This window comes from Impatiens glandulifera, chromosome 2 (assembly GCF_907164915.1).
Source record: "Impatiens glandulifera chromosome 2, dImpGla2.1, whole genome shotgun sequence".
NCBI lineage: Eukaryota > Viridiplantae > Streptophyta > Magnoliopsida > Ericales > Balsaminaceae > Impatiens > Impatiens glandulifera.
The window spans coordinates 15,930,027-16,002,115 of record NC_061863.1 but is presented as its reverse complement, the minus strand read 5'-3'; the positions used below and the strand labels follow the sequence as shown (position 1 = coordinate 16,002,115).

The window sequence follows — 72,089 nt, the reverse complement described above, 5'->3', positions numbered from 1 at the left end:
ATTTACAACCGAAAATCTTAAGATACCGAATGTTAGGAATTCTATCAAAATATACTTCGTACGGTGTTTTATTGTGAAATTTGTTAATCGAAGACCGATTTTGTGTATAACATGCAGTGCTGATAGCTTCAGCCCAAAATTTTTGAGCAACACCTAAGTCGGCTATCATAGACCTTGCGGCTTCCTTGAGAGTTCAGTTTCTTCTCTCGGCCAGACCGTTCTGTTGAGAAGTTCTGGCACTGGACAACTCGTGTCAAATGCCAGATTCATCAAGAAATACATTTAGAGTACTATTTGTAAATTCGGTTCCTCTATCACTCCTAATGTTATTTATACGTGTTGATTTTTCATTTTGTAAACGCTTAAGCAGTGTAATTAAATTGGATGCGGTTTCACGTTTAGATGCAAAAAATGTGACCCATGTATATCTAGAATAATCATCAATAACAACCATAGTGTAAAGCATACCACCTAGGCTGGTGACCCTAATCGGTCCAAATAAATCCATGTGAAGAAGATCTAAACATCGGTTAGACTGAATGTGTTCTTTACTCTTAAAGGTTGATTTAGTTTGTAGAGAGAGAGAATGATTCTTTCCTAATTATGAATTCTAAAAGCCTATATATATTTACATTGTAAACGAGTTGTAAAACGCAGTGAGAATAAAACCTAGAACATATAGAGAGTTATAATTTTTAATTAAAATCTATTGAATCGATTCTCCAAAAACATGACATATGACATTGTTGGTCCGAACCTAGGTAAGACTCTTGTGTCGTTATTCTGTTTATTTTTTTGCTTTTACGTTATTGTTCTATATCCATTACGATTGTTATATTTCTTCTTTTTATTTTTCGGGTGATAGTTTTCTAGATTACTTTTAAATTTATTACACACTTCTACACCTCATCCATAGATTCTGCCTTATAAAGGAGATTGAATGAAACTTGAAAATGCAGTCATTAATAAAGAGATTTAATGACATCCTCTCTTTTCATTAGAGAAACGAACCATATTAAAAGCACAATAAATAACTAGAGGTGTTCATTGGTTTGGTTTTTAGGTTATTCGAGTTTTTTGAATTTATATTTTTTAAGCAAATTCAAAAACCGAACCGATTTTGAATAAATTCGAATTCGATAAATTCAAATTTGTCGAATATTAGGTTTAAACCATATATTGAATATCACATACCCATAAGATTAAAAAAAGTTTCTTAAAAGAGTTAACAAAATAAATAAATTTTAAATAAATCTTATCTATTTAAATTATAAAAAAAAATATAAATCACGCAAACTAAGCTTAGTAACTCACCGTCAATATTCGACAATTAAACAGAAAAAGTAAAACCGTGTTGACGACGACAATATATGGCGGTGTAGAGGTGTTGATGACACTTGTGATATTACTAGTGAAATAGTTAGATAATATGTAATATAATATATAATAAAAATCGAATTCGATTTTTGAGGTTTTCAAATTGAAACCTAAACTAGAAAACCAAACTGTATTTGAAATCTAATCAGTTTAAAATTTAATTCGAAACCGAAAATGTAGTACAAATTCAATGAATATAAATTCGGTCTTATATTTGGTTCAAATCAAATATTGAACACCCTATTTTGAAATTCTCACTCGCAATTAAGTTCCAAAATAAATCTTAACTAGTTCAACATTTGGGTCATACACATCACACAAACTCACTTGAAATCATCAATAAAATCTGAAATAAACAAAAGAGTCTGTCATGACAACAAGAATCAATAAGCTTAACATATCTCTTATACATTTGTTTCAAATTAACATTCTCATCAGTAGTTTCCATATTTTTTTTTCTGAAGTGAAACACCTTTTTAAATGACAGTTCACATAAGTGAATGTTCAAATGTACACTGTACATTTGAGAAGTGTTAGGCTTATATGGATATTGAACATTAATAATAAATCTTTACTATTTTTAAGTTGTTTATGATACATTTCATATGGGAGTTGACTTTTTTGGTTAATTTCAATCAATAATCAAAGCAAATACAAAAAACACCAGCAAAACCAAATAGAGGAGAAAATAGTGTAGAAGTATAACTATAATAAAGGCTTTGGAACAATGATAACTAATACTCAACAACAAAGAAATCAATGCAACCAAATTTGAGTCAAACTAAGACAAAAATCAGGCCAAAACAATTTTCCTACAATGAAGAAACATAAATGGTAGTCAAGATCACAATAATATCAAGATTTAACAGAGAGTATCAACAAAAACAACTCTCATTCGACTCATAATAATCTTCAATAAATGCACCAAGAGAAATACATAATGCAACGATTGACATTACCAACTATTAAGAATCAAATAAATCCTGGACGAGGCAGATACAAAGAACTCTTCAATGAAAAGCATAAATCCAATGATTCGCAAACCCTTAAAAGATCAAGAGACAACTCCAAAACTCCTTCAAAATCAACTCCAATGGAACATAGAAGAAAAACACATAATGTTGTAAAGATGAGAAAGAAAAATAAGATGGAGGAATTAGATCAACCTCCTCTTTTACCTAAGTGCAACTCTTGTATAAAGGACAACACATTGTCATTCTTTAAATCAGAAGTTTTGTATCCTAAATACTCTTCAAAGTTTGCATTCTATATAAAAGTAAAATTTTTAGGAAATAGATTGTTATAACAATTTAGCCAGATTCAGTAAAAAAACAAAAAACTATGTGCTCAAAATATAACTTGCCAAGTAGAGTCCCAATAACTCAAACTTTGAATTTGGATAAATATTACAAATGCATAAATATTAGTTTCCTTTCACACTATTCAGTAACTACCAAATTGAAAAATACTTTTGCTTGTTAAGAAAATTGATTATTAGGATCAATAGAAAATCTATTTTGATATTTTACCATTATTATAAGTGTTGAAAAAGAGAGATTATTTTTGTATGTAGATAATTCAAATCAAAATAGGCATAGAGAGACAGACTGGCAATTCTCTTCAGAAACCCTGGCAAAATCTTCTGTAAATGGCAACAAGGAAAAGAACCGGAAATAATCATTATATCCAGGTAAATGATTTAAGGTAGATGTGACAATATTCAGCTTTTTACCTCAAGAATATCAGAATTGTTGGATTGATCCATCTTCACCATATCTTCATTTCAGTTACATAACCATCTCAGTTTTGAGAATCATCAAACTTCGCTTTTATTAATGTCACACACATCTTAATTGAAAGAATCATACATTCCATCTCTGAATATATGATTCTCATATCTGCGATGGTTATGTAGCTGATATACAAGAGGAGAGAGAACGGTGAGCCAAAATGAAATATATTACTTTAGTATATCAACTTCCATTTTCACCACATCTTCCTTTTAGTTACAAAATCATCCACCTTCCATGTCTCACTATATGATTCTTAGTTGTGCAATGGTTATGGAGCTGATACGAAGATGTGGTAAAGATGGAATCTGATATACTAAAGTCATATATTCTCTAAATATTAAATCAAAATGAAGGAAATGACTTAGCTAGGGTTAGTAAATTAGGAGAATAAATAAAAATGCAGGATTTAAGATCAGACGTAATGGAGGCAAATTTGAAATGTTTTGAAGGCAAATTTGAAATGTTTTGGAACGGCGCTTCAAAAGAGAAAAAATGAAATTTTTTGAATCAAAATGAAAAATTCACTTTGAAAATATGAAATATGAAGTCAGAGAATTGAGTATTTGCCACGTTTATTTTAAGCCCATAAGATTCTATAAATAATTTTGTTAATTTTAAAATATATTATGTTTGAGAATTTGGTAAATCCTCATTTTTCTAACTTCAACTATTCACAGTTGAAAAATTCATTACTCTTCAAACATTTGGTTTTTAATCTAAAAATAAATCACCACTAGAAATATTTTAAATTTATTCACTTCAATTCATTGTTTTGTCATATTTTTCATTCTTTATTTATTTCTTATTTTAAAATTAGAATTAAGAGCAGAATTTTAAAAATAAATGGTCATTCTGAATATCAAAGTTGTTTTCATTTTATAATTTTTTTTGTAAACACTGAAAATTAACCTATCAATTTATAAAATTAAATAATTATTTTGATTTATTTTTGAATAAATAAAATCAAAATAATTAATCCAGGGTAAAACCTATTAAAAATAATTAATTAAGTTAATTATTTTGATATTAAAACTTAATTAATTAAAAAAATTATCAAAATATTAAAAATAAAATTATTTAGAATAAATATTGTAAACATTTATTTTTAAATAATTTAAAAAAAATTAAAGATTAAAATAAATAATTTAAGATAAAATGAGGTACATGTACCCATTTTAATTAACCCTAAAATATGCACACACAAAAATAATAATAATAATAATAATAATATATATTGGTAAATAATTTTCCATATTTATTTTAATATTTAGTGTATTTAAAATTTCAAAATTAAAGTTAAATGGTAAAAAAATCAATTTTAAATAATTCCTTAAGGTTTTATATAAAAATTAAAATTCATAATAAAGTGTAACCAAAATTCTGTAGAATAGTTAAAGACGAAACACCAGTCATCAGTCATCGTATGAGCATTAGATTGACATCTAATTGTCACGATCCAATGGTATGGTAGAATAGTTATAGACGAAACACCAGTCATCAGTCATCAGTCATCAGTCATCAGTCATCGTATGAGCATTAGATTGACATCTAACTGTCACGATCCAATGGTATGGGATGCACATGTCAAGCCCACAAGGTGCATTTTCAGAATATTCCAGAATGCAAGCCTATACAATCTGTGCTCAAGGGGCTTGTGTACAGATATGAGAGACTGTTTGAAGTAAAGTGGCGTGTGGGGAATGTTCCAAGGAAGAGGTTGAAAAGTATCAATCTAAGGTCGAACCGAGGACGGATACGACTTAGGTGGGGGTAGGTGGGGGAGTATGTTACGGCCCATTGGTGTCACGATCTAATCAAGAGGATGTCGAGGCTCATTAAAGTCTTGGCCTCATAGTGCGCCAATCTTCTTAGCCCAAGGGGAGGCCCAGTTGCTTAAGTAGGCCCAATGAATCTTCTAATTAAGGAAGAGATTAGAAAATATACTAATTAAGGAAGAGATTAGAAGATATATTTAATCAATGAATGAATTAGAAGATATATTCTAATTAAGGAAGAGATTACAAGAGATATTCTAAATTAGGTAGGGATATTTTTACTATGGAAGGGATATCCTAAATTAGTGTAATTAAATTGTAATTAGAAGGCAATTCCTAATTTAATACGTGTAAGTCATATAAATACCTTAAAGATATTCCATTGTAATTATCAAGTATTCTTTTAATATAATATTATTCTCAAGAGTTTTCTCTCTCTAAGTCCATTGTATTCTTTTGCATAGTTTAAAAAGGCTTTCTAAGCTAGAATCAGAGTCGATTTAGCTTAGTGTCGCACAGGTCGAATTTTAGCCCGTGACAAGTTGTATCAAAGCAAGGTTGTACTTCCACATTCATGCTACAAGAAATGGATTCACGTACTACCGTCACTAAGGTTCCGACCGGCCAACATAATGACAAGGGATCCAAGAGGGATAAGTCCGTCGAGAGAGGTGTTGCCATGGAAGCGCGAATGACCCGGCTTGAAGAAGGCATGGGCGATCACTAAGAAGCTCTCGAAGTGTTTAGCACGGTGGCCGATAGAGTAACGATGTTGGATGAGAAAGGTGAACAGTTGGAGAATGAGTTAATGGGGATCATTAATGTTTCGAATCGTAGCATTCGTGACGAAGTGATGGGATCGGTTCTAGGGGAGGTTAATGACATCTGATAGAAAGTGCTTGATCCGATTCGAGGAGAAGTCCATGCGATGGTTTAGACCCTCCGAACGGAGAACTTGGGGAGGCTAGAATCGATGTAAAGACGGATTGGAAGGAATGGAGGGGAACATAAAGGTGCGGCACCTCAACGGATGGTTGTTCCTAAGCCAACTTCATTTAAAGGCTAAATGAGTGCAAGGGAAGTGGAGGACTTCCTTTGGAACATGGAGAGGTACTTTCGGGCATCAAGCATACTTGATGATCGTAACAAGTTGGAGACGGTACCTTTCTTCCTACAAGAGATGGCGAGAAGGAGATATTGAACGAGGGACCTTGAGGATGGAAACATGGAAAGACTTAAAGACCGAGTTCAAACGGAAATTCTTCTCAGAGAATGCCGAGTATGAGACTAGGAAAAGGTTGAGTCAACTTGTGCACAAAGGGACCATCAAGGAGTATGTGAAGGAGTTCCAAGAGTTGATGCTCGAGTTATCCAGTCTAACGGAATAGGAGGCACTGTTCGCGTTTGTTAACGTGATAAGATTGGCTTAATCAATAGAGACGGAGGTCTGGCGATTGATGAAAGCTTATGAAAAACGGTTTAAAAAAATCTTGTTAGGGATTTGATTCACTTTCTATTCTACGCAAACCATTGTAAACACTTGAAACAGAATCAAGTGCGGAAATGTTTACTTAGGTTTAAAGCTTAAGATGAAGAATGAGAGGATGACAGAAATGAACAACACAACAATTTGTTTATGGATGTTCGGAGCAAACTCTCCTACGTCACCCCTTCTTCCAACCACCGGAAGGATTCACTATAATATGATTTGAATCAAATACAGTTTGCACACACATAGCTCACTATTGAACAGAACACACTCTGTTCAACTTACAAGATAAAGAATATCACTCAGCTAAAGGATGCTTTTGATTCTAACTCTCTCTTGATTAACACACAATACAATCAGGAAAGCAGCTAACAGTTTGAATATTCAAGAGCTTGATCTCTGGATTTTTTCTCAGAATGTGAATGATAGATTGAATGCTCGAGGTTCTAACAGCTCTTCCGTTGTCCTTAAGAATCTTTAAATAAGGCACATGTACCAACGATCGAATCTTCATAATGATACGTGGCACTCTTCCATTGGAATGTCTCCATAGTACACAGCAGACTCTAAATACAAGGATCGTGGCCGTACACAATAGGTAGTGCGCCGAATATTCTTCAGAGATTTACCTGCAAGACAAGTAGTGGGAAGGATATTTGCTTATGTGTCATTGGTTGATTGGTTGCATCGGGCTGTAGTACTGATCTTCACTAGAAAGTGGAGCAGGTAGCGTACAACTATAGCATGTGGGTAAGCGGGTGCTAACTTCAAGTAACTGCTTAAGCAAGGCATTAGACGTATTTCAATTAGACGACCTCGTCTAATGAAATCAAACGTCTCCGTCTAATAACAGAATCCATTAGACCACCGGGTCTAATGGGATTAGATTTACGTCTAATTGTAATTACTTCAGACTAATCTGAAGGAGTTAGACTGCACGTCTAACTTTCACCAGTTAGACTGCACGTCTAACTTTCACCAGTTAGACTGCACGTCTAACTTTCTCTTTATATTAGACTGCACGTCTAATTACGGTTTCACTTCAGACTAATCTGAAGGAGTTAGACTGCACGTCTAACTTTCTCTTTCTATTAGAGTGCATGTCTAACTTTCTCTTTCTATTAAACTGCATGTCTAACTCCATGAGTTAGACTGCACGTCTAATTACGGTTTCACTTCAGACTAGTCTGAAGGAGTTAGACTGCACGTCTAACTTTCAAAATCCACTAGACTGCACGTCTAACTCCACGAGTTGGACTGCACGTCTAATTACGGTTCTATTAGACTACACGTCTAACTCCACGAGTTAGAATGTACGTCTAATTACGAGTCCATTAGACTACACGTCTAACTTTCACTAGTTAGACTACACGTCTAATTACGAGTCTATTAGACTGCACGTCCAACTCCATGAGTTAGAATGCACTTCTAATTACTCCAGTTAGACTGCACATCTAACTCCGTGCATCTAATACCAAATCGGTCTAATGAACCTCATTAGAACCAAGTCTAATGAAATTTGATTTCAATACACCTGTATCAAACAATTAGACGCGTATATAATCCATTCATCATTTCATCATCAAAATTCCAATAGTCAAACTATTTCAACAATTAGTCAAAATAATTTGACCCAACAATTCCCCCTTTTCGATGATGAGATTGAAACTTTGCATAAATAACAAATTAAGCATTCATCATATAAATGTAGGGTAAAACTTGTTCATTCATCACACATAACCACTTTCAAAAACCAATATTCCAAAAACATAGTCAAAGAAACATAGTTTAAAAACTTAACAAAGTAGAAGAAAGGAGACTATTGTTCTTCCTTTTTCACTCGAGGATCGATTGGATAGGTAAATCCTCCACCACTCATCCCTTCACCAGTTAGCAGGTTTTAAAACGGAGGAAGAGCATGACCACCACGACCGCTTCCACTAGATCTCCCACCACGATCACCGCCACTGGTACGACCTCTGCGATCACTACCAGATTGCCCACCTCGACCACCACTATTGCTTCGGCCTCCGCAATCACTACTGCTTCTACCTCTGCCTCTTTTGGTTGGCCTTGGATTTTTATCATTGGTTGGTGCTCGCTTAGATCTGGTGTCGGTTAATACACCGTCACCTCTTCTACTAGGCTCACCTTAAGTGATACGAGTCTGTTCTTTTTCAGCAGCAACTTTTGTATTTTCTTTCTCTTGAAATTTCTACTCCAACCTTTCACCATCAGATCTTCTCGGGCTACCTTGAATTTCAATCATCTGATTCTTGAATAATTCCATTGATTCCATGATCTCAAGATGATTATCAAGATTGATTTGTCTTTCAAAACTCATCATTTCAGATTGACGATTGTAGATATGCTTTTCAAATTTGGAGAAATTTGAATTTGAGACATGAGTCTCATACGTATTCTTCTTCAGTGTATTATCCAACTCTTTAAGGATTTTGACACATTCAACAAATTCTTTTCTGTCTTCTTTCTGGGTATTCAAGATTGTTACCATATTTGATCCCATAGATACCACATTCTTCTGAAGAGAGGAAAGTAGAGAATTCATAGTCTTCAGAAGCTTGGTACTATCAGTAGAGGATCCTTCATTAGATGAATCATCTTGTGATTCTATGCCATTCTCTGAATGGGGTTAACTTCGGTGTGAATCTGCAGGGATTGCTCCAGTTCATCCTTCTTAGACTCATTTCCAGTTTTATTTCACTCTTCTTCTTCCAGCTCCCTTTCTGCTCTCTGAAATCTTTCATACAGATTTCCCTTGCTGTGAAGAGGATTGGTAATATTTTCATGGAGGTTACTAGCATTAATATCGGGAAATGGTAGAGGCTTGACAGTTCTAACATTTTCATCATGTTCCCCCTCAGACGAGGAACTCTCTTCTTCGGCATCTTTGTCATTTGAAGGTTCCCCCTCAAATCTAATACTCCCTGGCTGACTAACTTCAACCTCCTTTTCTCGAGCTTCCTCTGTTCTGACAACATGGGATATCACAACCTCTTCTTCATTAGGAGTTTGAACAGTATCCTCAACGATTTCTTCCTCTTGTGTTACAAGAGCTTGGACCGGCTCTTGAATGATCTCTACTTCTTCTTCTAAAGATGGATTCTCTTGAACGGGTTCCTTATTTTTCTCGATAACGGGTTGAGCCAGTAAACGTCTTTCTTCTGCAGAAAGATTTCCAAATTCTATCAGAAGAGCAGCAACTTGCTCATCTGTATCAGCATTATCAATAGAGACATCCATTGGTTCGTCTTCATCGGAGAAAATACCAAAATAGCTAACTCCTGAGTAGTTAGCTCCATCAACATATCGAGTGACTACAGAAAGATAGTCAACCATGATCTCGTCTAACCTCTTTAAGACTTTCACTTCCACTTCAGCACCTTTCTCAATTGGATTAAAATTATCTTTTCTGGCTTCAAGGATGGGAAATAAAGCTCTTCCTCTCAAACATGTTTTGATAAGGTCTTTTCTTTTCAGAGCTTCAGACACCTCCAGAGTTTTAGCCCATTTGAGAACCTTCTTTTCATTTGCTACCAGTTTACGCCATTGAGTACTTATTCCTGAACCCGTGATGACCTCATCATACTGGATAGACATTCTGTTCTGGATCCACGAGTCAAAAATTTCCATCTTCTCAGCAGCTATGGCTTTGACTTGATTCATCATGAGGTCACAAATGCATGTTGCCTCAGAAACATTTTCTCTTTCTTCAGTTACAACGTCTTTCCATTTTCCAATAACCTCAACAGGTTTTGGAGAGGGTCTTGGTTCACCAAACACAATTCCATAGGACTTCCTTGTGGAACGCATCAATTCATAAGCAGATTGTGGTTTCTTGAAGAGTCCAGGAGGAAGCTCTCCTCGAGTGACCTTCCCGGTTACTATTGAATCTTTAGAAATGAGATTTGAAAAGGAGGGCTCTCTGACAGAAACAGAGGATTCCTTTTCGGCAATGTCACCAACAATAAGGGTAAGAACTGCACCTTGTTCTAGTTGAGAAAACTCTGTAGCACCAACGGCTACATGATCAGGTTGTTGAACAGGAGACTTAGTCCTGTCAATATTCTCAATATTTGGACCAGCTGACTCAACAGTAGGCCCTGCAGTAAATTCCTTTTCAGAAATAAAAACAGTTTTATCTTGTTCCATCACAGGAACATCAAACTTGGGCACATCGGCCAAAGATTTAGAAGAGGTTACCTTTGATGACTCCTTCATCGATTTAGACGCACGAGCCGCCTTTGACTTGTCACCTTTTGAGACAGATGACCTTGAAGATCTCCTCAACTAACTGGAAGTCGAAGACATGGGAGACATGAGAATGGTGGCAAGTTCAAATGGACCTTGCCTGATTCTGGAATCAACTGTTTCAGAATCCTTCTTTGAAGAGCTCCTTAGGCTAGTAGAACTAGCCTCTGATTCGTTGACTGTTTTGGATCTCTTTGCTCCCGTTGACAGGATGGAAGTGGTTGGTTGTTTAGATTGGGTAATCGATTTTCCACTTGTCTGTTTACTAGAAGCACCAGAAGGTGATTCTTTAAGGTTCATCATTATGACTAGGGTGTTGGCGACTGTGAAAACAGTATACACCCTGGTCGAGTTGATTGGTTCAGGTTCACCCATCGGAACCCCCAAATGCTCCAACAAACGGCTTAGTTGTGCAGCGAATGTTATAATTTCTTTGTTCTCCTAGTTGATCTAGAAACAAAGATTCTGAAATAATGTTAAAGCCCAGTTGACCTGGATCCCCTTTGAAATGGCACACATATAGTGAAATCGATCATGCCTATAGAGATTGAATGAACCAACCTTTCCTTGAAGCGCTTTTCTACCACATCATTTAGTAGAATAAACTATGGTTTAAGAACTTTCTTACTTCCATTCCGATGAATCGCTGAGCCATCGGTAGATAGAACCTTCTTCATCTCTTCCATTACTTCCGGTGACAGATTCCTGTTGAAAGTATGACCCTCCGACGGAAGATCGAATAACTCTACATAAGAGGCTTCGTCGAAAGAGATCTCTGTACCGTTGACAGTTGCTACGATGGAATCGTCCACCATTGTTGCAGTTCAGAAGAACTCCCGAACTTCCTTCTCGTAAAAGATGAACGGACTGCCAAGATATTTTCCGAGACTGGAATACTCGAGGGTTCTGAACATATCTACTACTTCCGGCTGATCGAAAGTGTAGACCGACGGAAAATCCACATGCAAAGTACAGTGATCCAGCGTGATTCTCTTGATCACCATTTTCAGCAGAATATGAACAGACACAAGATTAACAGAGATTTTTGAGAGAGAAAAGCAAAGAAATATAGGGTTCTTTGAAATCTTTAGTGAGAAAAAGCTTTCAATCTAATGCATAAATATCCTTATATATACTTTCAAAAGTCATATATGATAACCGTCGTTTTTCTTAGGGGTATGCCCCATCATTTAAAATTAGACGTCTTTTCCAAAGAGTCATCATTAAAATGAGGGTATATCAGTCAATCTCTTTTAACTTGAGAGACACGTGTCTTCATGTTATTATGAGATGACTGTTTTAATGTTTGAGAGAGAAAATCAGATATCTCCTCACGTGGACAACTGTCCTTGATCAGTCTAAAAGGCACGTAGTTAGACGTTTTTCTTATTGCACAAATCTATAAAACTAAACGTCTATAAGACGTGTAGGTCCATTAGACGCATACGTCTAATTACGTGTTGTAAAGAATACGTCTAATGTCTATTAGACGTGTACGTCTAATTACGCATAAACACCACGTGTTAGACGTGTGTTTGGTTAGACGTGAGCATCCTCTTGTTCATGACGTGAAAACGTCTAACGTCTATTAGACGTGTACGTCTAACCACGTTGGTTTTAAACCACGACATATAGGCTTAGATGTATAGACTGTGAGCAAAAATACGTCTAAGTACAGACTATTTCCTTTAGACATCCTTGTCTAATAGACCGATTAAGATTATACGTCTTGAGAGTATCTTTACTTTCAGAGTAATTTTTCCCTCTCATTTTGTACAATTACAAAAATGAATAACCAAATGTTATGAGATCCTTCGGACCAAAAATATTTTAATACAAAAACATAGAAAAACATTTATTCTTCTGAAATGGAAGCAACCATTATTGATCTTTAGAACTGTATACTCAAGAAAGTATTCTCCATGATTCCTTCCTGCAATCCTCCTACATCACCTTAGTTTTCTGAGTCTGTTCTTCATCTTCTCTTGCCATGAAGCAAACCACTTCTTCGTCATCACTATCACTGGATGAGAAGTAAGAGCCATGGATGCTTCGTTTGTTCTTTCCATCTCCTGCCATAAGAGCCTTCAACTCCTTGTCATCATCCTTCTTATCTTCACGTTTAGGTTTTCTGCACTCCGATTGATAATGCCCTGCAATACCACAGTTATAACACTTAACATTAGCCTTTTATTTCTTATTATCATTAGAATTTGAAGAGCTTGAGTTAGGATTTCTCTTCTTTATAAAGTCGCCAAACTTCTTCACGAAGAGAGACATGATGTCGCTGCTCAGTTGTTGTGCCTCCATCTTCACATCAGAAGTTACAGGTGGTTCTTCAGCAGTTACTAGAGCTTTGGCAATGATAATGGATGTGGATTGATCTTCTTCAATCCTACAGTTCAGCTCGAACTCATAGGCTTTAAGATCAACAAACAGGTCGAGAGAGATCTTGTTGAGATCTTTGGATTCCCTCATACCCATTGTCTTTATGTCCCATTCCCTTGGAAGAGCACGCATGACCTTGATAGTAAGCTCCCTGTTGCTATAGGTCTTGCCAAGAATGGATAAAGAGGAGACAATCTTGCTGAATCTGGTGTCGAACTCGTTCACTGTTTCACCATGATGCATCTTGAAATTGTCAAACTGTTGAGTGGCAACCATGATCTTATTTTCCTTGGTTTGCTCATTGCCCTCACACAGTTGGGTGAGTCAGTCCCATACCTCTTTAGAATTATCACACTCGATAATGTAGTTGAACATGTTGTCATCGAGAGATTTGTACAGAACATCAAGAGCCATGTTATTAAGGTTGTTCTGCCTCTTTTCTTCACTGGTCCAGTCAGCTTTCTCCTTATCGATCTTGATAGGACCCTCTGTGATGACACTCCACATATCGTCATGAAGAGAAGAGAGATGAGCACGAACTCTCTTCCTCCATACAATGTAGTTTTCTCGAGAGAAAGTTGGAATGGTGGTTGCACTGGCATCTTTGGTTATGGTTGTCATTTTTTAGGAAATGCTTGAGAATAGAAACAGAGCTCTGATACCAATTGATATGATTAGCTTAATCAATAGAGTCGGGGGTTTGGCAATTGATGAAGGGTTATGAAAAATGGTTTGACAGAAATCTTGTTAGGGATTTGATTCACTTTCTATTCTACGCAAACCCTTGTAAACACTTGAAACAGAATCAAGTGCGGAAATGTTTACTTAGGTTTGAAGCTTAAGATGAAGAATGAGAGGATGACAGAAATGAACAACATAGCAGTTTATTTATGGATGTTCGGAGCAAACTCTCCTACGTCACCCCTTCTTCCAACCAACGGAATGATTCACTATAATATGATTTGAATCAAATACAGTTTGCGCACACTTAGCCCACTGTTGAACAGAACACACTCTGTTCAACTTACAAGATGAAGAATATCACTCAGCTAAAGGATGCTTTTGATTCTAACTCTCTCTTGATTAACACACAGTACAATCAGGAAAGCGGCTAACATTTTGAATATTCAAGAGCTTGATCTCCGGAATTTTTCTCAGAATGCGAATGATAAATTGAATGCTCGAGGTTCTAGCATTTCTTCCATTGTCCTTAAGAATCTTTAAATAAGGCACAGGTACCAACGGTCGAATCTTCATAATGATATGTGGTACTCTTCCATTTAAACGCCTCCATAGTACACAGCAGACTCTAAATACAAGGATCGAGGCCGTACACAACAGGTAGTGCGCCGGATATTCTTCAGAGATTTACCTGCAAGAAAAATAGTGGGAAGGGTATTCGCTTACGTGTCATTGGTTTATTGGTTGAAATGGCTGCGTACTGATCTTCACTAGAAAGTGGAACAGGAATAGCGTACAGCTATAACATGTGGGTAGGCGGGTGTTAGCTTCAAGCAACTGCTTAAGCAATGCATTAGACATATTTCAATTAGACGACCTCGTCTAATGAAATCAAACGTCCCCGTTTAATAACAGAATCCATTAGACCACCTGGTCTAATGGGATTAGACTTACGTCTAATTGCAATCACTTTATAATTTGAAAGAGTTAGACTGCACTTCTAACTTTCACCAGTTAGATTGCACGTCTAACTTTCACCGGTTAGACTACACGTCTAACTTTCACTAGTTAGATTGCACGTCTAACTTTCTCTTTCTATTAGACTGCACGTCTAACTCCATGAGTTAGACTGCACGTCTAATTACGGTTTCACTTCAGACTAGTCTGAAGGAGTTAGACTGCACGTCTAACTTTCTCTTTTTATTAGATTACACGTCTAACTCTATGAGTTAGACTACACGTCTAATTACGGTTTTACTTCAGACTAGTTTAAAAGAGTTAGACTGCACGTCTAACTTTCACAATTCATTAGACTGCACGTCTAACTCCACGAGTTAGACTGCATGTCTAATTATGGTTCTATTAGACTGCACGTCTAACTCCACGAGTTAGACTGCACGTCTAACTCCACGAGTTAGACTGCACGTCTAATTACGAGTCCATTAGACTGCACGTCTAACTTTTACTAGTTAGACTACACGTCTAATTACGAGTCTATTAGACTGCACGTTTAACTCCACGAGTTAGACTGCACGTTTAACTCCACGAGTTAGACTGCACGTCTAATTACTCCAGTTAAACTGCACGTCTAACTCCGTGCATCTAATACCAAATCGGTCTAGTGAACCTCATTAGAACCAAGTTTAATGAAATCTGATTTCAATACACCTGTATCAAAAACAATTAGACGTATATATAATCCATTCATCATTTCATTATCAAAATTCCAATAGTCAAACTATTTCAAAACTTGGTCAAAATAATTTAACCCAACATAACGACCTAAACACTTGGGCACAGTTGGAGCTACAAAGGGCCAAGGTGCGAGACGTCTTCGAGGCAATAAAGGTTGCAGAAAGACTGATAGAGCTCAAACTGTCTGTGGACAGGCCAGAGTTCATCAGAGATGATGAGGAAGAAGGTGGGGGAGACCGCCCACAAGACCTGGAGAAAGGTGGGGAGACCGTCCATCTAAGAAGGGGTATGCACATAAAATCTCAGGGAGGCAAGCCGACGAATCAGATAAGCCAAGAGCCTGTTATATTTGTGGTACTCATAATCACATAAAGTTTATGTGCTCATTTAAGGGGGAAAACGTTGCAGCGGTTAAAGGATCTAAGTCCTCTAATGAGGAAGAAGAGACTCAAATAGGATCCTTAAGACTGCTCAATGCTGTGAGGGCTAGTATTGCAAAGCCGATCAAGGGAACAATGAGGGGCTCTTTGTTTGTGGAAGCTTGGATTGGGGGAAAGCGCATCAAGGAACTAGTGGACACAAGGGCTACGCACAACTTCATGCGAGAAGGAGTAGCCAAGGCATTAGGTCTGCGGATCATCCCAACAAGAAAGAAATCCCATATTCAATATATCCGCCCTTCGTTCTGCATAAACAAACAAATCCCATATTCAATATACAATAAAGAAATCAATCAGCAAGCACTAAACCCTTACAGAATAAATAGGAAATGAGAAGTAAGTCAGTCCAACTAACCTCCATGTTATGATGATAATCGTAGATATCATCTGCATAACCATTGCAGATATTAGAATCATCAAACTTCGCTTCAATGTATCCGCCCTTCGTTCTGCATTTTAGCTTTGGAATCTCCGTATCCAGATCCTTAGTCGAAGGAATGCTCATATTAGAAATCTCAATGTGGGTGTTTCTCTTCTTGTCGGGGGATTGCAGATCAGAATCATCTCCGACCATTGCGTCAGCTGTCCTCTTCTTCGCCCGATGGGTAACCCTCAATGAGATTTCTTCTTCCGTCATACCTTCCATCTCTCACTCCCCGACTATATGATTCTTAGAAAGAGATAGACAAGAAGAGAGAGAAAGGTGAGCGAAAATGAAGGAGACAGGGAGTAAGAGCAGCCGCCGTCATGAATACATATTTGAAATGTTTTTGATTGGCGCTTCAAATGAAAATTGTTTTACACACGTGTTTACAAATGGCGCTTGAAAATTGTTTGCTGCAAAAATATGAAGCTAGTGAATTGAGAATTGTTTGCTGCAAAAATATTAAATAATTTTTTTAATATTAAAATTTTATAATTAATTATTTTTAAATATATAAAATTATTCATTATAAACTTATTATGTACTTGATTTACAAAACAAAATGATCATAAATTCTCATTAAGTAATATTTCAATTTGACAATCATTTTTTTTATAAATTATAAGACTAGTAATCTTGATTTAAAATTCTTATGTAAAAAAAAACAATTATACAAAGTTCTATACATCAATAAGAAATTTGATTTGGTTAATTATATCTATATGTTTCTAAAACGTGAAACACAAGATAAGTTTGATTATTAGTATCTATTTTTTTTATTACGTTAATACGATGTATAATAGAATTTATAGCACGTAAATGTTAATAAACAATCTTTCCATAAATATTATGATAAATCAAATAAATTTATGAACTATAATAAAAATTATCATAAAATGCAAATACAATTTAGTTTGGAATATATATGAATAGACAATGGAACAATTACAACATAATTTGCAAATTAACCTATTAATTTAAACTTGTGTTCGATAAGGCAACGTTAAAATATTTACAGATAAAACACTATCTCAACCTATTGATATAATGGTGTTATAATTCATTCTAAATAAGGAGACTCAAAGGACAAACAATTTATAACGTTAAACATGTAGACGTGAGAATCTGCGATTGATTGTTTTGCTAGAATTATTGTTGTTGTAAATAATAAAATGAGAGTTATTAATGAAAGACTGAAAATGTTGTAGTTAATGAAAAACAATTAAGATATATAACATTTAGATTTCATTATTTGTATGCTCAACTATGTAAAATAGTACTACTTACTCATAAACAAATAGTGAGCTAGCAGTGTAATGTATTTAAACCAAATATCATGTTTATGGTAAATCTTCTTACTAAATTTATATATAGTTCTACTCAATGACACTTTAATGTAGTACATAGAATATTAAAGTATTTAAAAGGAATAATGGACATTGATTTTTTTTTTTTTACAAGTCTAGAGGTCAGCAAAATTTAATTGTTTATATTTATACTGTAGTGGTTATTGCATGGAATCTAAGTGATACCAAAATTACTTTAATATGCTTTTGTGCTTTATTTCAGAATATTATTTTGGCATTCCCAAAAGATAGTCAGGAGTGTTTTTGTTGCATAATGTGCTTGTTAGAAGTATGTCTAAGTAGGATTTTCAATAAGTAAAATATGCTCATGATAGTGTTATCGATGAATGAGGTAGAAATTAGAGTTACATGACTTAAATTTACGATATATATATCAGTTGGAATAGGAAGGTGACGGTGTCTCCGATAAGCAAGGGTACAACATTGGTATTCTGCTGATCAATTATTATGGTACATACAATCCAACCTCTATTAAGCTCGAGTATTCTGTCACAAATAATGAGGATGAATATGAGGCGTGTTTATCCGGGATCAATTTGACATATAAAAGGGTACTCGAAAGCTAGAAGTAATAGTGGACTTGAACCTAGTAATTTCATGAGCGGGTGAAGGATGGAAAGTGAAATGCGAGAACTTGAAGCCATACAACAGTTTGCTCATGAAGCTCATTGGAAAATTCGAAAATATGACATTTGTACATTCTTTGAGAAGCCATTATAGATTTGCAACCGCCATGACGCAAATTCTCAAGGGTAACAAATCAAACCTTTTAGGATTCAACAAAGGTACAATTGAGCATAAGAGAAATGAATAGTTGCCAAAATGGATGTAGCTGACAAACCGTGATGCCATTGCAAAGTTACATGGAGGGAGGGGAATACCCGTTTCACTTCGGAAAGAAAGAAAAACGAGCCCGACAATAGTATACTACCAAATATGTGATGATGGTAGGTAGGCTATACATACGATAATTCATCAGGCAAAACATGTTTTTGTGTACATCAAGTCGAATCAACGAAAATTATGGATAATGTGCATGATGGGTCTTGTGGTCCACACATAAATGAAAAATTCTCCTACTTGGGTATTTCTGGAAATATTTGGAACAAGAATGCATCAATTATGTGAAAAAGTGTCATCGATGTCAGATATATACTAATTTGAAGCATACCCAGCCCCTCTCCTATACACTTTCACATGGAGAATTGCCAACAAACACACATTTATCTTGGTAGACATTGATTAATCCAAGAAATGAGTAGAAGTAGCCTCATCCAAAGTGTTATGTCCTCCCACGTGACCAAGTTCACTACGGACAATATTATCAGTCGATATGGAGTATTATATTCGATAATTTGTAACACTCTCAAGGAAAAGTACTCAAGATGTTAGAAGAATTCATGATTGAACATTCGCTTAATGAACTAGATAAAGCGAATGATTGTGACAAATAATATATATAAATAAAGACGACAAGTATAAAAGAAATAAAAAGAAATATACATGTACACATAAAAGACAGTCAAGCGTTTGTCTTTTATTAAACCATTTTTATCTTAATAAAAATGTCTCTAATATTGATTAGAGGTTTTGTATTTTTTAATTTATTGGGATCGAGCTTAGTGATAGGATATCTACGTATTCTCATAAAAATAAAAATCAGGTTTGAATGTAGTTTCGAGTGTGTGATATAATGATTGAGTTTTTGTTGTTGAATTTCTAGTTTAAGTTTTATTGGGATCGAACCTAATGATATGTTGCTTATCTATCTAATGATAGGAGAATTAGGTCCGAGCATATTTCGAAATATGTGAGTTTTTGAAAATTATTTTTTAGTTTTGTTTTTGTTTTGATCATTTTTATTTTAATAAAAATGCCCAAAGTATTGACATAGGATTTTTAGTTAGAAAGCATCTGAACAAATCTAAACATTTGAGATAATCTCAGGTTTTGTCAATTTTGAAATTGTGAACAAAATATTTCATTCATTGATCTAATCATGTTTGCTCTAGATGAAGTATCTATTGAGCATATCAAGGTTGATTGGGGCTGAAAGGTCCTCTCCGTCTAGGGTTTCCAATCGAGTTGCATTTCCTAACAGAACCTTCCTAATGAGATAGGGTCCTTCCCATGTAGTTTAAAACTTTCCCCTAGGGTCTATTATCTATATATTCTTCTTGAGGACTAAATCGCCTTCTTAGATATTCAGAGATTCTACTTTCTTGTTGAACGCTCTAGCCATCCGACTTTGATATATCTGAGTATGGCATAGAACACCTAATCTTTTGTCTTCCATTAAGGCTAGACTTACACCAATATTCCACCACCACTTGACTCTCAAGGAAAAATCTCAAAGTAGGGAAACTGATTTGGATTAGTTGTACGACATCCATGTTGTGGTGAAAACTATCACCCTAAGAATGAAATCAGAATAATAGCAACTATAGTGGAATGCAGGACAATGGCGTAAAAGTAAAAAAAGAATAAAATAACGACATAAGAATCTTATTCAGGTTCAGACCAATAATGTCCTTTGTCCTGCTTATGAATAATCGTTTCAATATAGTTATAACGGGGTTTACAAACTCTAAGTCTCTCTATTTGTTCTTGATTTTAGTCTATTGGGTTAAGATTTTTAATTTATTTAAAATAATTTTACAATTTTGATTTTGATGATTGATGAAATAATTTTTAACAATTAATGGATAAAACTAAGTTCAATAATTGTTAGTTATATCAAATATATAAATATATATTTAAATATTAACAACTTAAGTGGTGTAGTGGTAAGAATGTTCACTTGTCACACAAGTGACCTGAGTTCGACAACTGACAGCAGAGTTTAGTAAATGAATGAATGCCACGTATTGAATATCTCTCTATTGTATTTCTAGTACAAGATCAGAAGATATTCGACGCACTACATGTTCGGCAACGATCAAATTACACAAGTTTGATTTCTTGAATCAACTTACTCTCTCTCTAAATATTTTATTCTCAAGTGTATTTTGTAATTCACTACGTGAAGTTGAGATAAGTTACTGGATTATTTGATAGTCATTAACAGTGTGTTGTAAGTTGAACAGAGGGTGTTCTATTCAACAGTGTGTGTGTTAGGAGTTCAAAACAGGCGGTCAATTAAGTCTTGGGTTTCTAGGTTTGTGTAGTGTGTTATATACAAATCAAAGTCTTTTAGTGAATATCCTTCCAGTTGAGGAAGAAGGGGTGACGTAGAGGATTTACTTCAAACATCCATAAAAAAACCATGTGTTCTTTACTTTCTGCCATTTATAGTCAGTTGCGTAAAACTTCAAATTCGATGAACATTTCCGCACTTAAATCTGTTTCAAAAGTTTGGAAGATTTGCAAAGAATAGAAATAGATATTAATCCCTCACATGATTATTATCAAAGAATTTATCATAAGTTGTTCACAATAGTCAGATCCTAGTCTCTATTGTTAACATTGATCCCAACAAATGGTATCAAATCCTCATTTTGTAATCTCAAGCACCAATAGGAATCTGAATCATGTCTATGGCTATCATCAACAAGGTTCCCATGTTCCCAGAGAAACACTATGTCGTGTAGAAGGCGAGAATCCACGCTTATCTAGCTGCCATAGATGATGACATGTGGTTTATCATCACCGAAGGTCCGTTAAAGATTGAGAAGGCTAGATCTAAGTGGACCTATGAAGATAAGAGAAAGAACAACCTCGAAAACATAGCAAAAGACATTCTCTACAAGATATTGGATGACAACATGTTAAACAAGATCATCACATGCTCCACTACCAAATATATTTGGGAGAAACTGACTCAACTGTGTGAGGACAATGAGCAAACTAAAGAAAATAGACTCATGGCTGCCACACAGCAGTTCAATAACTTGAAGATGCGTCCTAGAGAGACGACGACTAAGTTCGATGAAAGATTCAACAAGATTATCACCACTCTTTCCACCTTGGGCAAGACTTACAACAACAGAGATGTTGCAATTAAAGTTACGCGTGCTCTGCCCAGGGAGTGGGATATCTAGACGATGGCGATGAGAGAATCTAAAGACCTCAACAAGATGGAGCTCTATGATTTGCTAGCCGATTTTGAAGGCCTACGAGTTTGAAATAAACTCTAGGAACGAAGAGGAGTATTCCACATCTGCCATCTACTGTTAAGACTGATGTCGAGCATATCAGCAACGACGCCATGACTCTCTTCGTGAAGAAACTCTGCAATTTCACGAGAAGTGCAATCCTAACTCAAACTCTTCAAATAATAATGATAATGATAAGAGTAATTATAAGGCTAACTTGAAATATTTTAACTGTGATGAACTAGGACACTTCAAGGCGAAAAGTAGCAAGCCGAAGCGAGATGAGAAAAAAAAGATGAGAATAAGAACAAGAAAGAGCTAAAGAGTCTCATAGAGGCTGAAAGCAAAGCCAAGTGGGCCGACAGAGACTCAGATGATTCATCATCCAACGATAGTGATGATGAAGAAGCCACTTGCCTCATGGAAAAAGAAGAAGTTGACTCTGAGGTATTTGATTTCTCCTCTGAAGAATTCTCAAGAAATCAGTTAACTACTACACTCAATGACATGTTCATTGAGTACAAGAAACTGTCAGACTCTTTTAATAAAATAAATTTGAAAAACAAATTTGACAGCTCTTCTTCATCTCAAAACAATGATTCTGAAGTTTTTGAAAAAAATGGATGAGCTCTCATCTGAGAATGAGAAGCTCAAGAAAAAGGTTCAAACACTGTTTTCTAAAAACCAACGTTTCACTTATGTGGTTAGTTCCTAGACAAGGTCTGGAGAAGCAGTCATACAACAAATAAGTATGATGAGGCCTACCGGATGCAAATCCGGTTTAGGATTTGACAATTCTATCCCAGACCAGTCATCTAAGAAGTTAAACCCAATGGAAGACAAGCTTAAGGCTATAAGTTTTGTCAGGGGTAGTTTAACTAATAAAGGAACTTATCCAAGCTGTAAGGACTTAACCTTTAAGGATGATATAATTTATGTAAATCCAACTTCAAGCTGGCTGAATCCCGAGAGAAGGGAAACCAACTGGTATGGCAAAGAAAAACTTGATAGAAAGTTAAGAATTTTTTACCAAACTTCATCTTTTTAAAGTTAAGGAATCATCAGCAGGCAGAGAGTAGTCTGTCAAATACTCTATACACACACAACGGGAAATCCATAAAAATAATCAAAGTATGGATTTCCAAAGAACTAATAAGCCATGGACCCAAAGAAAAATGGGTACCAGATTTGTTATTGTCTTTGAATTTAGGTAAAACAGGAAAGCAGCTTGGAAGAGTCAAACGACATCTGGACAATCGGCTACTCGGACATAACATATGACAATCAACAGCCTAAAGTGACTAACATCTTTATAAAGCTACTTCCCGAGTCTAAGTTTTCTTACCTTAGAAATAGTTTTAGGATTGTTAGATTACGATAATGCCTAGATTATGTTTAAATCATGAACTCACCTGATTTTGATAATTTAGCTTAAATAATCAAAAATGGAGAAATTGTTGGGTTAAGATTTTTAATTGATTTAAAATAATTTAACAATTTTGATTTCGATGATTGATGAAATAGTTTTTGATAGGGATGGCAATGGGTACCCGTATACCCGATACTCGTGGGTACCCGGTGGTCGGGTTCGGGTTTGGGTATTTTAAATCGAACTCGGGGATGGAGATTGAAAATGATTACCCGATCGGGTTCGGGGATGGGGAGTGTGCAAAACCCAAACCCGATACCCGAAATATTAATATTATATATATATATATTAAAAATTAAATTGACTTTTTAAATTTCAAATCAATATCATCATTATAAATTTACATTAAATATATTAATTAATTATATCAACACTCAACCACCCACTCCCCACGCCATAATTAATTTAATTTATAAAATCCTCATGACTCTTAATCTTCCTTTTTTAATAACAAATTTTATTTCTCTCTATTCATTTCTTATTTTTAAGATTAACATCTCTTATCTCTCTTTTGTTTTAACATTTTTTCTAATTTTTGTTGAACTTCTCTCTAATTCTTGTTGATGTTTATCTATGTATATTGTTCAACTTCTACAATATAACTATACAAGTAAATAATATTTTCATATGTATTTTTAATATTTAGTATTTAGTATATTAGAAAATAATAAATAAAAATTCATATTTTAATTGGGTAATGGGGTACCCGGCGAATCAGGGATGAGGATACAAATAGATATACCCGTCGGGTTCGGGGTCGGGGATGGGTAATAAAATAAAAATCGGGTTCGGGGATGGGTACTTCACTGCCCGGCGGGTAGGGTATCCGTTGCCATCCCTAGTTTTTGATAATAAATGGATAAAACAATGTTCAATAATTGTTACTCATATCAAATATATAAATATATATTTAGATATCAACATCTTAAGTGGTGTGGTGGTAAGTATACTCGTCTGTCACACGGGTGACCTGGATTTGAATCTTACCAGGTGCATAATTAATAATTAGAGTTTTATTAATTTGCAGGAACAACTCAAAGTCAATGCGCGCGAGCAGACGTCTCAAAGTCAACGCGTAGTTAGACGAGGGCGTCTCACATGAGCAGATGATGTCTAAGCGTAGTTAGACGATGGCGTCTAACTTGAGCAGATGACGTCTAAGTCAAATTAGATGAGGTTGTCTAACTTGAGCAGATGGCGTCTAAGTCTAATTAGATGAGGGCGTCTAATTAAATGGACGTCTAAGATATAAGATGATCTGATGGCATCTAAGATGAGCAGATGGACGTCTAAGATGAGGCATCTAAGTAGATGGACGGCTAAGATAATCAAATGGCGTCTAAGATGAGTAGATTCTTAATTTAAGATGATTAGATGGCCTCTAAGATGAGTAGAGGGTGTCTGAAGGCAGATAAGCTTCTAGACAGCTGGTAGTAGAGATCTTTAGACAATTGGCAGTAGAGCTTAACAAATGAATTAATTTCACATAGTGGATATCTCTATATTGTATTTCCAATACAAGACAAGATTAGAGGATATTCAGCGCGCTACCTGTTCTGTATGGCCACGATCAAATTACTCAGAGTTTGCTGTACTCTCATACTATAGGCGGCCGTCCAACGGACACATGCCACGTGTCCAAAAAGTGGATTTGACCGTTTGTACTTTTCAAGTATAAATAGCTGACTAAGGACAACGGACGAATTATTGGCTGGAATCACAAGACAGAAGCTGGAGCTCTCTCTCATTGAATCACCAAATTTCTACAAGTTTGATTTCTTGAATCAACTTACTCTCTCTCTAGATATTTTATTCTCAATTGTATATTGTAATTCACTATGTGAAGTTGAGAGATAAGTAACTAGACTATTTGATAGTCATTAACAGTGTGTTGTAAGTTGAACAGGGGGTGTTCTGTTCAACAGTGTGTATTTTAGAAGTTTCAAAATAGACGGTCAATTAAGTCCTGGGTTTCTGGGTTTGTGTAGTGTGTTCTATACAAATTAAAGTCTTCTAGTAAATATCCTTCCAGTTGAGGAAGAAGGGGTGACATAGGAGGGTTTACTCCGAACATTCATAAACAAACCATGTGTTATTTACTTTCTGCCATTTATAGTTAGTTGTCTAAAGCTTCAAATTCGACGAACATTTTCGCACTTGAATCTGTTTCAAGAGTTTGGAAGATTTGCGAAGAATAGAAACATATACTAATCCTCACATGATTATTATCGAAGAATTTATCGTAAGCTGTTCATAATAGTCAGATCCTAGTCTATATTGTTAACACCAATCCCAACATAGTCTCAACCCTCTTTTTGTTTACAATATATATATAGACTTTTAAAATTAATAATTATTGTAAAGATCATGTGATATCATTAACATCTCCACCATGATATGATCTCGTGGGAATTTAGTTGAAATTTCCATAATAATACGATTTCATTTACATTTTCACCATTATCTGATTTCATGCCTTTTTGAATCCATCAAATAATTGCACATATATATTCATTTCCATTTTTTTACCTAACATTGAGGCACACCAAATTGGATCTCAAAACCTTAGGCCTAATTCCACACATGTCATAGACCAATATGAATGGGGTCTTGTTTCTTAACATTCGGATAGTCGTCTGATATCCCCATAGAGTGTATGAAAGTTTCTTGTGTCAATCATTGTACAACTAATTTATCTTATTAATGATCGTGATTTCATTCTTATTTGTCGCTTCCACAACAATATTTATTTTAAGGACGATAGGGCAACGACTTGTGATATTAGATGTGGTGTTCGTCTAATACTTTGAGTACTTCTCCTTGAAAGTGACGACTATTGTCTAATATCAAGGCATGAGTAACTCCATACCGAGCTATGATGTTCCGTATGAACTTAGAAATGTGTGAAGACTTCAATACGTTGTAAGATGTTTCCTCGACCCACTTGGTGAAGTAGTCAATAACCATGAGAATGAACTCGTGTCCGTTCAAAGCATGATGCTAGATCTTACCGATGATGTTGATTCCCCAAGTAGAGAATGGTCATGGTGACATCATGTTGTATAACAAGGATGTCGGAGTATGCTTCAAATTGACGATGACTTGACATTGATAACATATCTTGACGTAGGACACACATTCTTGCTCCATGTTTTACAAGTAGTAGTCGAAACAAATAATCTTCCTAGCTAACGTTATTCCATTCATGTGTGGGCCACATGTCCATGTATGAACCTTGTCTATGATATTGACTATTTCGAATTGATCGATGCATATAATGTTCTTTTCATCGATATAATTTCCCGGCTAGTAACACATAATTAGTAGCGTATTGGTGTAAACCCTCTTATCTTTCTTCTAGAAGTGCGAAGGATACTCATTGTGCTCGACATACTTTTGCAAAGGCTCAAATCACGCTTTAGGAATCACATTTGTGTTGGCTATCACTTTTTTCTTGAAGTCCCACTTATTTTTTGTCGGATATGTAAATTCTTGATCTTGATTCCTTGTAGGATTTGCATCATAGATGCTAGTGTGGCCAAGGCATCGACAAATTAATTTTGACTCCTTGGGACATGCGTGAATGTCACGAGCTCAAATTTGGATATCAAGTTTTATAAGTGCTAGTGAGAGGGCTTCATGTTTTCTCCTTTCACTTGTCAGTTTCTCTGAGTTTGTGAGATGACCAAAGTGGAGTCACCTACCACTTCTACACATCTAACTCCCATCTCGTGGGCTATCTTTAGACCAATATAAGCATGCCTCGTACTCAATTTTGTTGTTTGTCTCGGATACTCGAGTTTGACAAAATTAGGCTTCAAGGTGCACAATAGATCAATGAGAAAGATCCGACGTTGTAGCATTCATTTCTTGATGCTCTGTCAAAAAGCTATCTCGTCTTCGCATTCCACCTCGTTAGGTTAATCCACTAGAAATTTGATGTAATGCTTGCTTTGATATATTTATGAACTATGTACACGATGTTGTACTCTAAGATCATCATCATCATCCATTTTTCTAGCCTAGGCGATATTAATGTCTTTTAGAACTTGTCACAGATTGGGTCTAACATCGACACCAATTTTATCACATGTGATTGCATATAATGCCTTACCCTTTTGGTAACCCAAGCTAAGGCCCGACACACTTTATCCACCGATGAATAGTCAATCTCATAGTTTGTCATTCACTTGATCACATAGTAGACTACCATCTCAATTTTGTCTTCGTTCTCCCGAGCTAACAAGCTTCCAATCATAGTTTACGCCACTATCAAATAGAGGATTAATGGAACACCTAACATTAAAGGCATCAATATTAAAGGAGTATTGAGGTACTTGATCTTCTCAAATGCGTTTTGACAAGCATCGCCCTAGACAAACCTTTTGTCCTTCCTAAAAAATGAACAAAGGGTCACATGTCATGTTTAACCTTTTGACTTATATACTGGATTTTACCTAGAATGTATTGCACTTCTTTCTCACTTTGAAGAGTGACATAGCCGTGATACCCTCAACCATTATTGGATCAACCTCAATGTATCGTTGTGTAATGAGGAAGCCTATCATGTTCTTTACTATCACTCCAAACGTGCACTTCATTGAATTGAGGCTTAGTTGGAACTTACCCATTCATTGAAGGAACCTATTGAGGTTCTACATGTGGCCTTCTCGATCTCGTGACTTTATAATCATATTGTAAATGTAAAAGTCTACCTCTTTGTAGATAATATCGTGTAAGATCATTGCGGTCGCTCGCTAGTATGTAGCCCCATCGTTCTTCAAACCGAATGACGTGACTGAATAATAAAATGTTCACTCTATCGTCTTCTTTTCTATAAATTTTTAGGACTTGACGCCATTAATGATTTTTGGTTGATTCAGTCCACTTGAAACTTCCACCGACTCAGGAATGTTATAAATACACCCTGAGTTATTCCAAAGCCAAGGAATCCACTCTCCACCTTCAAATCGAAGAAAACAAAAAACATCTGCCATTAAAGCTTCAAGCTTTCATATTTTTCAATTTTTCTGTTCCAAACCTTAAAACTTGGATATGAGCATCCTAAAAATTTCCTTAAAGATCAAAGAGTGTTCTCCCATCCTTGGTAATGTCCAATCACCCTCTAATTCATATATACAGTTTGAATTTGAAATTTTTATATTTCGAATTGTATAAGCTTGTATGCTTTTTGTTTATGGTATTTTATGGTTTGAAATCATTCCTTGGATCATTTATAATTTTCTAGATATGATAGAACCAATCAATCAACCAACCTAAAATAAAAAACACCCAAATTTAAATTAAAAAAAACATGTTTACTGTTCTTGGGCTAATTCTCTTCAATCACAGCCTAGAAAGCTTCCCAACATGATTATAATCATGTTGGGAAACTATTTGGATCATGTTTGATCAAAATCAAAAATTCAAAATAATTGAAATTTTTGAGTTCTTGATTTGGTCAAAACGAACAGCCAGTGCTCTTGTTTTGATACCAATCAAGTATATGAGATATAAGGAAGGTATTGGTTAACTCATTTCTCTTCAAAACAACTTTGAAATCAAAAATGAAAATTTTGATCATAAACTATTTTGAATGATTTGATTATCATATAGATTGATTAATACATTGAGATGATGATCAACCTATTCTTAGGAGCTTTGTGAAGCTACCCAAGCTCTAGGATTAAAGAATCCGAGCTTAAAACAAAGTTTTTCAAAATTGAACATTTGTGTTCTTAAGTACCAAGGCTTGTTAGCCTAGGATCGAGATATCTGACCGAGGATTCTCGGTCATGACCGAAAGGTCAAATTGAAAAATCTTGAGGCTAGGACCGTGGAGTCCAACCGAGAATTTCAATAGGACCGAGAAGTCCAACTGATGTTCTTGAACTAGGATTGAGAGGTCCGACCGATGTTCTTGAGCTAGGACTGAGAGGTCCGACCAATATTTTTGAGCTAGGACTGAGAGGTCCGACCGATGATTTTTACACCTAATCGAGAGGTTAGACATTGGACCGAGCACTCTTGAACCCATAACCAAGAGGATCGATTGAAAAAAACTAGGACCGAGGAATGTTGACCCTAACCTAGAATTCCCTAATCATAGACCGATTAACTTAGCCAAAGTTAACTTAGGACGGGTGGGTTTGTACACGTTCACCAAGAATTTAAGCTAAGGAGCGAGATTCCTTAACACCTCGATCGAGGAACTTTGATGCTCCAAACGAAGATCTCGAGTTTCGATCGAGAGGCTCCTCGACCCGGACCGAAGGTCTTTTGACTACGACCGATAAAATCGAACCCGAGACTAGGGCTCCGGTCCTAAGGCGTGTTTGGTTCACTTTTCAAAATCCAAAAATTATTTTTGTAATTTTAGAACCCCAAACCATTTTCTAAAAATATTAATAATTAGAAAATGCTTACAAAATAATTTTGGGATATTTTCCACAAAAAATATTTTGATAAAGACTTGTTTGGTGTTTATTTCTAAACCCTAATACCTTTAAAAATGACTGGTGTTCTTTAGGTACTTTCCTTCCTAAGCGATCATCAGTAACATGTACCAACAATTAAATATTATTTTTATAATATTTTAAATAACACACAAACTTTATGCATGCTTAGGACTAGAAGAATGATCGGTAAATTAAATGTTATACAATCTATTTTTAAAAGCCAAATTTATTAGTAGAGACAGTTTTTAAAATGGGTACGGAAGAAAAAGTGTGAAAGCCGTTTCCCGAGTATCACTAAACTACGAACTAAAAGAAATTATGGTCGATACGTTTATATACGTGTGCCAACTTTTATTGATTTTCAAAAAATTAATTGACGACTCTGTTTCAAAATAAATAATCTTTTAAATTAATTATGTTTAACTAATTTAAACTCAAGGATTTCTAAAAACTCAAACTGTGATTTGATTATTGTAAATCTCTGGATTATTTAAAATTAAACCCCAAAATTAATTATTTTTTTAATTAATTTCAAAAACAGTTAAGGATCATTTAAAAATATTTTATTTTAAATGGAAATCCTAACACGCAAATCGATATTGAAATTCTCGAACCTCGATCTTTTTCGCAAAACTTGACAATGAAAGGTTTTTCCGAGGGTTACAATTCGAATTCTTTTTTTTAGCATTTTATAAAATAATTTCTTGACTACATGAGGCGGCACCTATATTTTCTCATAAAATTATGAAAAATAAGTTTACTGTAATAACACTACTCACAATTAGAGATTTTTTTTCAAATAAGTTTGATGTTTGGTGAAACGTAAAAAAGGGCATTAGCACTTTATCGCACATGCTAGTGAAATTGATGGTCTCCACTACGTATATCTTGGCCACTATTTTAATTTTTTTTTACACATATTTTTTTTTAACTTATTCATGCTAAGCAGTGGCGGACCTACAAGGGGGCCTTGGGGGCCCGGGCCTCCCCAAACCAGGATAAAACTTTTAAGATATTATATATATATTTATCAAATAAGGCTTTGCTTGAGTGGTTTTGGAGCTGGAATGTATAGTAGAGGTCAGGTAATCAAACTCTGCCTCTAACATTTCTTTAATTATAACTTTATTTTATATAAACACTATTTTATTTTATATAAACACTATTTTCTAATATTTATAATAAACTAACCCTTCCTTTTATAAAAATTAATAAAAAAAACTAATTCATAATTATAGTATTCTAATTTCAAATATAATTTTATTAAAGTAATTATTATTAATATTTTATTTTATACAAAAAAATATTTTTTAAAATACAAGTAATTATTATTAATATTTTATTTTATACAAAAATTTTTTTCTAAAATACAATATTTATAATAATACATAAATTTTAGTTAATATATAAATAACATTTATTTATATAAGTTAAAATATAAAGAATTATATATAAAATAATAAAAATCATATAATATTATTATTTATTTTAAAACTAAATTTATATTATAATTTATTTATATATATATATTTTATTAATTTTATTAATTTTAATATAATTAATAATACAAATTACTTATAAATATAAGGGTAAAATAACCATTTATATAAATATAAGGGTAAAATATTATTTTATATTTCTTAATTTTAAATTAATTTTAAATTATTTCAACAAATAAATGTATTTGTTAGATTTTATTTAGGGGTTGTGACACATATTTATTTTTAATCATTTTTTTTATGTAGGATATAGAATAATAAAGATGTTCTATAAACGAATTTGTACTTCTACATCACATGACCAGCATGAGTCTTCTCAATCAATTAATGAGCCTACTAATGAGTCTAATATTACTGATCAAATATACATGGTTAGAATATATAGCATATCAAAAGATGCATCATTTTATTTTTGGTGTTATCTTTTCAAAGCTTTAAATAAAAAAAACATAGATGAGACATTTATAGGAGATGAGTACAAAAATTGGAAAAGAGCATTAGAAAGATTCAATCGTCATACGAGAACTTCAAATAGTTATCATAATGAACCTAGAATTTAATTTGAATCATTTTAAGATCAAAGACATAACGTGAGAAACGTTTTACGTACACATGGTCGTGATATAGAAATAAATTATCACACATGTTTAACGACAATATTTGATGTAACGCGCTTTCTATTGAGGCAAGGATTACCTTTTCGAGGACATGATGAGTCAAGTAGTTCATCAAATAAAGGAAATTTTCTTGAATTGATTGATTGATATAGTCAACGTAATGAAGATATTTGTCTTCTTTTATACCGACTCATGGACAAGAATAATTTAGTAATTGTGCTTATTAGTATTTTTATATAATTATCGAGTAAAATTTTAATTAAAAAATGCATTTATTTGATAACCAAAAAATGCTACGTTATTAGGCATTTCCCCCGAGAAAATATTTCTGGGTCCGCCACTGATGCTAAGAATCTAGTTAGGTCTTATCCTATGTTTAAGGTGACATAGTAAATCAAAGATAATATACATAAACAAGAGTAAGTATATAAAATACCTAAATAGTTAGAAAATAGAAAAAAATATTTTTTTTATAGTCACAAATTTATTTACACAATATGTTAAATTTAAAGAAAATGAATTTGGTGTAATTTGACTTTGAAGATTTAATTTCATTTTGTTGTCATGTTTTTTTTTTTTTTTTTTTATGTTTCTTCATTATTGTCTTCTTGGTGTTATGCTCTTTTATTCTTTTTTTTTGTTTATTTAAAATTTGATCGTTTTTGCTTAAAATACTTTCTTTGAATGAAATAAATTAAATGATAGTCACTTGTAATCAAATATTTGCATACAAATAGAATTTTTTTTATTGAATGTAACATTTTTATTTTTTTAATTGTCACATATATATGTAACTCCCTAAAATAACCTTCATAGTTTTAATTCCACGAAAAAGCTCGAGGTTCGAGAATTTCAACCTCGGTTTGTATGTCAGAAATTTTCTTTTAAAATAAAACATTGTTTTTAAAAGATGTCGCTGCTTTCTAACAGCTTTTTGAAATGAATTAAAAATAATTAATTTTGGGGTTCAATTTTAAATAATCCGGGCATTTACGGAAATCAAATAACAATTTAATTTTTAGAATTCATTTGGTTTAAAAAAATTAAACATAATTATTTTAATAGATTATTTGTTTTGAAACAGAGTTGCCAATTAATTTTTTTTAAGTCTATAAAAGTTGGTGTAAATATACAATCGTATCGAACCAAGTATTCTTTTAGTTCTTAGTTTTTCGATACACAAGAAATGGCTTCCGTGCTTCATCTTCCGTACCCGCTAAAAAATGGTCTCTACTTATAAAGTTGACTTTGGAAAATTAGTTATATAACGTTTTATTTTACCGATTATTCTTCTGGTCCTAAGCATGCATAAGGTTTGTGCGTTATTTAAATATTGAAACAATAATATTTAAATGTTGGTACATATTGCTGATGATTACTTATGTTTTTATTGTTAGTCGGTTGCACGTTATGTTATGTATTTATTACTTTTTCTAAAACCCTTAACCTATGTTAAGTAAAAAGTAAAGTAAATAACAAAGACGTTATCATGATTCATTATGCACAAGTATATAGTTGTATTTTACATCGCTTACTTAGAATTAGACTAATAGTTCAACTTTTACTATAGGTGATGATGCTAAATCGCATTATGATGTTTAAGTGGAGTCGAATATAAGTGTGCTTGGCAAGGCATATAGACCTATAGAATACGTCAAATAAAGTATTTTTGTAGTTGTCATAGAATTGACAAATAGATTATGTAAAGATATTTTGTGATTAAATTTTGTAAGAAATAGACAATTTCGCTATGTTATGTTGTGGAAAAATTGTAACGAAATTAGAAGTGTAAATTATGGGGAGTTTGAATGCTTTTAATTTTCCTTCTTGAGAAAATTAGAAGATAAGAATGAATAGATATGACAAAAACAATAAAGTTTTAAAAACTATTTCTTTTACAAGTAATACTTACCAAACCTGCATGTTTCTTCAAAAATATTTTAATACTAAATGTCGAGTCTCGTGACAATCTTTAGGTCGTTACAAAGGATACTCAATCGGATCCCACGGTCCTAGGCTAACAAGCCAGGGTCCTAATGAACATCAAGGTTCATTTTTTTTAATTCGTTTTTTTAGCTTTAATTCTTTGATCCAAGAGATTGGGTAACTTCACAAAGCTCCCATCAACATGTTGATCATCATCTCAAGGTATCAGTTGACCTAGATGATGATCAATTTACTCAAAACAGTTTATGATCAAAAAATAAGTTTTTGATTTTAAAGTTGTTTTAAAGTGTAAGGAGCTATCCATTAACTTCATTATACAACTTATATTTGATTAGTACCAAAACAAGAACACTAGTTTCTTGTTTAAACCCATTCAAGAAATCAAAATTTCAATTGTATTTTGAAAATTTTGATTTTGATCAAAATGATCGGAATGGATCCAACATGATCCAAACAATTGTCCAACATCATTACAATCATGTTGGAAAGATTTATGGGTTGTGATTCAACAGAAGTAGCCAAGAACAACTATAAACACTAAAAATTTAAATCTCAATTTATAAAATTAAAATATTTATTTGGACTTCTTTTTGAATAAATGAAGTCAAAATAATTAACCCCATGGCCAAAAACTAATTAAAACAATTAATTTATTATTGTAATAATTAAAACCTAATTAATTAAGAAAAATAGTCAAAATAGTCAAAATAAAATTATTTAAGATAAATGTTGTACTCATTTATCTAAAAATAATTTTAAAAAAATCAAGGGAGAAAAATAAATAATTTAGAATGAATTGTTGTACCCATTAAATCTAAAACAATTATTTATTTAAAACCTAAAAATATTTTAAAAGAATAAATTAAATTGGTAAAATATTTGCCATGTTTATTTTAATATTTTGTATATTTAAAAATATAAAAATTAAATCCAAAAGGGTGAAAAAAATTAATTTCAAATAAACCTTTAAGATTTTAAATAAAAATAAATCAGTAATCCACTACGACCGAAACTAGAAAGGTTCGCTGCAACAGAATTCGTGGTCATCGGATGAGCGCTAGATTTTTATCCAACATCCAGGTGCGCTCTGCGTAACCCATTGTAGTAGAGGAGACGTGTTTCCGGGTCACAGAAGATCAAGAGACGACCGATAGCTAGAACACTAACGGGTCGCCCGAACGCCAACGACGTCAAGACTGAATGCCACGACGCCAAAAATACGACATCGTTTTGGCTCTGATCTTCATCGTGACGCGAAACAGATAAGCTCTGGTGATCCGTGATAATCTTAACATTTTAGAACTCAACCATTGGTCCACAAAATGAGCTGATTCAAAGCCCAGAATAATCACCCTACGATGGTGATCATTCTCCCTATAAGAATAGGCTTCGTTATTGCCTATTCCAGCGACTATAAGCTAAGAACAGTCAAAAGACATTAATGACTATGATTGATTCAACCCACTTGGCTTCCCCAACCGACTTAGGATGAGTATAAATACCACCCTCAAGTCATTCTGAAGCTAATGAACCAACATAACACCCTTAAATCGAAGAAAAGAATCCATCATTAAAGCTTCAAAGCTTCAAAGCTTCAGATTTTTCAATTTTCTATTTAAGGCCTCAAAGATTGGATCCGAGCATCCTGAACGTTCCCTAAGGATCAAGGAGTTTTCTTTAATCCTTGGTAAGGTTCCAATCAACCTCTAATTCATATTTACAGTTTGAATTTGTAGTTTTTATATTTAAAACTACATAAGCTTGTATGATTTCTATTTATGGTGTTTTATGCTTGAGAATTCATCCCTATATAAATTTATAAACTATTGGATAGGATAGAACCGATCAATCGATGTAAATAACAAAACCCAAATTTGAATTTAAAATAAAAAACGGGTTTGTCGTTCTTGGGTTAATTCAATCGAATCACATCCCATAAAGCTTCTCAACGTGATTGTAAACATGCTGGGCAACTATTTGGATCATGTTTCATTCATTCAATCATGTTTCATAAAAATCAAAATTTTCAAAAATAATTAAAATTTTGATTTCTTGAATTGGTTAAAACGAACATCTAGTGTTCTTATTTTAGACCCAATAAAGTATATGTGATGTAAGCAAGCTATTGGATAACTCCTTTCACTTCAAAACAACTATTAAATCAAAAACCCAAATTTTGATCACAAACTATTTTGAACAAATTGACCATCATCCTGATCAATTGATACCTTGAGATGATGATAAATATGTACTAGGGATTTTAGTGAATTTACCCAAGCTCTTAGATCAAATAATTAGAGCTACAAAAACTAATTTAAAAAATTAACATTGGACTTCTTGAGGACCAAAGCTCTTAGCCTAAGATCGAGATATCCGACCGAGGATCCTCGGTTCAAACCAAAAACTAGGACCGAGAAAAATCGAACCTAGGACCTAGAGGTCTGACCGAAGTTCTTAGCCTAGGACCGATGTTCTTAAGTTAGGATTAAGAGGTCCGACCGATGTTTTTAAGCTAGGAACGAGAGGTCCGATCAATATTCTTGAGCTAGGACCAGGAGGTCCGACCGAGAATTTTCACACATGACCAAGATGTCTGACATTGGGACCGAGAATCCCAAGCTTTGACCGAGTATCCAAATCCTTAGGACTAAGAGTCCCAAACACAAGACCTAGGAATTTAGCCCAAAGCTAGCCTAGACCGAGATGTTTATTCACTTGATCATGTTTGATCAAAATCAAAATTTTCAAAAATAATTGAAATTTTGATTTATTGAATTAGTCAAAACGAATAGTCAGTGTTCGACCCAGTCAAGTATATGTGACGTAAGGAAGATATTGGATAGCTCATTTCACTTCAAAACAACTATTAAATCAAAAATCAAATTTTGATCACAAACTCTTTTGAACAAATTGATCATCATCCAAGTCGATTGATACTTTGAGATGATGATCAACATGTCCTGGAAGCTTTGTGAATCTACCCAAGCTCTTAGATCAAAGAATTATAGCTAAAAAACTAATTTAAAAAATGAACTTTGGAGTTCTTGAGGACCAAGGCTCTTAGCCTAAGACCGAGAGATCCGACCGAGGATCCTTAGTTCAAACCAAAACCTAGGACCGAGAAAAATTGAACTTAAGACCTAGAGGTCTGACCAACGTTCTTAGCCTATGACTGATGTTCTTGAGCTAGGATTGAGAGGTCCGACCGATGTTCTTGATCTAGGACCGAGAGGTCCGATCAATATTCTTGAGCTAGAACCGAGAGGTCTGACCTTGAGACTGAGAATCCCAAGCTTTAACCGAGAATCCAAATCCTTAGGATCGAGAGTCCCAAACCCAAGAACTAGGAATTTAGCCCAAAGCTAGCCTAGACCCGAGATGTTTATACACCTCAAGTCCTCAACCAAGAAACCTACCCCAGGCTAGTCTAAGACCGATATGTTTTTACACCTAGACCAATAATATTAGCCAATAATCGAGAGTCCTTAGCACCTCGACCAAGGGACCCCGACACCTAGACTGAGGATCCTAAACATTGACCGAGAGGTCCCTTAACCTAGACCGAGAGTCTTTTGGCCTCGATTGATAAAAATGAACCCGAGCCTTAGGACTCTAGTCTTAAGGCCTGTTTTGTTCCACTTTCAAAATCTAAAATTATTTTTGTAATTTTGGGACACTAAATTATTTTCTAAAAATCCCGAAAAGTTAGAAAATGTATTTTAAACATTTTTGGGATATTTCTATAAATGCTCTGTTGATGTTTATCTCTTAATCGTAATGGCTTTAAAAATGACTGACATTCTTCAAGTATTTCTATCCTAGCGATCATCCGCAACAAGTACAAATGTTTTAATATTATTGTTTCAATATTTCAATTAGAGTAATGATAGGAAGAGAGAAAGATTTGTAGCGAATGGGACAGCGAAAGACGTGGAGTGCTGATTAGATTTGATGACTAGGTATTTATTTATTTTTCTTTTTTATATTCATTTAATAATTTTCTCTCTCTTCTCATTACATACATTTTTTCTCTTCATCTTAAATATGACACATTCAATAAAAAATTCAATTTTTATTATTAAAAAACACTTAATAATTTATCTCTTTAATTTTTTATTATTATAAATATATTTTTTTAAAATTATTGTACATGCCCACTCTAAACCTATAAACCGCATTTTAATTATTTCTCCCCTATAAACTGTATTTTAATTATTCCTCTCTTTCAATAATTATTTTCTTTTATTTATTAAAAAAATAAAATTTATTTTCAATAATAAAAATGTCTCAAATTAAAATAAATAATAATTAATTAGGAGAATAATAACATGGTATGTTAGTTGAATGTTGTTAGATCATCTCCAATCCACCTGCAAACTCATCTCCATAATAGGTTTTAGCCCTCCAACCTACATGCAAACTCAACTGCATTTTGAGTTTTTTTGCAAATTCTCTCTCTTCCATACCCAAATTTGCAAGGACATTATTCACATACTCAAAAGTTTTCAAAACTTTCATTTCAGTCCTTTTAGTTTTTTTTAATTAATTTACATAACTAATTTATATTTTAATTTGTTTACATATTTTATTTATTTATATAATTTATTTTAAGAATTGATAAATCGTTTATTTTATGTGTGGAAAGAATGTTTTAATAAGGTTTGTTTTGTTGTATTTTTTTGTTTGTGAAATATAATTTGTGTTTATTTAATAATGTTTAATTTGTTTTATGCAGTTGTTTAAATAATTGATTTATAATTAGAATTTAAAAGTAATTAATAAGTTGTTGTAATGTAATTTATATTCAATGCGTCATATTTAAGATAAAGAAATGCGTCATATTTAAGATGAGAGAAAATTTAAATAATGAGAAGAGAGAGAAAATTATTAATGAATATAAAAAATAAAAATAAATAAATACCGAATCATCAAGTCTAATTAGCACTCCACGTCGTTCGCTGCCCCATTGCTACAAATTTTTCGCTCCCCCTATCATTACTCTTTCAATTAATGCCAAAACTTAGAAGCATTACTATGATCAGAAGATAACAAGTTAAATCTCAAACGTTATGCAACCAATTTTCAAAAACCTAACTTTATAAGTAGAATCCATTTTAAAAACAGGTACAGAGGACATAGCGCGAAATGCTTTCCCGGGTATCACCAAACTTCAAACCAAAACGAATCTTTGATACAAATTATGTTTATACACGTACTCCTTTTTATTGATTTTTTAAAAATCAATTGACGACTTTGTTTTCAAATAAATAATATTTTCTTAAATTAATTATGTTTAATTAATTTAAATCGAATTTCATAAAAAATAAAATTATTATTTGATTACAGCAAATTCCTAGATTATTAAAATTTGAATAAAATAATTATTTTTAAATAATTGATATTAAAAAGCTGCCATGTGCAATCAAATTCTTTTAAAAATAATGTTTTATTTTATAAAGAAGTCTGACATGCAAACCAAGGTTGAAACTTTCAAACCTCGAGCCAGTCTGGGTCAACATGCCACGTGTTGACCATATGCGATGTTGTGGGATTCCTGGGGGTTACAATATCAAACCCATTTTTTGATTTTTGAAATTCAAAATTGAGTTTTTGTTATTTAGATTGATTGATCGGTTCTATCATATCTATATAGTTACTAAATGATCATATGATAAGTTTACATCCATAGAATACCATAAACAACAAATATATAAGCTTTTTCAATTTGAAATATAAAAATTAGAGGGTGATTGGATCCTTACCAAGGATTAGAGAACATTCATTGACCCTTAGGGAAGCTTTTGGGATGCTCAGATCCAAACTTTAATGCATGCAATACATTTTCAAAAACAATGGTGGATTTCTATAAAATCACGATTTTGGAGGGGAGGTTGGATTCTCTCGTTTGGGAATGACTTGGGAGGGGTATTTATACTATTCCAATGTCGGTGGAGGCTCCTAGTGGACTGAATCAGCCAAAAACTATTAATGAAATTTTGGTTGTTCTTAAGTCAACCCATCGAATATGAATGATTCTTCCCTATTTTGATAGGGAGAAATGATCACCATCGTAGGGTGATCATTTCAGGCTTTAAATGAGCCGAAATGGTGGACTAGCGGAGGAGTTCCAAAATGAGAAGATAAATCACGGGTCTTCATCCTTATCCTCGCGACGTCGCGATGAGGAAGACGATCGGAGACCAAAATGACGTCGTTTAATGCGCGTTTGGTATTCCGTTGGCGTTCTGTCAACGTTTAGGCCTTCTATTAACGTTCTAGCTAACAAGGTTAACATCATGTTAGTTGTTCTACTGCGACCCGGGCGCGGATTCCTTCATCTACATCCCGCTACATCCAGTTGAGCGCTCTAATGCGCTAGATGAGATTCTAGCGTCCATCTGATGGACGCGGTTCCTGCTCCAGGTTTTTCTTCTATTTTCGGGTACACCCGATTACAAATTTATTTTTATTTTAAAACCTTAAAGGTTTGTTTGAAATTGATTTTTCTTTCACCCTTTAGGTTTTAATTTTTATCTTTTTAAATACACAAAATATTAAAATAAATATGTCAAATATTTTACCAATTTTTTGGGTATATATTTTAGGGTTAATAAATAATTATTTTAGATGAAATGGACAAACAATTCATTCTAAATTATTTATTTTTGTCTCTTAATTTTTCTAAAATTATATTTAGATAAATTAGTTGAATATTTATCTCAGATAATTTTATTTTTATTATTTTGATAATTTTCCTTAAATCACAATAATTAGTTAATTAATTGTTTTAATTGTTTGATTATTTTGATTTTATTTATTTAAAATAAATTAAAATAATTATTTTAATATTATAAATTGATGTAGATTTTTAGTGTTTACAACATACCGTATACTACTCTTTTGAAATTAAGAACATACGATGAGTTAGGATTGAGAGGTCCGACCGATGTTCTTAAGCTAGGACTGAGAGGTCCGATTGATATTCTTGAGCTAAGACCGAGAGGTTCGGCCGAGAATTTTCACATAGGACCAAGAGGTCTGACATTGGGACTGAGAATCCTAAGCTTTGACCGAAAATCCAAATCCTTAGGACTGAGAGTCCCAAACACAAGACCTAGGAATTTATGCCAAAGCTATCATAGACCAAGATGTTTATTCATTCGATCATGTTTGATCAAAATCAAAATTTTCAAAAATAATAGAAATTTTGATTTATTGAATTGCTCAAAAGAACAGTTAGTGTTCTTATTTTGGACTCAGTCAAGTATATGTGATGTAAGGAAGATATTGGATAGCTCCTTTCACTTCAAAACAACTATTAAATCAAAAATCCAAATTTTGATCACAAACTGTTTTGAACAAATAGATCATCATCCAAGTCGATTGATACTTTGAGATGATGATCAACAACATGTTCCTGGAAGCTTTGTAAATCTACCCAAGCTCTTAGATCAAATAATTATAGCTAAAAAACTAATTAAAAAATGAACTTTGGTGTTCTTGAGGACCAAGGCTCTTAACCTAAGACCGAGAGATCCGACCGAGGATCCTCGGTTCAAACCAAAACCTAGGACCGAGAAAAATGAGGTTCGACCGATGTTCTTGACCTAGGACCGAGAGGTCCGATCGATATTCTTGAGCTAGGACCGAGAGGTCTCACCTTGGGACCGAGAATCCCAAGCTTTGAGTGAGAATCTAAATCCTTAGGACCGAAAGTCCCAAACCCAAAACCTAGGAATTTAGCCCAAAGCTAGCCTAGAACAAGATGTTTATATACCTCAAGTCCTTAACTGAGAAACCTAGCCCCAGGCTAGTCTAGGACCGATAGGTTTTTACACCCAGACTAATAATATCAGTCAATGACCGAGAGTCCTTAGCACCTCGACCAATGGACCCTGACACCTAGATCGAGGATCCCGAATCTCGACCGAGAGGTCCCTTGACTTGGACCGTGAGTCTTTTGGCCTCGACTGATAAAAATAAACCCGAGCCTTAGGACTCTAGTCTTAAGGCCTGTTTTGTTCCACTTTTCAAAATCTAAAATTATTTTTGTAATTTTGGGACACTAAATCATTTTCTAAAAATCCCGAAAAGTTAGAAAATGTATTTTAAACATTTTTGGGATATTTCCAAAAATGCTCTGTATATGTTTATCTCTAAACCATAATGCCTTTAAAAATGAATGATATTCTTTAAGGATGGAAGTTTAAAACCGCCCCGCGAAAACCAAACCGAATTGCCCCGTTTGGGACGGTTTTTCCCCGAAACCGAACGTGGATGGGGCGGGGATGGTATTTGTGTCCCCCGCCCCAACCCGCCCCGATTTCACCCCGTTTTCAACCCGATTCTGCCCCGAATATCATAAACATAATTAAATATATTAAATCACCATTATATTTATTTATTTACTATATTTTATAAGAGTATTAAAATTATTTCTTTATAATAATATAAAATTTTAATATATTATAATATATATTATATTTAAAAAATTGTTTATATAATTTTATTGTATAATTTTTATTTATTTATTTTAAATAAAAATTATTAACGGTGCCCCACGGGATTCCCCGAAACCGAAAAAAACCGAACGGGGCGGGGATGGTATTAAAAAAATCTCCGAAATTAAAACGGGGCGGGGATGGTAATTGCATTCCCCGCCCCGAACCGCCCTATTGCCATCCCTAATATTCTTCAGGTATTTCCATCCTAGCGATCATCCGCAACAAGTACCAACGTTTTAATATTGTTGTTTCAATATTTCAATTAATGCCAAAACCTAAAAGCATTACTATGATCGGAAGAATAATAAGTTAAATCTCAAACGTTATGCAACCGATTTTCAAAAATCCAACTTTATAAGTAGAATCCATTTTTAAAACGGGTACGGAGGATATAGCGCGAAAATGCTTTCCCGAGTATCACCAAACTTCAAACCAAAACGAATCTCTAGTGTAAAAGATGTTTATACACGTACTCTTTCTTATTGATTTTTTTAAAATCAATTGACGACTCTGTTTTCAAATAAATAATCTTTTCTTAAATTAATTATGTTTAATTAATTTAAATCGAATTTCATAAAAAATAAATTATTATTTGATTACAGCAAATTTCTAGATTATTAAAATTTGAATAAAATAATTATTTTTAAATAATTGATATTAAAAAGCTGCCATGTGCTATCAAAATCTTTTAAAAATAATGTTTTATTTTATAAAGAAGTCTGACATTCAAACCAAGGTTGAAACTATCGAACCTCGAGCCAGTCCGGGTCCACATGCCACGTGTTGACCATATGCGATGTTGCGGGATTCCCGAGGGTTACAATATCAAACCCATTTTTTTGATTTTTGAAATTCCAAATTGAGTTTTGGTTATTTAGATCGATTGATCGGTTCTATCATATCTAGATAGTTTCTAAATGATCCTATGATAAGTTTACATCCATAAAACACCATAAACAACAAGTATATAAGCTTTTTCAATTTGAAATATAAAAATTAGAGGGTGATTGGATCCTTACCAAGGATTAGAGAACACTCATTGACCCTTAGGGAAGTTTTGGGATGCTTAGATCCAAGCTTTAATGCCTGCAACAGATTTTCGAAAACAATGGTGGATTTCTGTAAAATCACAATTTTGGAGGGGAGGTTGGATTCTCTCGTTTGGGAATGACTTGGGAGGGGTATTTATACTATTCCTAAGTTGGTGGAGGCTCCTAGTGGACTGAATCAGCCAAAACCATTAATGACATTTTAGTTGTTCTTAAGTCAACCCTTTGAATAAGGATTATTCATCCCTATTTTGATAAGGAGAATTATCACCATCGTAGGGTGATCATTTCAGGCTTTAAATGAGCCGAAATGGTGGACTAACGGAAGTGTTCCAAAATGAGAAGATCAATCATGGATCTTCATCCTTATCATCGCGGAGTCGCGATGAGGAAGACGAGTAGAGGACAAAACGACGTCGTTTAATGCGTGTCTGGCATTCTGTCAGCGTCTAGGCGTTCTATTAACGTTCTGGCTAACGGGGTTAACATCCTGTTAGTTGTTCTACTGCGACCCGGGCGCACGTTCCTTCAGCTACATCCAACTGGAGCGCTCTAATGCGCTGGATGAGATTCTAGCGTCCATCCAATGGACGCGGTTCCTACTCCAGCTTTTTCTTCTATTTTTGGGTACACCCGATTACAAATTTATTTTTATTTTAAAGCCTTAAAGTTTTGTTTGAAATTGATTTTTCTTTCACCTTATAGGTTTTAATTTTGATCTTTTTAAATACACAAAATATTAAAATAAATATGTCTAATATTTTACCATTTTTTTTGATAAATATTTTAGGGTTAAATAAATAATTGTTTTAGATGAAATGAACAAATAATTCATTCTAAATTATTTATTTAGGTCCCTTAATTTTTCTAAAATTATTTTTAGATAAATGAGTAGAATATTTATCTTAGATAATTTTATTTTTATTATTTTGATAATTTTCTTTAAATCACAATAATTAGGTAATTAATTGTTTTAATTGGTTGATTATTTTATTTTATTTATTAAAAATAAATTAAAATAATTATTTTAATATTATAAATTGATGTAGATTTTTAGTGCTTATAATATACCGTATACTACTCTTTTGAAATTAAGAACATACGATGAGTTAGTATTATAGTAGATAAACTAAAATGTGTATAAGATATTACAAAATCAATGCATGAATTCTCTCTATTTTATACTAAGATTTTTAATGAAGACGAAGAACAAAAACACTACCATGTGTGTTCGACAAAAATTCATAAATGAATTTAGCAAATTCTCAATAAGAAAACATTGATAAATGTTTTGTTGATAACTTTTTTGGAAGTAGTACAAAATCCTTAAGTATCTTATAAAATGGGACAAAAATAAAACACTCAACTTATTTGAGATTTATTCTACTTCCATGTAACAAATAAAAACTAAAAAAAAATTGTATTAAAATACTTTCATAAGCAAACAAAGAAACCCAACTGTATTCTCAATACTATATTCTTTAAGCACTTACTCTGTCACTCATATTTATTACAAAAATAACAACTTAGCACCAAAAGAAGTACATAAATTCAAACCACCTATTACAAAACTAAGTCATTACATAAGTTATTATAAGTTTCAACAAAATAAAACTATCAAAATCGTATCCTCAAAAAGTTCAACACATGGAAAGAAAATAAAGAAATTGAAAAGTACAAAGTAGACAGTACAAAATAAAAAGAAAGAAAAGTTTAATAGTTTAACCAAATAACTCAGTAAGCAAATCTCTAGTTGTCTTCTCCACTTGTGAAGTTGAATACAATTGGGTCTCATTATTTCCTGTCCACATTAATATTAACATAGTTATTTTCTCATCTTCTCCTTACCATATTTTTAAGAAACTACAAAAATTAAAATAAAAATTAAAATCAATTCCTCGTATAAAGGACAAACTTGAACCATAATATAGACCTGTTGTGTCAAATTCGGGCCAAATAGAAGGGTTGAACTCCATATTTTGCCTAAATTGGGGTGCATTCGGTTGCTCATAGAAAAAAGTGGGTTGTGACTGTAGTTGTGTGTTGTCTAAACTCATAAGTTGTTGATTCCTGTACAAATTTTCAAAAGAAACAAACAAGAAACAGACATTGAATAAATAATAAAGGGTTCTTGTATATATATCCTAGTTAAATTTAAAATAGTAGTCAATGTTTTTGACAAATACCTCAAGGGAATGAGATTGGGAGGATTTAAGAAATTCATATTATTCTGACCATTTGTTTCTAATCTTGGTGAGTGCCAATCCATCAATGTGCCACCACTTGAGTTATTGTTTGAGATCAAATCATGATATAAAGGAATTTGTACCTAGTTATATGAATAAAAGAACAAACATTTCAATAGTGAAAATGGATGAAACAGATATTTATAATAATTAGATCATTTTAAAAGGAATTTAAGCAAACAACAAAAGCAAAGTATAAAATATGAGTAGAAGATTAATTCTATAATGTACTCACATTTAAGTAGTGAAGGGGAAATAAGTAGTGAGGGAGAATGTGAGAAAATATTTTCTCATATCAAATAAACTATTTGATTAAATAACTGAATATTGTTAACTTTGTTATATGTTATTAATAGATCAAATTTTTTTCAATTAAAATTTGAATATAAAATTTGTTGTGAAATTCAATTTATAGCTAAAACTGATATTTTCCCTCACAAATAACATAATTTATACCATAATGTATCGTTTAAAGATCGATCAATCTTTTACTGTTAATCTTAGAAGTAATAACTAAAATAACTATCATCTCATGAAGTATTTCACTATATCAAGCACTTGCTACATGTTGGATGAAATTAATTAACCTACAGGGACATCTCACTCATGTTAATAATTGTGGGACAAAAAAGAATTATGACTACCTGCATATAATTGGATTGAAATTGATTTTATTTTTCTCACACGCAAAATGTGATTCTACAACTTTCTTGAAAGAATAAAAAGTCTCATTTTTCAAAATAAAATTTCATTGTGGAAAAGAGAGAATTGTTGAATTCTAAATCTAGCAAAAGTGTTTTATCAACTATTAATTTTGTAGTGAAAATAGAGGTATTTATTGAAACTAAATCTAATTTGTTCATGAACAAAATGTATGGATTAAGGACAAAGAAATCAGGTAAAACAAAAAAACCTGAGAAATGACATTTATCGCTTGAAGATGGTTATTCTCCATCTCTAATGTCCTCTGTAAAAAAATAAATCAATGCATTTAATCTAAAATTTTTATAGAAAATTCTCCAAATAAAAACTAAAAAGCTAATATTACTTACTTTGCGTAGTGAAACATGTTTTAACGTCTCCTTGAGTACACATTCACGAATTTGTGCCTCAGAAAGTGTAGTAATTTCTGAAGGGTCACTTTCAAAGAATCTGTGTATGAATTTTGGATATTAGAATTATTGAGTAATGAGATATTCAAATTGCATTAATAAATAAGAACTATTTGAATAAGACATTAATTAATTAGTAACATCTTAATTTTCAAATTATACATGTAATGAAAATATGAAATACATTGACAAATAATGCTAAAAATGGAAAAGTGAAACAAATTTAAATATATATATATTAAGAATAATCATTTCCGCAATGAAATTGATTAGGTCTTTAACAATGAGGCAGCACTAAGATTTGAGGAGAAAGTTCAAGAGTCGATTGATTTTATGTACAACAGCATAATTTTGATATTTAGTTTACTAACTAAACTTTTATTAGTGACCTCCCACACCCATGCTCACTAAGTTAGTCAATTTTTGTCTTTTTGTCTTTTTTTTTCTAATTTTGTTTTATCTTATTATAATGAGAGTCCTGTTTTTATTTGTCCCATTTTTTTAAATTTTGTTTTTTTAAAGATAGATGAGGTATGACTCTCCTTTAGTGTGCGATTAATCCCCGTTGGTTAAGCAAATAACTCGCCCGTTGGTTAAGCAAATAACTCGCCCGTTGGTTAAGCAAATAACCCGCAAACACACTTAACATAATTAACCAGGAGAGTAAAATTTTTTGCATGACAAACTCGAACTCAGTACCTCAGAGAGGATAGGGATATCCACGTCTTTTACCGCTAGGTTAGAAAATGTTATTTATTTGTCCCATTTTGGCCTCAATTAAGTGGGAATGTATTGGTAACAAGAGGGTAAAAAGCTATAATAGTTGACAATTTTTTGTTCTCTTTAACTCACTATATTAATTTCTTCTTCTTCATATCAAATAGATTTTTACAAGTCTTTATACGAAAGTTTATGATTGTCTCTATAAATGTCAAAATAATGTATATCTCTTGGTTATCTCACTCGCCCTTAAAACCATTAATATTATTATAGAAATATTAAATATCAAAAAATAAAACATCTTAATTTAAGTTTTTCAACAGATCTACCCCTTAAACTTAAATACTCTTCACATCTCTCATTCCAATCAGTCTTTTACAACTCTCAAGCAATGTGGTTAGCAGTGGCTTAGTGAATACGTCAGCAGGTTGAGGTCGACTTTCAACATGCTCCAGCTCGACCATTATTTCTCTAACTTGTTCTCAGATGAAATGAAATTGGACGTCAATGTGTTTGCTCCTTTCGTGATTAACCAGGTTCATTTCCAACTCGATCGTCGACTTGTTATCAACTCGGATCACAATCCCTTTGTCTCAGATCACTCTCATATGCTTTAGTAAATTTGAAAGCCAGACTACCTGACACACGCTCTAAGAGGTCACCACAAACTCAGCCTCACAAGTCGACAAAGTTACAATAGGTTGCTTCTTTGACAGCCAAGTAAAAGTCTATTCCCAAGTAGGAATACATAATCTGAGGTACTTATCCGGTCATCAACGTCACTACACCAATCACTATCCGAATAATCCACTAATCAGTAGTCATCTGATTTTAAATATAAAAGACCAAGTGAAAGGGTTCCTCGAACATATCCCATAATTCTCTTTAAAGATTTCCAATGTGTATAGATTGGATCCTCCATGAACTTTCTTGTTATCCTAACACTCAACATTAGGTCGTGTCTTGTTCTTGTAAGATATCTTAGACTTTCGATTAAGCTTCGATATCTCCCAGCATCAGCTCGTTCTCCTCCATCAAACTTTAAAGTTTAGTGCTCAGTTCCATTGGAGTAGATACCGGGTTGCAATCCTCCATTTTAAATTTCTTTAAAATTTCAAGCATGTACCTTTCTTGGTATATAAAAATCTCTTCCTCCGATTGCTTCACTTTTAGGCCAAGAAAATATTTCATCGGGCCTAAATTTGTCATCTCGAACTCTTCCTTCATTACCTACTTGAACTCCTTAATCAATTTTGCATTGCTCCTAGTGAATATGAGGTCGTTGAACTACCATCATATCATTTTCTAATTTCTTTGTGTAAAAAATATGCTCGTACGGACATTTCTCGTACCCATTTTTCTTGAAATACTCGTCAATTCTCTCATTACAGGCATGAGGAACCTACTTTAGCCTGTAGAGGGATTTTCTCAATCTCAGCATCTTCTTCTCATCCTCTCTTTTCATGTACCCGAGTGGTTGCTCGACATACATCTCCTCCTTCAGTACTCTATTTTGAAAGGCCGACTTCACATCCATTTGTAGAATTGGTCATTAGTTCTAAGCAGCTAATGAGATCAAAAGTCAGATTGACTCCATTCTCGTGATATGATCAAATACTTCATCATAATCGATTCTTTCATTTTTCTATAGCCCTTCACCACAAGTCGATCCTTATAACGCTCAAGCTCTCCCTCAACATTCATCTTTTTTGTACACTCATTTTACTCCAATGGGTGGAGTTCCTTCATAAAGGTCGACTAGCTCCCAGATTTTGTTACGTTAAATTGCCCAATTTCTTCATCCATAACTAATCTCCATTTCTCGTCTATACCACTTTCTCAAAATTTAAATCTTTTGAGTCGACCAGGATACATACAACGTGGACTTCATTTGTAGTGTCATATATCTCTCATAGAATTCTCATTATGGCTATTGAGACTCGAATTCATCTTTAGAAAGCTCGGCGGTTGTTGATATTGGAGGCATATTAACCTCCGAAATTGTTTCTTACTCAATTGGGTTACTCTAATTCAATGTCATTGATTCCTTCACGTGAACATCTCGGCTCACCACCATTTTCTTGTTAATAGGATCAAACAATTTATATCCTTTAGATTTTTCATCATACCCGATAAATATGTACTTTTAGCTCTAACAATTTATATCCTTTAGATTTTTCATCATACCCGATAAATATGTACTTTTTGTTCCGATCTTCTAATTTTGTCAAAAAACTATAATAATTGGCAATACTTCGTTCTCTTTAACTCACTATATTTCTTCTTCATATCAAATAGATTTTTACAAGTGTTTATAGGAAAGTATTAAATCTTTAAATGTTTGGCCTTGTTCTCTTTGGGTTATTTGAAAAATCAAAACAAAATCAATTTTCCAATCAATCCCTTCTCAACAATCATATCACTCATTTCATTAACCAAAATACTAAAATACCCTCTATTTTAAATTATTATTTTTGATTTTATTTATATATATTAATACCCTTTAAGTCATTTTACCAAAAATAATTATCATTTTCTCAAAATCATCACCAATCATTATTATTTTCTCCCTCTAGATTTTTTAAAAACCCCAATCCGAACATGCCCTTTGCCTCTTTAAATACCAAAATAATATTATTCCACTCAACTTTAAAACCATTAATATTATTATAGGAATATTAAACATCAAAAAATTAATCTTCTTAATTTATGTTTTTCAACAAATTTCACATTCTTCTTTTCTGTTTTCCTCATTTTAGCCTCAACCAATGACGGTGTTTGTGAAATGATGTAATCATATAAATAAAAACTAAAACTTAGGGTTAAATATATAGGATAGACATGTCCTTGAGAAATTATAGTCTTTCTTAACCTAATTTCTTTACATCTTTCTATATTTATGCATGTACCCTACTCCCTGAATTTTATTAGTACGTAGTCCATGATAGATGGATAAGAACACAATAATCTAATAAATTTTCTTTAATAAATTTATATTCATTCAAATTAATTAGGGAAAAATCATTCTAGCAAAAAAAAAAAAAGGGTAAAATCATTAAATGGTGGCAAATGCAGAGATTAGTAAGAAAATCAGACCTTAATCGTTTCTCCATAGCCTCCAACTGATCCTTAAATGCTATGATTTCTTGTTGAAGTTCCTATAAATCATTTAATTAGAGTGAATAATTGCATACACATAAAAGAATAAACAATACTAAATTGAAGATGTTTCGTACCTGAACCTGATAATCAGATTTAGACATGTTCCTCCTTTATACAATAATATCAGCACAAAAAACAAAGTAGGAATTTAGATAAATAACAAATAAGAGAGAGAATCTTAACCAAAACTATAATTAAATTAATGGTAAAACATAAATTATTGTCTGTACAAATTGGTGATTTTTTTTGATTTTTTTATTTTAACACAAATTGTTTATTTGCTGTTTATATTTTATAAAATCTAAAAATAATAAATATAAGTGTTTTTTTTTTGTTTTAAACCTAGAAACAATAAAAACAAAATTGAAATAAAATTCAAGAATGTTAAAAAAAATCAAAATTAAATTTTGAATATGGTTGCTAAGAACCAAAATTTTTTGAAAATGTTGTACGACTTATAATTGCATTTTATTATTTTAGTATTTACTTTTTGTTTTATTGGAAAATATAATTAATATATTTTGGGGAATCTTGGCTACAATGGTGCAATCCTAAATTGTCCACTACTGCAAACAAGAGGTGGTTGCTGAAGTGCCTTAATTTGGAAACAATTAATATAAAGTGAGAGAGCCCCTTTAAAAAAAAATAGGAATACAAAATCATCGAGCTTAATAATTTTTTTCTCCCTCTAAGTTATATAAATAACTCAAATCCGAACGAACTCTATAAGATAAATGTGGGCTGCGATACAAAAAAGCAAATAGATAGTATAAAAATAGTAGTGTTAGTACAAAAAATATCCTAACATTAAATTTTCTTGTTTTTTGGGATATTTGTAAGCTTTACTTAATTATTATAATATTAAATAACATTCCAAACTTTATTTCACAATAATTGCAACTTTTACTCAAAGTATAATAAAATGTTATCACCATTCAAGGAAAGACTTAGAATTGTTGTGATTAAGCTCGGCGAGCTTTGTTGGAATGCCAGAAACTGAAATATATTATTTTGATTGTCAATTGTTTAATGTTATAGAATAATTTTTTATTTAAAAAAATGTGAGTTGTTAATTTGATACATAATAAATATCAAATTGTCTGTGTATATATTATTTAAAAAGTAAAAATTTTCATTGCTCAGTAGAGAAAGTCTCGACTTCTTCGTAAAGAAATGGAAAACACAGGAAAATTTGTGAGAAAGACAAAATTGAAAAACATTTACAAACACACGGATGTGAGACACCCATCCCAAAACCAACAATGCATCAAGAAAGAAAACTCTATCGTTCAACAAGAACGTACAACAATTCATGGGGTCGACTCAAAATTTACATGAGTAATTAACCATTTGAACTTGAAGATGATTAGTGATGACAAACCTAACTTTGATCCAAATTATGAGTGCTGATGTATGACCGTAATTAACAAGACACATTAGCGTTTAATTCATACATTTTAAATAACAAATACGAAATTTTAGTTAAATGTTCCTGCTTTAACATTTGTTTTTTGAAAAATTGGCATCTCATCATTCAAGTCATTTCATCAATTATATCAATTTGTTGTTATTTTATTTGTGTGAACTGTTTTATTGATCTATTATATTTTGGACATCTTATTTGCCAATTTTGAATGAAATATTGATCTTTAAAAAATGAAATATTATAAATATTTAATACCTACAAATATATAATAATTATTACCTCAAGTCTGGCGATGCAGGTTGATCAGCCAATAAGTCCACAATATTGTTTGCTTGGGCAGCCTTCAAATTATGGCACACAGTTTTCCTTAGATACTGTCAATATTTGTTCAGCCGTTTAATTAATGAAAACTTAAATAAATAATGGATACAAATATCATATAAATAAATATTATTAATTAATTACCTCTTGATTCTCTAACCTTTATTCATAAATATTGCACAAGTTAAAAACAAAGTTAATCATCAAATAAGAAACAAAAGAATAATCATAATAAACTACACTTATCAAATTACCTTCTTCCTCCATAATCCGGAATATTCAAACACCTTTCAATGACTTCTTCTATACTGTCATACATCATATATATAATAGAAAATAACATTATTAAAAACAAAATTAAACTAGAAAGATTATGTTTTTGTATTTAAATTCATCTAAAATTTTATAAATCAACTTATTTAAAAATATGAAATTACTTAGATATTCAATCAACGAATGTGTATGTTATCTCAATATTCACGCTATCACACAAATTGTAATAAACAGTGAATAAAATATTAAAAGATTACTATAAAACAAATATTATTGTTATCATAATTTAATTAATTACCTGCAATAAAAAAAACCCAAAAACTCTTAGGCCTAGTTTGACCTTGTTATATGGTTTTTACCTGGGATTTGCCAAAAAAACCTTGTTTGACCTAAATGAGAAGAAAACCAGATTTTTTTATCCAAAGTAACCCTGCACATATCCCAATAAAAGTATTTTTTTAAAATAAAATAAAAAATAATTTTAATATTTTAATATATAAAATTATTGATTAAATAGTTAAAATGATTGATTATTTTTTACATAAAACCTAAAAAAAACTAATAACCAGTATATTAAACAAGCCCTCCAAGCTCGTTTGATTTTTATTTTGTTTTTTTGGATAAAGTTGTTTTTTTTAAAATAAAAACTAGATTGATAAGATTTGGAAAAATATGATTATTTAAATATATATTATCTATGTATCCTTAGTTTGTTTAATAATAAAAATATTTAAATAAAGAGTAATTTTATATTTTTGTTTAATGAATTGTAAAGATTTGATTATGAAAATAGGAAAGATGTGATAGTTGGATTGTTTTTTTGATAAACCCCTTAATAAACCATATGGAACATGTCCTAAGCTACTACTATGCTTTAATTTTGTTTAGTTTTTAAACTCTCTTTATATCACATCAATATTATTTTAAACTAATCTTATCATAACAAAATTTATTTGTAAGACAAAATCCAATATAATTCTAAAAAAAAAACTCTAATCATAAAAGTTACTCAAAGTCTACATATGTCACACCTCATAAGAGATGAAGTAAGTTTATAATTATTAAAAATATGAATTAAAAAAGAAGATTGAACCTTTTATTATTGCCAGAAAAGATTCTGAGTTTCCCAGTAGGGGAAAAAGTGATGACAGCAACATCAACTCCACAGAGAACAGATAACTCAAAGGCTTTCTTCATCAACCCATCCCTCCTCTTTGTAAATGATATTTGTCTGTTCACTGAGTTCTCTATCCTTTTGATCTCAAGCTTCACACGCCCCATCTTTCTTGATCTCTGCAGAGAGTTTTTTAGGTCAAAAGGATAATGAATTTTAGGATGATGAAGAAAGCTATGGAGAGGTAAAGGAGTGAGATATTGTTGATTTATAAGAGAATTTTGTCATAGTTTGCCGTCCTTTTCTCATTGAAGATCATGATGAATGATAATTCTATCACATAGTTTATGGCGGTGTGTAAGGACCTTCCACTCGGTGGAGACACGTAACTATATAACATTTTTTTTTAATAATCTTACAATTCTAAGGATAACTGTTAATTAGTTTGTTTTAGGATTTTTTTTTTCTTGTATATTTTTCTAACATGTAGTAGAATATTGTTTCATCTTTCTTTCTTTTATAATATAGTATAAAAAATTATTTTCTTTTTTAATTTAAGAATATAACATCGAAAATTCATATTAATTGCTTTCGAGTTTAATTAAATGTCGAACACTGTAATGAAATAAAATTTGTATAATATAAACTCAAAAGAATATATTTAAACAAGTAGTAATAATTTATTTGATATTGGGTTATGTGGATTTTAGTAAGAAAAAACATTTTTTTTTGATAAAAAAAAATTATTTTTTAAAATTTTTGTATGATAAATTTCAAAATATAATATTAGATATTTAAAATTTAATAAATAAAAATATTTTAATATTTTAATTCTTAAAAGTAATTAATTTGATGAATAAATTTAATAATATAAAATCCATATCAAATCAAATAAAGAGATTTTCCTTAAAGTATTGTTAACACATGCATTTGGCACAATTCAATAAACTAATAGTTTTTTTTTTAATTTAATAATGTTTTTAATTAAACATTATTTCCTTCTTTCTTTCATTAATTATATTATTAAATTAATTAATAAAAATATTAAAACTTCATTTATTTATAAAAATAAAATTTATTTTATCATATTATATTAAATACATTTTAAATCTTTTTAATAAAAATATTCACTTTCACAAAATCATATCTCTCAATATTTGTTTTAATAAACTATATTTATTCAAATAAACTTAAACCTAAAACCACACTAGCCTACCCACATATTGGCTACATGAATGAAAGTTTGTTGCTTAAGGGTTAATTTGATTGAGTTTATTTCAAAAGTATTTTTGTAAGTTTGATATTTAGAACTTAATTATATCACTATCTTGTTTATGTTAATATTTAATTAAGTAAATAATTAATTTATAAAACTTTCTTTATTTTAATTTATTATTATTAAATGATTGTTTATTTTTGACTTTCAACTTATATTCGGTACGAATTGTTGTATTTCACTCTCGTGAGCCCGATCCTTCACATGAGGCCACATACAAAGACTGTCATTCTTTGTTTTATATGAAATTCAGAACTACGTACGTACAATCCTGCAATCTAATCTGTGTTTTTTTTTAAATTCAAATAATTGTCTCCATCTTTATCTTGGATGGTTTGATATAGAGCTTGTTTGATTTTGGGTTATTGGGATGGGAGTTTTGAAAAAAATAAATATTGTGTAATAAGAAAAATGTAAGTTATTTAATTTTGTAATTGATTAAATTATTATAAATTCTTCATAAAATTTTAAATTTTATAACTAAATAATAAAATTTAATTGAGTGATTAGTTAGTTTAAAAATATTTATAAGTAAAAAAACTAAAGAATCTGTCAACAAACAGCTTAGTTAGAAAAAAAATTGAATTATAAATTGAAATATTATATAACAAAAATAAGTATATTTTAATATTTAATTTTATAAAAGAATAGTGACCATAGTTAATTAAATTTCAACTGTCATGAAATAATGTGTTGTTTTACATGTAATTCATATATTGATTGTTTTACATTATTTTGATATTGTGTATTTTTTGTGCTGTGTTGTAAAACTTCTGTGTATAATATATTTATAGATATAAATATATATTTAAACTATACGTGCAAGTTGTAGGTTTGAGATAAAAAAAAAATATAATTGTGTCGTGCCTGTCTTGTGCCTATCCACGAGGCAACATTGGTTCACAATTACAAATAAATCAAATTTTAAAATAATATTTAGTTAATTAGTTATTTTTTCATGCAAATTTAATTTAGACTCAATTATATATAAATCACAATTTTTGTATTATAAAGAACATTATAATTGTTAACAAATTGAGAGAAAGCAATATAAATTTAGTAAGTATATATAGTTGAAGTTATTTGTGTTCTAAACTAGTTATATTTGAATGAGAATATATGGGGTTTAGAATTGAATAAAAAGTTAAGGAGTTAAATTTGATGAAATTATAATCTTTTTGGCAAATTAATCAAAACTAAAAGTTTGGGTCTAATTGAACTAAACAAAACTTTGAAGGCTAGATCGTATAAAAAATAATTATAGTGACTACAGTTATAGCTAATTCCTTATTAAACAGAAAGATGAAATAAAAAATCTCACTCTTTGTATACTTAGAGTTCTCTCCGGAATGATTTTTAATCTCTACCAAATTGGATCGATCTTCAATTCTTGAACTACTAATAAATTTAAAATTTGAGGACAATTTAACATTGTAGGTAACAACAAGATATCTATTACTCTAACATTGGGAGGACAATCTTCAATGTCTTGTCATATTATTAATCTCCATATTAAAATAATTTCATTCTTTTGTGATGATTTATTAATAGTCTTCAAATCTTTGTCATGACTTTCAATGAAATGTTAATCCCCTACAATCTTAGTCCGTGAATGAATTTTTTGAAATATATATTAGGGATACACTTAAAGTTTTGAAAGTAGTTTTAGACATTCCATGTTGGCGGATTAAGCGATGCTTAATTTGAAAATTCAATAATTGTGGTTATTGAGCGATTTCATGTTATAATTTATTGCGTCAATTGTCATGCACGATGTTATCACGTTTCATCCATAATATTTGCACACACACAGTAATTCGGGGATATTTTATTCAAATATTTTAAACACACTCGAAGATTGAGTTATTACACTATTGAATGAGAAAAAGTTCTTTTTAAATGGAGTTATCAAATTTGTCTATGCATTTGAGAGAAATTTGACTATTGTACTCGATGCTAGAAAAATGTTTGTATGATGCTATATTAATAGTTGTTATTGTTGAATCACCGATTTAAATGGTTTAATCAATTAAGTATCTTACCTAGCATAATAAATTAAACTTATTAATGTTTTTTAAACAAGGATGAACGTTGTAAAGGTTAAAAATATTGACTATATAGTTAACAATTTGATAATTGAAATGGTTTTGATCATATTGATTCTGTGAGAAATTTTGTGTATGGGGAAGTATAATAATTGATATATTAACTGGTTGAATTCTCCCATACAAATTTAGGGGTGCAAACGAGTGGAGTCGAGTACCATACTACTCGAACTCGACTTGAATTACATTGTAAATACTCGAAGTCAAACTCGATCGAGTACCAAAATATATACTCGAACCCGAATCGGTTACAATTCGAATTACTCGACTCGAACTCGAAAACACGAAAATTAAAATTTTTAATTAAAATTTTTAATTAAAATTATATTTTATAACTAAATAATATTTTAAACATAATAAAATATATATTTCACAAACTACACATATATAATCACAATATTATTTAAAAATAAGAAATATAAATCTCATCATATAATTTAAAGATAGTCATTCAATCACAAAATAAATTACAAATAAAACGTTCATCATAAATATTAAAAGTTTGGGAATATGATGCATTAGTCTTATAGTGATCTTCAAATTCTAATAGTAAAGGGCTAAAGATAATGAAAAATTGTTCCGTTAATATGAGAATCCAAAAAATAGATATTTTAAAATTTTCTGATAAAGAAAGAATAGCGAAGGATAGAGAAAATAGAAGAGATGAAGAGGTTTGACCAGAAAACGAGAATGGAAGGAGAAAATAAAGAAATGAGTTTGATTGTTTAATAATGAGAAAAGGAGAGTGAGGATTTGAGAATCAAAATCTTAGAAGGCATAAGAAAATTAATTATTTATATATATATATATATTATATATTATATATTATATATATATATATGGAAATTGATATAATATATACAGAAATAGATAATATATATAATAAATTATATATAATATATAACGAGCTACTCGAGTTACTCGAACAATAAATGTAAAGCTTGAGCTCAAGCTCGATTTTATAATCGAGCTACTCGAACACGACTCGAGCTCGGTCAAACCGAGTTCGAGTCGAGTTTTGACCGAACTACTCACGAGCAGCCTGACTCGTTTACACCCTACCAACCATCCCAATATCATCAAACTCTTTTACCCTTTCTTTGGCGTACCAATCTCCAATCAAACTCTCATCTCATAACCTTATTTTCATTTCTCAATTCAACCATCTCCACTAATATTACTAATCTATTTTACCAATCCCCTGATCGACCTCTCATCGAGAGTTAAAACTCTTTTACACCATCTCATTCCACACTTATTCATCACATCAATATTTTTAATCTTGTGACCTATCACTTTTATTTCGTTCAAATTAACCATATCCACCAATATTATTAAAAGTCTTTTATCAATCCCCTCAATCGACCTCTCACCGATAATCAAACTCATTTACTCTCACTTTGGCCAACCAATTCCCAATCAATTGACCTCTCTTTTCTCGAGACTAAGACTTTACAACCCACCTATTATCAACCTCACTTCAACTAATCAAACAATCTCATTCCACAATTATCTATCCTATCGATCTATCATTTCTCATAACCTTACTTTCATTTCAATCAAACAACTCATCTCCTCACATATTTTAATTACAAAAATTGTGCATAGTGAAATTTGAACATTAGTCTTGATTATGTCTCCTAAATAGTTTAACCACTATACCACTTAAGATTAATGATTTTAAATTATAATTTTGTTTATAAATATATAATTTATATGATTAATAATTTATAAATAACTCATATATATATATATACAAATAATAAAACAAAAAATATTAAATAATATATATATATATATTATTTAATATTTTTTGTTTTATTATTTGTATATATATTATATATATATATATATTATTTAATATTTTTTTTTTATTATTTGTATATATATTACGTACTAATTTATTATAGTTTTATCTTTTATTTCCAAAAATATATTAATACATGTTAATGATGAAATATATTTATTATATATATAATTATAGAGATTACGAAAGACAAATTGTTAGAATATTATATATATATATATATATATATATATATATATATTTATAAACCCTAAAAAGAAACATTTTTTTTTCGAAAAAGATTCGAAGTTCGAGAAATTTTAACTTTGGTTTACGTGTCAAAAATCATTTTTAATAAAACGTTATTTAAAAGATTTATAAAATATATTCAGACCTTTTTAAATTAATTATAACAATAATTAATTTTGATTAAATTTCAAATAATCTTTTAGATTAGAATAATCAAACTAAAATTTGATTAATGATTTATTTGATTGAGAGTCGCTAATTGATTTTTAGTTTAAAATTAAAAAATATATACGTATACACACATTTTTTGATAGAGTTTTATTTTGGTTCGTAGTTTGGTGATATTCAAGAAAAGATTTTTGCGCTTCATCCTCCAGACCCATTTAAAAACGGTCTCTACTTTATAAAATCTTGGTTTTGAAAATTGGTTGTATAACGTTTTATTTTAACTAATTATTCTTCTGATTTTAGACATGCACATGTTTTTGTGTATTTAAAATTTTAAAAACAATATTTAAATACTGATACCTGATGATGATGCTTATGGAGGAATATACCCAAAGAACATTAGTTTTTAAAAGGTATTAGGGTTTTAGACATAAATCCTAAATGCGCCCTTATTAAAATATTTTTTAAAAATATTTTGAAATCATTTTATATTTTTTTGGGATTCTTAGAAAATAGATTGGATTCCCTAAACTATAAAAATAAATAGGTGAAAACAAACGGACCCTAGGACCGATGCTCTCAGTCCTAGGTAAAATTTTATCATCGGGGCTAAAACCCTCTGTCCTAGTTTGTGATTCTCGGTCGGGGTGCTAAAGCCTCCTAGTCCTAAGGCTAGAATTCTTGGTCGGGTGCGGATGTCCCTCGGTCGGGATGTTGAAATCCTTAGTTGAGGTTTGGGGATCCTCGGTTAGGGTGTAGATTCTTTTGTCCTAAGCTAACTTTGCCGGTTCTAACCGCGAAGAACACCATGTCTTGGGTTAAACTTGGACTAATTTTTCTTGGTCTTGGGTGCTAAGGATTCCCGGTCACCGATTAGCTTGGAGCTAACTTTTTTCGGTCTTAGGCACCGATGTCCCTCGGTCCTAGCTAGATTAGGGATAAATTTCTCGGTACTCAAGAACATTAAAAGTGCAGGTTTTTCAATTTTGTTTGAGGACCGAATAATTTGATCCAAGGGCATGGGAAGCTTCATAAAGCTCCTAAGAGCATTATGAACATCAATATAAGGTGTCATTCAACCGGGATGATGTTTCATTTGATCAAAATAATTTTGATGTAAAAATTAGCTTTTAGGTTTTTGGTTTTAGGCTTTAATGAAGTATAAAAAGTTTGTCAATAACTTCCTTATACTTCATATGATTGAATATAACAAAAATATGAACACTAACTATTTGTTTCGACCAATTCAAGAGCTGAAATTTTATTTTTATTATAAAAAAATTAGTTTTTGATCAAATATGATTGAGATGAATTGAAACTAGTCTAAATAGGTTCCCAACATCATTAAAAATATATTGATAAGCTTTTTAGACTGTTGTTCAAGAACAGAAAACCCGATTTTGAAATTTTGAAATTTTCAAATTCAAATTTGGAATTTTTTTTATCTAAATCGATTAATAGGGTTTGGCTTCATCAGAAAGCTCACAAGTGATCATAAGATCATTTCTCAATCAAGAAATTGAAGAACCAGACATTATACAAAATTATCAAAACTAAAATATAAAATTTCAATCTAAACTAGTATTTCAAAATAGAGGTTAACTGGAGGATTATTGAGAGTTGGAGAACACTCTTTGGCTCTTAAGGAAGCTTTGAGGATGCCTAGATCCAAGCTTTAAATTCTTACCCAAAAATTCTAAAAATCCAGAAAGCTTTAATTGGTGGATTTCTAAAAAACTTTGATTGAGGACTTCAGAGGGGATCTCTTGCCTTCAGATTTCTCAAGAGTGGCTATTTATAGCCTCTCAATGTCGGTTTGTGAAACAAGTGGTTTCCATTTAGTCAAATAACATTTGATGGTGTTTTGGCTGTTCTCTGGCCAATTGTCGATAAATGCATCAATGATGCTCCTAGGTATAGGGGAAATGATCACCAGAGTATTGTGATCATTTCACCTATTGAAAGAGGTCAAATGATCAAGAAACGAAAATCCCATCTTTGAAAAATCAAAGAGGGTTGTCGTTCTTATCCCGACCGTCGTCGATAGGAAGAAGTAAACTCAGGGTGAAATGACGTCGTTTCGTGCGTAAATCCAAACACAGTATGCTCCGTTGGCATTCCATCTAGGTCTAGTCCACGATGGAGCATTCCATCGCGTATCGGCTACCGACGCCAAGGCACGCATTAATCAATCATGTGCTACGCGGAAGCGCTTTCCTTCCGTTGCAAATGGCGACGCAGAGAAATCCTTGTTGTTAGATGATTTCCAGTGCCTATTTGATGGCTGTGATTTCTAATGTTGTGGTTCTTTTGAATTTGACTGTACTAGATCGCAGACAATTTTTAGTCCTAAGGGCCTATTTGAAATCAATTTTTCTTTAACCCTTATGTCTTTTATTTATTTATTTTATTTTAAAATTATATAACATATTTTTAATAAATATGACATATATTTTGCCATTTTTTTATTTTTTATTTTTTTTATATTTTTGTGTTTAATAAATAGATTGTTTGGAATAAAATGATACAACATTTATCATTAATCCTATATTATTTAATTTTAATTCCGTTTTTTTCCTATAATTAATTTGAGATAAAATGAGTACAACATTTATCCAAAATTATTTTATTTATTTTGCATGGCCATTATCCTTAATTATGATTTAATTATTAAAATAATTAATCCAATTAATTATTTAATTAGGTTTTGGCATTGGTTTTAATTATCTTGAATTTATTTATTCAAATATAATTATTTTAAAATTTACAAATTAGGTATGTAAAATTTTAGTTTTTACAAAGTGCCCACTAGAATCGAATTTGATTACAACAAACTAGTTTTTGAAAACGTGGATTCGAGTGAGATATTTAACACTATGTTTTTCTTATTATATTAATATCATTGAAGGTGATGGGAGGATAGAATGACTTGGTGTTGCTGTGCATAGCATTTGTCGAGATCTTCCAAGCATTGATCAGGGATCATGGATCATTCCTTGGTAATTATCCTAACAAGGATGGTTTCTTGAATCCTGTCTCACAGATCTTAAAAAAGTATCCAAAAAATCTATAGGATAATGATATAGAGATAATCATAGTCATTTGAAAGATCAATTCTTATTTAAACATGAATATTGTAAGCACTAAAAATATACACTCCAATTTATAATATTAAAATAATTATTTTGATTTATTTTTAAATAAATAAAATCAAAGTAATTAACTTCATGGCTAAAAATCCAATTAAAATAGTTAATCAATATTAATTATTGTAGTAATTAATCAAATTTTTTAATGGTTAAGGCCAAAATAAAAAATAAAATAATTTTGGATAAATGTTGTAGCCATTATATCTTAAAATATTTTTAGAAAAATTAAATAGACATAAATAAAAACTTAGAATAAATTATTGTATTCATTTCATCTAAAATAATTATTTATTTAACCCTAATAATATTAAAAAAAAACATTAAATAAATTGGAAAATATTTACCATATTTATTTTAATATTTTGTGTATTTAAAAAGATTAAAATTAAATCCAATAGGGTGAAAGAAAAAAATTTCAAACAAACCCTTAAAGATTTAATAAAAAAATGAAATCGTAATCGGGTGTAGCCAAAACCGGGAAAAGAAGCCATAACTAAAAACTGGGTCATACAACGACTCAGGCACGCCCGCGTAGCCCACAACTACGGAAGGAACGCGCGTCCATGCATCACCTGAGTGGGTAACGCCTGTTAGTGAAAGCGCTAAAGGCACGCCTGTGTAGCCCACAACTAAGGAAGGAACACGCGCCCATGCATCACCTAAGTGGGTAACGCCTGTTAGCTAGAGCGCTAACGGAACGCTCAGACGCAACGATTCCTTGACGGAATGCCCAAACGCGCTCAAAACGACGCCATTTTGAGCGCCACCTTCATCTCTAACGTGATGCCGGAGTAGATAAGATCAAAGACCCATCTTTGATATTCTTTTTTTGGAACTCCCTCATTAGTCAACCATTTTGATTGATTTAAAGCCGGAAATGATCACCCTACAATGGTGATCTTTTTTTCCTACAAGAATATGGATGATTCATCTCTATTTCGGCCAACTTATGGAAGAACAACCAAAATACCATAAATAGATTTTGTTTGATTTAATCCACTTGAAGTCTCCACCGACTCAAAAAAATAAATACATCCACTGTGTCGATCCGAAGGTAAGAAATCCACTCTCCACCTTCCAATTTTTTATTTTTAGAAATCTGCTATTAAAGATTCAAGCTTTCGGATTTTTTAAAAACTTTATATAAGGCCTTAAAGCTTGAATTTGAACATCCCAACAACTTACTTCAGGTCTAAAGAGTGTTCTCCGATCCTTGGTAAGGATCCAATCACCCTCTACTTCATATTTACAGTATGAATTTGAAATTTTTATATTTCAAATTGCATAAGCTTATATGCTTGCTTTTTATGTTTTTTTTGGTTGAAACATGACCTTAGGATCATTTAAAAACTATCTGGATAAGATAGAACCTATAACCCTTGGGAAATGGTCCCCTCTGCAGCTTAGCATGTGTTTGGATGACACGTGGCAATATAGGGGGAATCTTAGGGTGGCTCGAGGTTTGATACATTTCAACCTTGGTTTGCGTGTTAGACATCTTTTAAAAGAAAAGATTTTAAATATACCTAGGAGTTTTGAAAATTAATCAATAAAATAATTAATTTAATTAAAATTTTTATAATTTGGGGATCAAACAATAATTTGATTAAACACCAGTTAAATTAATTAACCATAATTAATTGAAAATAGAGTCGCCAAATTATTTTAGAAAAATAGTAAAGGGTACGTGTATAAACGTATTTTATACTAGAGTTTCTAAAAGGGATTCAGTTTTTTGTTACGTCCTCTACACCCGTCAAATGACAGTTTTATTTTTTAAAGCAAAGTTTGGCTATTACAAGATTTATTTATAACATTTATTTTCTTTAATTAGTAGTCTGGGATCCTAAACAAGGATTGGTTTTAATTACGTAAATAATTGTACAAAATTATTTAAAAGGCGTACCCGTGATTGCGTTAAAATAAGATTAAGTGAAAACCCTAAAATATCAGAAAAGTGTTAGAATTTAAAAATAAATTCCAAACGGGGCCTTAGCCAAAATAATTGTTTGGGAAATATACCGAAAATATTTAAATATAATTTTCTAACCTTTCAGGATTATTTGAAAATGAATTGGGGTTTCAAAATTACAAAAATAATTTTGAATTTGAAAAGTAGAACCAAATAGGCCTTATGACCGAAATCTTAGGGTCTAGCTCCTTTCATATCGATTTGGGCTCGGTCTAGACTAGGATGGTTTGGATCAAGGCTCAGGACACTCAGTTGAGGGACTAGAGAGCTCGGTCCTGGATTCGGGAGGCTCAGTACTGAACTCAGATTCCTCGATCCTTTGTCTTGGTCCAAGAGGACCGAGTGTTCTTGAATTAGTCAAGAATTGTAGGTCTTGTATCTTTTAATACAAATCATGAAATCGTGGTATGTAAGTTACAATCAACTCATATGATTGTAGGGATTAAAAACCCTAATCCTAATCACGATAAATAGATCTTTACAAAAATCAATTTCTCAAAATCATTTTTAGGTCAAAATTTGCGATCTTTAAAATTAGTACATCTCATGACTTAATTCTTGTTCCAACAGCTTTGAAATGATGAACATAGTTGAACACAACTGATAGGATCGACTTTATCATTAGAGACGGGGTCTGGCGATTGATGAAGGCTTATGAAAAACGGTTTGAAAGAAATCTTGTTAGGGATTTAATTCACTTTCTATTCTACGCAAACCCTTGTAAACACTTGAAACAGAATCAAGTGCGGAAATGTTTACTTAGGATTGAAGCTTAGGAACAAGAATGAGAAGATGACAGAAAGTAACAACACATCAGTTTGTTTATGGATGTTCGGAGCAAACTCTCCTACGTCACCCCTTCTTCTAACCACCGGAAGGATTTACTATAATATGTTTTGAATCAAATACAGTTTGCACGAATAGCTAACTGTTGAACAGAACAGACTCTCTTCAACTTACAATATGATGAAGAATATCACTCAGCTAAAACGATGCTTTTGAATCTAACTTTCTCTCACAGTAAAGCAAGAAAGCAACTAACAACTTGAATATTCAAAGGCTTGATTTCTTAGTAATTTAGAGATTCTTCTTAGAATGAGAATGAGAAATCCAGAGATCGAGAGCCGGGGATTGTCCGTTGTCCTTTAGATTCTTTAAGTAAGGAATGAGTACCAATGGTCGAATCTTCATAATGACACGTGGCGAGCTTCTATTGGAACGCCTCCATAGTACATAGTAGACTCTGAATACAAGGATCATGGCCATACACAACAGGTAGTGCGCCGAATATTCTTCAGAAATGTACCTGCAAAACAAGTAATGTGAAGGATATTTGCTTACGCGGCATTGGTTGATTGGTTGCAGCAGGCTGTCGTACTGATCTTCACTAGAAAGTGGAGCAGGAGTAGCGTACAACTACAACACGTAGGTAGGCGGGTGCTAGCTTCAAACAATTGCTTAAGCATGGCATTAGATGTATTTTAATTAGACGACCTCGTCTAATGAAATCAGACATCCCCGTCTAATAACAGAGTCCATTAGACCACCTGGTCTAATGGGATTAGACTTCACGTCTAATTACAATCACTTCAGACTAATCTGAAGGAGTTAGACTTCACGTCTAACTTTCACCAGTTAGACTGCACGTCTAACTATCACATTCCATTAGACTGCACGTCTAACTCCACGAATTAGACTGCACATCTAATTACGGTTCCACTTCAGACTAGTCGGAAGGAGTTAGACTGCACGTCTAACCTTCACCAGTTAGATTACACTTCTAACTCTTTCCATTAGATTGCACGTCTAACTCCACGAGTTAGAGTTCATGTCTAATTACGAATCCTTTTAGACAAATCTGAAGGAGTTAGACTATACATCTAACTTTCTCCTTCCATTAGACTGCACGTCTAACTCCACGAGTTAGACTGCACGTCTAACTCCACGAGTTAGACTGCACGTCTAACATTCACTTTCATTAGACTGCACGTCTAAGTCCACGAGTTAGACTGCACGTCTAATTACACTAGTTAGACTACACGTCTAACACCGCTTAGTTAGACTACACGTCTAACTCCGCTTGTTAGACTGCATGTCTAAGTCTCTCCAGTTAGACTACACGTCTAACTCCGTGCATCCAAAGACAAATCGGTCTAATGAACCTCATTAGAACCAAGTCTAATAAAGCCTGATTTCGATACCCCTACATCAAAATCAATTAGACGCATGGATAATCAATTCATCATCAAAATTACAATAGTCAAACTTATTTCAACACTTAGTCAAAATAATTTGACCCAACAACAACCAAAATAATAACATCATAACATCTCTATAACAAATTTACAAACTAAAATTCAAATTCGTTTTATTTTTAAATTTTAGTTTGATCAAACATGATCGGGATGTTGTTATAATGATCTGGAAATCATCCTAACATTTTTACAAAGATGTTTAGCAGCTATTTGAATAAAAATTTAAGATTAAAGATCAAGAACATAAAATGCAAAAATCCAGATCAAACCAAATTTTTTTTTCTGTTGTAGGTTGATTTGATCAAAACTCTTTCAAAACAGAAAGTTCATATATCATCTAGAGAATAATTCTATACAAAGAAAACACATAATAGAACCCTAGAAAAAATCAAACCGATCAAACTTGGAAAAATTCAATTTTCAATCACCAATCAAAATACAGAGGATCTAAATGCTTACCAACAACTTCTTAAAGCCTGGAATGAAGTTTAGATCGCATGAGCAACTTCTACACAAATCAGTTTGTTTGAATTTTTTGGATTTCTTCAATTCAACTATAACATTGAGATTTTGTTTGATGAATTGGAAGAAAAGGACCTATAGAGTATTTATACTCAACTAGGTCAGTTATTGAAGTCGAATTCGACTTTAATTTTGCTTATGAAATATTAATCTCAAACTTTATGTTCGTCTTTGATAGCCTAGCTAGAGCGTAGGGTTTGACTTATAGATCTAGGGGAATTGAAGGTGAAGATAAGGCGAGCACATGGGAGAAAAAATGAGAGGATAAGGTTGAGAAAGGAAGGAGCTAGAGCTTCAAGAAGATCGTCATTGCCAGTCGCGGGCCTACGGAGCTTGAGAAGAAGACAATCAATACTTCGTTGTTTTGATTAGTCAAAACGGGCTTGGGCGATTAGACTAACATGGTTGATGTCCCATTAGTTGATCGAGAGTGGCCCTAGGCGCACGTGTACCGTTACATCCGGATGCGTGGCGTCCTCTTAGGCGCTAGATGAAAATTCGGCGTTGATCCGATGATCCTGAATCTTGATGCAACAATTTAACATAATTTCGGCTACATAGTATTATCAGTTTATTTTGTTTTTAATAAAATGGTTATTTGAAATCGAATTTTAGTCCATTTTTTTGCGTTTTTACTCACCAAAAATTCCACACAAAATATTTTTAGAAACATAATAAAAATTATGTTCATTATTTTTATTTTTGGGTATTTTGGGTTATTTATTTAATTGTTTTAAGCCATAAATTATACATAATTTATGTTTAAATCATAATTAAATGATTTCAACCCCTTTTGGGGTTTAATTTGAGTAAAATAACTATAATATTTTAACATTAAATTATTTTTGGATTTTTATTTAATTTTTCTAATTAGGGTTAATTATCACAATATTTAACCCTAGTTTGATCTATAATATATTTTTGGCTCATTTTGAATTGAAAATTGAAAATTTAATTTTAATTTAATAATATTATTTATAAATTAGGGTATGTCAAGTTTTGATGCTTTCCGAATATCTCTCTCGAATCGAGTTTGAATAAAACAAACTTTGTTTATGGAAAATGTGGGTTCGAGGTTTGAATACCTTAAAAATTATACCCTAGCTTATAATGAGGTAGAAGGATAGAACTTAGATGGAAACAGACGTTGGGGATGAGTCATAACAATGACTCATAGATGGAGACAACTATATCAGCATTTGTTGGTTTATCTTGTTTGTGGATAAGCTATCACAATAGTCTTATGCTTGTTGGGGAGTAAACAAATTCTAGTTGGGGAATACACTTATGGAGAATGGTGATAATAATCACGCTATATCTTTCACGAGATGGAATTTGTTATTGGATATTGGTCATAATAATGACTTTCATGAGATAAGGCTTAATGTGGAGAAATGTGATAATAATCACTCTAAGAGAATAAGTTATAACAATGACCTATGTGGATGCCTATTATAATAGTGTTTCTACAAATCATAACAATGACTTAATGTTTTTCAACAAATATTGCTTTGAAAAGGTCTTATACAAAGTGACATTCACAGCTGGTTGATAATCATACTCAGTTGGGGATTGTTTATGAGAGGAGCGGCTCTGATTAACAACTTATCTCTTTTGGTTTTGACAAAATTTCCTCCGCAACTAGATAAAACATCGACCGATTGTGTTGAGGGGTGCTTGGGTCTTTGTGACAAAATTCCATTCAAAGTTGGATTATGTTAGAATCAAAATTAACTTAATATAAGTGGTCAACGATTACAAGGTTTTGAATATATAGATTAAATAATCTAAAAGAGAGAAATTGTTAGATAAAGTAGATAATTAATTAGTAGTAATTAAGTATCTAAGAACTTAACTAAGTTAACTTTGTGTAGGATAAACCGGAAAATATATCTGCTCGGTTCTTTTCTTAAAGACGGATGCAAAATTCGTCTAACCGATATGAAGAAGCGCAACTGGTATTATCTCCCCGGTTTTATAAAATAGGCACAACCGGTTGCATGATCGATTATTCGCTCGGTTATTGACTTAAAGAAGCGAAACCGATATTATCTTTTTGGCTTTATAAAGACGGCGCAAATCGGTAGTCTGATCGGTTTTTATGTTCGGTCATTCATAAGAAGTGAAACCAGTAATGGATTAATTCAGTAGTATAAATCGGCTCTACCGCTCAGCAAGTTAATCGGTAAACTTATCGGTTATATGTTGTTGGGTCAAATTATTTTGACTAAGTGTTGAAATAATTTATCCCCTGATATTTTGATGATGAAATAATTTATAAGTTTCAATGCAGGTGTATTGAGACAACATGTCTCTAGATTTGGATCTAATGAGGGCCATTAGACCGATCTTGATTTTCATTCGCATAGAATTAGACTCACGGTCTAACTCATCGGAGTTAGACGTGTAAGTCTAATAGACGTGGGAATTAGACTCAAGTCTAATAGAATTAGACGTACAGTCTAACTCATCGGAGTTAGACGTGTAAGTCTAATAGATGTGTAAAGAATTAGACGGATGGTCTAATGAATACACGGAATTAGACGTAAGTCTAATAGAATTAGACGTACAGTCTAACTCATCGGAGTTAGACATGTAAGTCTAATAGATGTGTAAAGAATTAGACGGATGGTCTAATGAATACACGGAATTAGACGTAAGTCTAATAGAATTAGACGTACAGTCTAACTCATCGGAGTTAGACGTGTAAGTATAATAGACGTAAAGAATTAGACGGATGGTCTAATGAATACGCGGAATTAGACGCAAGTCTAATAGAATTAGACGTACAGTCTAACTCATCGGAGTTAGACGTGTAAGTCTAATAGATGTAAAGAATTAGAGGAGTTGTCTAATTAAGTGAAAGTGAGACGTGAGTCTAACTCCTTCAGATTAGTCTGAGGTAGAACCGGAATTAGACGGGGCAGTCTAGCTCAGTGGAGTTAGACGTGCCGGTCTAATGGTTATTATAATTAGACGGGTTGTCTAATTAAGTGAAAGTTAGACGCGAGTCTAACTCCTTTAGATTAGTCTAAGGTAGAACCGGAATTAGACGGGGCAGTCTAACTCAATGGAGTTAGACGTGCCGGTCTAATGGTTATAATAATTAGACGGGTTGTCTAATTGAGTGAAAGTTAGACGTGAGTCTAACTCCTTCAGATTAATCTGAGGTAGAACCTGAATTAGATGGAGCAGTCTAACTCAGTGGAGTTAGACGTGCCGGTCTAATAATGGTTATGTAAATTAGACGCGAGTCTAATCATATTAAACCAGGCGGTCTAATAGACGTTTTTCATTAGAAGGAGTTGACTTATTTCATTAGACTGATTTTCTCAAATCCGTCTAACTGAAATACGTCTAATGCTCTGTTCAAGCAGTACGCTTGAATCTAGCATTTCTCCTACCCACGTTTTATAGCTGTACCCTACTCCTGCTCCACTTTCCAGTGAAGATTAGTACAACAGCTATATGCATCCAATCAAGGAATGCCACGTAAGAGAATTTTCCTCACATTACCCGTTTTGCAGGTACATCCCTGATGGAATATTCAGCGCACAACCAGTTCGGTACGGCCACGATCCTTGTGCTCAGAACCTGCTGTGTACAATGGAGGCTTTCCAATGGAAGAGCGCCACGTATCATTCTTGAAGATTCGACCGTTAGCTCCTGCTCAGTATTTAATCAATCCTTAGAGCAACGGACGAACAACTGGATTTTGCCTCAACCAATCTTACGAACAAGCATTCTGATTTTTGCAGAGAGAGACTACTCAATCATCTTGCTTACTGAACGTATTTTGTGAAGCTTCTTTCTGATTGTACTGTGTGTGAATCGAGAGAGAGAGAGATAATTAAAACACCATTAGCTGAGTGATATTCTTCATTTTCTTGTAATTGAACAGAAAGTGTTATGTTCAATAGTGAGCTAAGTGTGTTTATAAACTGTATTTGATTCTCATCATATAGTGAATCCTTCCGGTGGTTGGAAGAAGGGGTGACGTAGGAGAGTTTCTCCGAACATCCATAAACAAACTGCTGTGTTCTTCATTTTCTGTCATCTTTTCATATTTCATCTTGTGCTTCAAACCCAAGTAAACAATTCCGCCTTGAATCTGTTTCAAGTTTTTATACAAGTTTGCGTAGAATAGAAAGAGATATTTATTCCTAACAGGATTTCTATCAAACCGTTTTTCTTAAGCCTTCATCATTAGCCAGACCCCGTCTCTATTGATAAAGCCGATCCTATCATATTATATAAAGTGGAACCGGTAGACTGTCCGGTAATTTGACCGGTAGTATCTTCGATTTCTTATTCATAAAGCGCAATCGGTAGAATGACCGGTTTTTACTCCAAGAAGAGGAATCGGTAGTATCCTTACCTCGATATTATTCCACGCGGAATCGGTACTATCCATACAACGATAGTTTACCAATTATTCACAAAAGGCACAACCGACAGACTGCTCGGTAGAATGCCCGATTAGATCCAAGAAGCGGAACCGGTTTTATGCTAAAACGGATTTAAACAAAGTGCAGCTGACAATTTCTTATTTAGTGTTGTGCAAAAAAAATTCGGTAATTATAGAGGGTCCTTTTTTCATGTCTAGAATGTATTATTGTCATTTTAATACAAGTCTAATCAAACCTTTTTAGGAGCAGATGTTTGCTAGTTTAACCTTAATTGTCATTTCGGTGCAAGACTGATAAAGCATTTTGAGAGCAGGTGCTTGCCATATTGTTCCAGATAGCCAAATCTACTTGCTGACCTGCTCCTCGAAAATCATTAATCAAATTAATGCCATGTTGACTAATTATTAAACAAGATGAAAGGATATCCCAAAGTTGTACTACCCCGATCCTCAACCAATCAAATTCAAGAAACAAAGTACTATCAAACAAATATATCTATTGAAGAAGAAGAATATGACCGTTGTCA

At 32.3% G+C, this 72,089-nt stretch overlaps 3 protein-coding genes across 3 annotated transcripts; 1 reads left to right on the top strand and 2 right to left on the bottom strand.

Annotated features, from left to right (window-relative positions):
• Positions 1 to 8,334: 8,334 nt before the first annotated feature.
• On the bottom strand, positions 8,335 to 8,733 carry LOC124924410 (rRNA 2'-O-methyltransferase fibrillarin-like). The gene is made up of 2 exons (XM_047464453.1): positions 8,667 to 8,733; positions 8,335 to 8,585 (listed from the first exon to the last, which is right to left on the bottom strand). Exons 1-2 carry the CDS (start codon positions 8,731 to 8,733, stop codon positions 8,335 to 8,337), a joined length of 318 nt encoding a protein of 105 aa, XP_047320409.1.
• A 12,600-nt stretch (positions 8,734 to 21,333) lies between these two features.
• On the top strand, positions 21,334 to 21,741 carry LOC124924409. Its single transcript, XM_047464452.1, has one exon. The coding sequence runs from the start codon at positions 21,334 to 21,336 to the stop codon at positions 21,739 to 21,741; it is 408 nt and encodes a 135-aa protein (XP_047320408.1).
• A 92-nt stretch (positions 21,742 to 21,833) lies between these two features.
• LOC124924408 (agamous-like MADS-box protein AGL104) lies at positions 21,834 to 53,839 on the bottom strand. Its single transcript, XM_047464451.1, has 11 exons — positions 53,652 to 53,839; positions 52,540 to 52,593; positions 52,430 to 52,445; positions 52,244 to 52,338; positions 50,613 to 50,646; positions 50,473 to 50,534; positions 46,597 to 46,696; positions 46,458 to 46,511; positions 45,485 to 45,627; positions 45,232 to 45,368; positions 21,834 to 21,931 (listed from the first exon to the last, which is right to left on the bottom strand). Exons 1-11 carry the CDS (start codon positions 53,837 to 53,839, stop codon positions 21,834 to 21,836), a joined length of 981 nt encoding a protein of 326 aa, XP_047320407.1.
• Between the last annotated feature and the right edge of the window lie 18,250 nt (positions 53,840 to 72,089).

Bases quoted from the DNA above. Each gene is read 5' to 3' on its own strand.
- LOC124924410 (XM_047464453.1), bottom strand. From the start codon at position 8,733: ATGGAATCAATGGAATTATTCAAGAATCAGATGATTGAAATTCAAGGT. The intron at 8,586-8,666 runs GTGAAAGGTTGG...GTATCACTTAAG, and splicing joins TAGCCCGAGAAGATCTGATG to GTGAGCCTAGTAGAAGAGGT.
- LOC124924408 (XM_047464451.1), bottom strand. From the start codon at position 53,839: ATGGGGCGTGTGAAGCTTGAGATCAAAAGGATAGAGAACTCAGTGAAC. The intron at 52,594-53,651 runs GTTCAATCTTCT...GATGTATGACAG, and splicing joins TTTTCTGGCAATAATAAAAG to TATAGAAGAAGTCATTGAAA. The intron at 45,628-46,457 runs GTTTTTTTGTTT...TCATATAACTAG, and splicing joins CGATAAATGTCATTTCTCAG to GTACAAATTCCTTTATATCA.
- LOC124924409 (XM_047464452.1), top strand. From the start codon at position 21,334: ATGTGGTTTATCATCACCGAAGGTCCGTTAAAGATTGAGAAGGCTAGA.